This window comes from Aegilops tauschii, chromosome 4, assembly GCF_002575655.3.
Source record: "Aegilops tauschii subsp. strangulata cultivar AL8/78 chromosome 4, Aet v6.0, whole genome shotgun sequence".
Lineage (NCBI taxonomy): Eukaryota > Viridiplantae > Streptophyta > Magnoliopsida > Poales > Poaceae > Aegilops > Aegilops tauschii.
In genome coordinates, this window is record NC_053038.3 from 77,558,819 (window position 1) to 77,630,677 (window position 71,859).

The 71,859-nt window shown below is 45.2% G+C and overlaps 2 protein-coding genes across 2 annotated transcripts in view; both read left to right on the plus strand.

Moving 5' to 3' along the window:
- Nucleotides 1–9,127: 9,127 nt before the first annotated feature.
- On the plus strand, nucleotides 9,128–50,854 carry LOC141021672 (uncharacterized). Its single transcript, XM_073497523.1, has 3 exons — nucleotides 9,128–10,122; nucleotides 49,283–50,287; nucleotides 50,575–50,854. The coding sequence occupies exons 1-3, from the start codon at nucleotides 9,128–9,130 to the stop codon at nucleotides 50,852–50,854; spliced, it is 2,280 nt and encodes a 759-aa protein (XP_073353624.1).
- Nucleotides 50,855–62,188: 11,334 nt separating this feature from the next.
- LOC109735127 (protein translocase subunit SECA2, chloroplastic) overlaps nucleotides 62,189–71,859 on the plus strand; it is an 11,661-nt gene continuing 1,990 nt past the window's right edge. The window contains exons 1-25 of the mRNA XM_020294333.4: nucleotides 62,189–62,536; nucleotides 62,626–62,695; nucleotides 62,796–62,860; nucleotides 62,952–63,072; nucleotides 63,474–63,565; nucleotides 63,728–63,793; nucleotides 64,077–64,141; nucleotides 64,227–64,314; nucleotides 64,409–64,474; nucleotides 64,569–64,684; nucleotides 65,209–65,299; nucleotides 66,090–66,173; nucleotides 66,302–66,394; nucleotides 66,483–66,578; nucleotides 66,667–66,752; nucleotides 68,833–68,911; nucleotides 68,981–69,094; nucleotides 69,240–69,335; nucleotides 69,413–69,476; nucleotides 69,574–69,863; nucleotides 70,335–70,390; nucleotides 70,507–70,624; nucleotides 70,729–70,809; nucleotides 71,133–71,212; nucleotides 71,773–71,827. Coding sequence (XP_020149922.1) covers nucleotides 62,225–62,536; nucleotides 62,626–62,695; nucleotides 62,796–62,860; nucleotides 62,952–63,072; nucleotides 63,474–63,565; nucleotides 63,728–63,793; nucleotides 64,077–64,141; nucleotides 64,227–64,314; nucleotides 64,409–64,474; nucleotides 64,569–64,684; nucleotides 65,209–65,299; nucleotides 66,090–66,173; nucleotides 66,302–66,394; nucleotides 66,483–66,578; nucleotides 66,667–66,752; nucleotides 68,833–68,911; nucleotides 68,981–69,094; nucleotides 69,240–69,335; nucleotides 69,413–69,476; nucleotides 69,574–69,863; nucleotides 70,335–70,390; nucleotides 70,507–70,624; nucleotides 70,729–70,809; nucleotides 71,133–71,212; nucleotides 71,773–71,827 — 2,544 coding nt within the window. The 5' untranslated portion in view covers nucleotides 62,189–62,224. The remainder of the gene's footprint in view (nucleotides 62,537–62,625; nucleotides 62,696–62,795; nucleotides 62,861–62,951; nucleotides 63,073–63,473; nucleotides 63,566–63,727; nucleotides 63,794–64,076; nucleotides 64,142–64,226; nucleotides 64,315–64,408; nucleotides 64,475–64,568; nucleotides 64,685–65,208; nucleotides 65,300–66,089; nucleotides 66,174–66,301; nucleotides 66,395–66,482; nucleotides 66,579–66,666; nucleotides 66,753–68,832; nucleotides 68,912–68,980; nucleotides 69,095–69,239; nucleotides 69,336–69,412; nucleotides 69,477–69,573; nucleotides 69,864–70,334; nucleotides 70,391–70,506; nucleotides 70,625–70,728; nucleotides 70,810–71,132; nucleotides 71,213–71,772; nucleotides 71,828–71,859) is intronic.

Here is a 71,859-nt window from a genome sequence, read left to right on the forward strand (position 1 = left end):
AATACAATCAATCAAAGAGCAATTTTCATAATTAAATTCCTTGAAGTCCAAAATAGTGGGTTTAGCAACATCTAGGGTTTTGATTTCTTCAATCCCACTTTTATCAATTTTATCATCAAGATCTAAAAACTCCGAATTTTTGGAACGCCTTCTAGGTAAAGGTGGATCATATTCAGTCCCATCATTATCAAGATTCATATTGCAAAACAAAGATTTAATAGGGGACACATCAATAACTTTTAGATCTTCATCTTTATTTTCATAGAAATCCGGTTTAGCAGCCATCTTATTAACTAAGGTAGCCTGCTTATCCGATATTTCAGCAGTCAACTTCTCAAGGCGAGCAATTTGGGATCTTAAACCATCAAATTCTTTAGACATATCATCGAGCTCTTTATTCATATAACTCATAAAACGTTTTTGTTCCTTAAGCTCGTTTCTGAAGAAATTATGATGCTCAAATTGCAAAACCATAAAACTCCTAACATTGCTTTCGATCTCTTCTAATCTTTTAAGGAGAAGATCACCAAATCTAGGTAGAGCCATTGTGACAAACAAGCAATCCAACACACGAGCAAACAAAAAGCAAGCGAAAAAGAGGCGAACGAAAAAGAGAGGGCGAATAAAACGGCAAGGGTGAAGTGGGGGAGAGGAAAACGAGAGGCAAATGGTAAATAATGTAATGCGGGAGATAAGGGATTGTGATGGGTACTTGGTATGTTGACTTTTGCATAGACCTCCCTGACAACGGCGCCAGAAATCCTTTTTGCTACCTCTTGAGCACTGCGTTGGTTTTCCCTTGAAGAGGAAAGCGTGATGCAGCAAAGTAGCGTAAGTATTTCCCTTAGTTTTTGAGAACCAAGGTATCAATCTAGTAGGAGGCTACGCGCGAGTCCCTCGCACCTGCACAATACAAATAAATCCTCGCAACCAATGCGATAAGGGGTTGTCAATCCCTTCACGGTCACTTACGAGAGTGAGATCTAATAGATATGATAGGATAATATTTTTGGTATTTTTGTGATAAAGATGCAAAGTAAAATAAAAGCAAAGTAAAAAGCAAAGGAAATAACAAAGTGTTGGAAGACTAATATGATGAAGATAGACCCGGGTGCATAGGTTTCACTAGTGGCTTCTCTCAAGAGCATAAGTATTTTACGGTGGGTGAACGAATTACTGTTGAGCAATTGACATAATTGAGCATAGTTATGAGAATATCTAGGTATGGTCATGTATATAGGCATCACGTCCGAGACAAGTAGACCGACTCCTGCCTGCATCTACTACTATTACTCCACTCATCGACCGCTATCCAGCATGCATCTAGAGTATTAAGTTCATGAAAACAGAGTAACGCCTTAAGCAAGATGACATGATGTAGAGGGATAAATTCATGCAATATGATAAAAACCCCATCTTGTTATCCTCGATGGCAACAATACAATACGTGCCTTGCTGCCCCTACTGTCACTGGGAAAGGACACCGCAGGATTGAACCCAAAGCTAAGCACTTCTCCCATTGCAAGAAAGATCAATGTAGTAGGCCAAACCAAACTGATAATTCGAAGAGACTTGCAAAGATAACCAATCATACATAAAAGAATTCAGAAAAGATTCAAATATTGTTCATAGATAATCTTGATCATAATCCCACAATTCATCGGTCTCAACAATCACACCGCAAAAAGAAGATTACATCGAATAGATCTCCACGAGAGAGGGGGAGAACATTGTATTGAGATCCAAAAAGAGAGAAGAAGCCATCTAGCTACTAACTATGGACCCGAAGGTCTGAAGTAAACTACTCACACTTCATCGGAGAGGCTATGGTATTGATGTAGAAGCCCTCCGTGATGGATGCCCCCTCCGGCGGAGCTCCGGAACAGGCCCCAAGATGGGATCTCGTGGGTACAGAAGGTTGCGGTGGTGGAATTAGGTTTTTGGCTTCGTATCTGATCGTTTGGGGGTACGTAGGTATATATAGGAGGAAGGAGTACGTCGATGGAGCAACAGGGGGCCCACGAGGGTGGAGGGCGCGCCCTGGGGGGTGGGCGCGCCCCCCTACCTCGTGGCCTCCTCTTTTGTTTCTTGACGTAGGGTCCAAGTCTCCCGGATCATAATCTTCCTAAAAATCACGTTCTCGAAGGTTTCATTCCGTTTGGACTCCGTTTGATATTCCTTTTCTGCGAAACTCTGAAATAGGCAAAAAACAGCAATTCTGGGCTGGGCCTCCGGTTAATAGGTTAGTCCCAAAAATAATATAAAAGTGAATAATAAAGCCCAATAATGTCCAAAACAGTAGATAATATAGCATGGAGCAATCAAAAATTATAGATACGTTGGAGACGTATCAAGTAGTAACTCGAAACGGGAGTTGCAAAATAAACAGAGACTAGTTAAGGACGAGGTGTTGATGTGTGTTGGAAGTGATTCCAAGGTTGATAAGATCACCATCGCACACTCCCTTTACCTTCGGGATTAGTGTAGAACCTAATATAAATGTTATTTGGTGTTTGCGTTGAGCATGAATATGATTGGATCATGTTTATTGCAATACAGTTATTCATTTAAGTCAAAGAATAATTGTTGTTCTATTTACATGAATAAAACCTTCTACGGTCATACACTCAATATAAATGGTTTATTGAATCTCGATCGTAGTGATACACATATTCATAATATTGAAGCCAAAAGATGCAAAGTTAATAATGATAGTGCAACATACTTGTGGCACAGCCGTTTAGGTCATATTGGTGTAAAGCGTATGAAGAAACTCCATGCGGATGGACTTTTGGAATCACTTGATTATGAATCATTTGATGCTTGCGAACCATGCCTCATGGGCAAGATGACTAATACTCCATTCTCCGGAACAATGGAGTGATCCACTGACTTATTGGAAATAATACATACCGATGTATGCGGTCCGATGAGTGTTGAGGCTCGCGGCGGGTATCGTTATTTTCTGACCTTCACAAATGATTTGAGCAGATATGGGTATATCTACTTGATGAAACACAAGTCTGAAACATTTGAGAAGTTCAAAGAATTTCAGAGTGAAGTGGAGAATCATCGTAACAAGAAATTAAAGTTTCTACGATCTCATCGCAGAGGGGAATATTTGAGTTACGAGTTTGGCCTTCAATTAAAACAATGTGGAATAGTTTCACAAACTCATGCCACCTGGAACACCACAACATAATGGTGTGCCCGAACGTCATAACCGTACTTTATTGGATATAGTGCAATCTATGATGTCTCTTACCGATTTACCACTATCGTTTTGGGGTTATGCATTAGAGACAGGTACATTCACGTTGAAAAGGGCACCGTCTAAATCCGTTGAGACAACACCGTATGAACTATGGTTTGTCAAGAAACCTAAGTTGTCGTTTCTTAAAGTTTGGGGTTGCAATGCTTATGTGAAAAAGTTTCAACCTGATAAGCTCAAACCCAAATCGGAGAAGTGCGTCTTCATAGGATACCCAAGAGAAAATGTTGGATACACCTTCTATCACAGATCCGAAGGCAAGATCTTTGTTGCTAAGAATGGATCCTTTCTAGAGAAGGAGTTTCTCTCGAAAGAAGTGAGTGGGAGGAAAGTAGAACTTGATGAGGTAATTGTGCCTGCTCCCTTATTGGAAAGTAGTTCATCACAGAAATCAGTTCCAGTGACTCCTACACCAATTAGTGAGGAAGCTAATGATGATGACCATGAAACTTCTGATCAAGTTACTACCAAACCTCGTAGGTCAACCAGAGTAAGATCCGCACCAGAGTGGTACGGTAATCCTGTTCTGGAAGTCATGTTACTTGACCATGACGAACCTACGAACTATGAGGAAGCGATGATGAGCCCAGATTCCGCGAAATGGCTTGAGGCCATGAAATCTGAGATGGGATCCATGTATGAGAACAAAGTGTGGACTTTGGTTGACTTGCTCGATGATCAGCAAGCCATAGAGAATAAATGGACCTTCAAGAGAAAGACGGACGCTGATAGTAGTGTCACTATCTACAAAGCTCTAATTGTCGCAAAAAATGTTTTCGACAAGTTCAACGTGTTGATTACAATGAGATTTTCTCACTTGTATCGATGCTTAAAAGTCTGTCTGAATCATGTTAGCAATTGCCGCATTTTATGAAATTTGGCAAATGGATGTCAAACCTGCATTCCTTAATGGATTTCTTAAAGAAGAGTTGTATATGATGTAGCCACAAGGTTTTGTCGATCCTAAAAGGTGCTAACAAAGTGTGCAAAGCTCCAGCGATCCATCTATGGACTGGTGCAAGCATCTCAGAGTTGGGATATACGCTTTGATAAAGTGATCAAAGCATATGGTTTTATACAGACTTAAGGTGAAGCCTGTATTTACAAGAAAGTGAGTGGGAGCACTACAGCCTTTCTGATAAGTATATGTGAATGACATATTGTTGATCAGAAATGATGTAGAATTTTCTGGAAAGCATAAAGGAGTGTTTGAAAGGAGTTTTTCAAAGAAACACCTCGGTGAAGCTGCTTACATATTGAGCATCAAGATCTATAGAGATAGATCAAGACGCTTGATAAGTTTTTTCAATGAGTACATACCTTGACAAGTTTTTGAAGTAGTTCAAAAATGGAACAGTCAAAGAAGGAGTTCTTGCCTGTGTTGCAAGGTGTGAAGTTGTGTAAGACTCAAAGCCTGACCACGGCAGAAGATAGAGAGAGAATGAAAGTCATTCCCTATGCCTCAGCCATAGGTTCTATAAAGTATTCCATGCTATGTACCAGACCTATTGTATACCCTGCCCTGAGTTTGGCAAGGGAGTACAATAGTGATCTAGGAGTAGATCACTAGACAGCGGTCAAAATTATCCTTAGAGGACTAAGGAAATATTTCTCAGTTACGGAGGTGATAAAGAGTTCGTCGTAAAGAGTTATGTCGATGCAAGCTTTGACACCCATATGGATGACTCTGAGTCTCGATTTGGATACATATTGAAAGTGGGAGCATTTAGCTAGAGTAGCTCCATGCAGAGCATTGTAGACATAGAAATTTGCAAAATACATACGGATCTGAATATGGCAGACCCATTGACTAAACCTCTCTCACAAGCAAAACATGACCACACCTTAGTACTCTTTGGGTGTTAATCACATGGCGATGTGAACTAGATTACTAACTCTAGTAACCCTTTGGGTGTTGGTCACATAGCGATGTGAACTATGGGTGTTAATCACATGGTGATGTGAACTATTGGTGTTACATCATATGGCGATGTGAATTAGATTATTGACTCTAGTGCAAGTGGGAGACTGAAGGAAATATGCCCTAGAGGCAATAATAAACTTGTTATTTATATTTCCTTATATCATGATAAATGTTTATTATTCATGCTAGAATTGTATTAACCGGAAACATGATACATGTGTGAATACATAGAAAAAACAGAGCGTCCCTAGCATGCGTCTACTTGACTAGCTCGTTAATCAAAGATGGTTAAGTTTCCTAGCCATAGACATGTGTTGTCATTTGATGAACGGGGTCACATCATTAGAGAATGATGTGATGGACAAGACCCATCCGTTAGCTTAGCATAATGATCGTTTAGTCTTATTGCTATTGCTTTCTTCATGACTTATACATGTTCCTCTGACTATGAGATTATGCAACTCCCGAATACCGGAGGAACACCTTGTGTGCTATCAAACGTCACAACGTAACCGGGTGACTATAAAGATGCTCTACAGGTGTCTCCGATGGTGTTTGTTGAGTTGGCATAGATCGAGATTAGGATTTGTCACTCCAGGTATCGGAGAGGTATCTCTGGGCCCTCTCGGTAATGCACATCACTATAAGCCTTGCAAGCAATGTGACTAATGAGTTAGTTACGGGATGATGCATTACGGAACGAGTAAAGAGACTTGCCGGTAACGAGATTGAACTAGGTATGATGATACCGACGATCGAATCTCGGGCAAGTAACATACCGATGACAAAGGGAACAACGTATGTTGTTATGCGGTTTGACCGATAAAGATCTTCGTAGAATATGTAGGATTCAATATGAGCATCCAGGTTCCACTATTGGTTATTGACCGGAGATGTGTCTCGGTCATGTCTACATAGTTCTCGAACCCGTAGGGTCCGCACGCTTAACGTTCGATGATGATTTGTATTATGAGTTTATGGGATTTGATGTACTGAAGGTTGTTCGGAGTCCCGGATGTGATCACGGACATGACGAGGAGTCTCGAAATGGTCGAGACATAAATATTGATATATTGGCCCATGTTATTCGGGCACCGGAAGTGTTCCGGATAGTTTCGGATAAAACCGGAGTTCCGGAGGGTTAACTGAACCCCCCGGGAAGTTATGGGCTTAGTGGGCCTTAGGGGAGAGAGAGGGCCGCAGCCAAGAGGTGCCCCTTGGGAGTCCGAATAGGACTAGGGGAGGGGGCGCGGCCCCTCTTTCCCTCTCCCTCTCCCTCTCCTTTCTTCTTCTCCTAGTTGGACTAGGAAAGGGGGAACCTATTCCTACTTCGAGTAGGATCCCCCCCCCCTCCTTGGGCGCGCCCCTTGTGGCCGGCCGGCCTCCTCCTCCCCTCCTTTATATACGGGGGAGGGGGGCACCCCATAGATACACAAGTTGATCTTTAGCCGTGTGCGGTTCCCCCCTCCACAGTTTTACACCTCGGTCATATCGTCGTAGTGCTTAGGTGAAGCCCTGCGCCGGTAACTTCATCATCACAGTCACCACGCCGTCATGCTGACGGAACTCTCCCTCGGCCTCAGCTGGATCTAGAGTTCGAGGGACGTCACCGAGCTGAACGTGTGCAGATCGCGGAGGTGCCGTGCGTTCGGTACTTGATCGGTTGGATCGCGAAGACATTCGACTACATCAACCGCGTTACTAAACGCTTCCGCTTTCGGTCTACGAGGGTACATGGACACACTCTCCCCACTCGTTGATATCCTTCTCCTAGATAGATCTTGTGTGATCGTAGGAATTTTTTTGAAATACTACGTTCCCCAACACGCCCGCCCGCGGAATTCCTCATCCGCTTCCGTGACCGGCGTACACGTGCTCTTGTGGCGGCCGGTCCAGTTCGTGGCCGACGCTTCCACCTTCTGCTCACGCCCTGGAGCCACCTTGAGGGTGCCGAGTTGGTCGCCCTCCGCATTCAGGTCGACATCAAGATTCGAGGCATTCCGAAGCATGGTTGGGACATGGCCTCCACGCAGCAGCTGCTCTCTCCGTTCTTTCTGATTGACAGCCTTGTGCCGGAGACCCTGGATGGGAGCGACATGTCGGTGTTCCGCCTCTCGGCGTGGACCATTAACCCCGACACCATCCCTCGCTCCTCCGAGCTCCTCCTCTCTGAGCCCGACGTGCACGAGGGTGCTGATCCTGACCGCGTTTTCTGGTTTGCCGTTGAAATTCTCTGGTGGCCGGTCTCCATCCATGTTCGGCACTCCTCCGACAATACATTCCCCTCACCGCCGCCACCTCCGCCCCCGGGCTCTGACGGTGCGCATGATGATGGCTCGCCTCCGCTTCCCCCTGCATGGCCCCCTCACCATGACTTCCCCCGTGCGCCCGGACGCGCCTCCTCGGGTTCTTCTCGGTGTTCCAGCGGTCGCGGCGGCGTTGGTGGCTCCGGCGGCACGCGCCATCGCGGTGCCCCTCCGGCGCGTTTCTGGCAGGGTGTGCTGGGTCTGCACCCCGCCGTGGGCGTGGGGCCATGGAGGGCCCGAGTCCACGTCCGGTTGTCCTATGCTGCTATGCTCCAAACCGGGCTGGGCCCAGGGCGCAGCGTGACCAGGCCCCCTACAGGCAGACCGATTAGCGTACTCCTGATCCTCTGCTGCTTTTGACTGGGTCGGCACCGAGTCCTGCCCCCACGCGGGGCTTCTCGCTTGTTCCCGTCCAATGCGTGGGCGACACCGTGCTTGGGCCCGCACTGGAGGCTGCCATCCCTTCCCCGACAGCACCTGCTCCTGATGATACTGCTGCCCCTTCCCCGCCCTTTTGCAGCCTTGCCCATCGGATCCTATGGTGGAGACAGCCAATGAGGCTGCTGCAGATGCTCCCTGCCCGCCCACTCCCGAGGCGCGCGCCAGTCCCGTGGACCCCGTCCCTGATCCCGTGACGATGGAAAGTGTGTTTGTCCCATCCCTCGCAGTGCCCGAGGAGGATCCGGTCTGCTCGCATGGGACCTGCGCTCCTCCAATCGCGTTTGCGCCCGTGCATGCACCGCCTGTGGCTGTGCTCACGCCGTGCTCAGGGCATGCAAATCCTGCACGACCCTCCACCTTCTGCCACCGCTACATCCGGCCCCAACGGCTATATGGATTCCATCTGATCCACCCTGGCGCCTATCCTCCCCACCCCCTCTACGCGACGCAAGCGGGGCACAATCCCGCCCAACTTCACCCCAAGACGGAGTGGGCGCATTGTCGCCGCAGACCGTGGCCTCGAATCCGAGCACAAGGCCAAACGAGTTCTGCTCTTGCGCCTCGGCCTGCTAAAAGAGGACGAACCCGTCTCCGCCACCATTATTCAGCGCTACACCAAGCTTTTCAAGGAGCCCCTAGTGGTGGATGTTGTGCATGCGATTGCTGACTTCTACGGGTGGCGTTTACCCCCCGAGATGCTGGTGAGCCTTCCTTCGCCTAGCGTCGCTGTTGTCTGACCGCCCGGCTTGGCTGTGTCTTATGTGCCCCAACCTGTTTCCCATGTTGAACAACATCAAGATTATGTTCTGGAATGTGCGTGGCTTGAACAGCCGCGCCAGGCGTACTGCTGTCCGTAGCACGGTTACCTCCGCTACGCCGTCCATCATCTGCCTCCAAGAAACTAAACTCTCCCTAGTCTCGACTGACATCGTTGCCCAGACTCTGGGTCCTGAGTTCTCCGATTGCTACTGGCTACCTGCGGACGGTACGTGGGGCGGCATCATCCTCGCTTGGCGAGCAGATCACGTCTCCCTCTCTAACCGAACCATTGGCACTTACCACGTCTCCGCCACTGTGATGCTGGCCTCGGGTAGCCCCCTCTGGTGGGTCACGGGCGTCTATGGGCCTCAAGCGGATGCGAACAAGCTCGAGTTCCTCGCGGAGCTCCACGACCTTTGATCCTTGATGGCCGGCCCTTGGATCATTGGTGGGGATTTCAACATGATCGCGTACACTGAGGACAAGTGCAACGACAGGATTAACCACCGCATGATGAACCGGTTTCATCGGCTAATCTCTGACTTGGCTCTCCGTGATATCTACCTTCATGGCCAAAGATACACCTGGTCAAATGAGCAAGCCAACCCCACCCTCGTCAAGAATGATGGCATCCTTTGCACCACGTCCTGGGAGACCTTGTACCCACATAGCTCTCTGCGCTGCCTCGCCTCCGCGGTGCCCGACCACTGCCCGCTTCTGCTTGACTGCTCTCCTCAAACTCCTACGAAGCGGCGCTTTCACTTTGAGAGATTTTGGATCAAACTGTATGGATTTCACCAGCTGGTCGATGAGGCATGGAACTCGGTTGCCCCGGATGCCGACCCAATCCGCACCATCTACTTCCGCCTCAAAGCCACCACGCGCTGGCTGCAGGGATGGAGTGCGCGCACCCTTGGTCATGTCTCCACCCAAGTCATGCTAGCCCGTGAGCTCATTCTCTGGTTCGACACCGCTCAAGACTCTCGTCCGCTGGCTCCCCCGGAGGCTTGGCTGCGATGCGAGCTCAAGCGCGCCTTCCTCGGGCTTACCTCCCTCGAGCGCTCGATCGCCCGCGAGCGGGCTCGCTTCTGTTGCCTCAAAGATGGCAACACCAGTGTCGCGTTCTTCAAAATCCATGCGGCTCATCGCAGCAAGAAAAACGCCATATCATGCCTGCATGTTGGGGACGCGACCGTGTCCGATGACGATGCCATGGCACGGGCAGCCTTCGACCATTTCACCTCCATCATCGGCCGTGCTGCCGCACGTGAATTCATCCTCAACCTCGGTGCCCTTGACCCTCATCGCTTTGACTTGGCTGAGCTCCACCGACCCTTCACCGAGGATGAGATTTGGGCTGTTGTTAAATCGCTCCCGCTCGGCAAAGCGCACGGCCCGGACGAGTTTGATACGTCTCCAACGTATCTATAATTTTTGATTGTTCCATGCTATTATATTATCTGTTTTGCATGTTTAATGGGCTTTATTTTACAATTTTAAATTATTTTTGGGACTAACCTATTAACCCAGAGCCCAGTGCCAGTTTCTGTTTTTTCCCTTGTTTCAGTGTTTCGCAGAAAAAGAATATCAAACGGAGTCCAAACGGAATGAAACCTTCGGGAGAGTTATTTTTGGAACGGAAGCAATCCAGGAGACTTGGAGTACACGTCGGGGAATCAATGAGGAAGGCACGAGGCAGGGGGGCGCCCCCCCTGGGCGCGCCCTCCACCCTCGTGGGCCCCTCGTGGCTCCCCTGACGTATTTCTTCCCCCTATATATACCAATATACCCTAAAACCATCGGGGAACAGAATAGATCAGGAGTTCCGCCGCCGCAAGCCTCTGTAGCGACCAAAAACCAATTGGGACCCTGTTCCGGCACCCTGCCGGAGGGGGGAACCCTCATCGGTGGCCATCTTCATCATCCCGGCGCTCTCCATGACGAGGAGGGAGTAGTTCACCCTCGGGGCAGAGGGTATGTACCAGTAGCTATGTGTTTGATCTCTCTCTCTCTCATGTTCTTGAGGTGATACGATCTTGATGTATCGCGAGCTTTGCTATTATAGTTGGATCTTATGATGTTTCTCCCCCTCTACTCTCTTGTAATGGATTGAGTTTTCCCTTTGAAGTTATCTTATCGGATTGAGTCTTTAAGGATTTGAGAACACTTGATGTATGTCTTGCATGTGCGTATCTGTGGTGACAATGGGATATCACGTGATCCACTTGATGTATGTTTTGGTGATCAACTTGCGGGTTCCGCCCATGAACCTATGCATAAGGGTTGGCACACGTTTTCGTCTTGACTCTCCGGTAGAAACTTTGGGGCACTCTTTGAAGTACTTTGTGTTGGTTGAATAGATGAATCCGAGATTGTGTGATGCATATCGTATAATCATACCCATGGATACTTGAGGTGACATTGGAGTATCTAGGTGACATTAGGGTTTTGGTTGATTTGTGTCTTAAGGTGTTATTCTAGTACGAACTCTATGATATATTGAACGGAAAGAATAGCTTCATGTTATTTTACCACGGACTCTTGAATAGATCGATCAGAAAGAATAACTTTGAGGTGGTTTTGTACCCTACCATAATCTCTTCGTTTGTTCTCCGCTATTAGTGACTTTGGAGTGACTCTTTGTTGCATGTTGAGGGATAGTTATATGATCCAGTTATGTTATGATTGTTGAGAGAACTTGCACTAGTGAAAGTATGAACCCTAGGCCTTGTTTCCTAGCATTGCAATACCGTTTACGCTCGCTTTTATCATTAGTTACCTTGCTGTTTTTATATTTTCAGATTACAAAAACCTATATCTACCATCCATATTGCACTTGTATCACCATCTCTTCGCCGAACTAGTGCACCTATACAATTTACCATTGTATTGGGTGTGTTGGGGACACAAGAGACTCTTTGTTATTTGGTTGCAGGGTTGTTTGAGAGAGACCATCTTCATCCTATGCCTCCCACGGATTGATAAACCTTAGGTCATCCACTTGAGGGAAATTTGCTACTGTCCTACAAACCTCTACACTTGGAGGCCCAACGATGTCTACAAGAAGAAGGTTGTGTAGTAGACATCAGAGTTCACCGCCGAGTTCCTACGGGCATGCTGGGGCACAATCAAGGGAGACATTTGTGCTACCTTCAACAAGATCTTCTCGATGAATGGTTGTGGCTTCCAGAAGTTGAACCAAGCACTTATTACTCTCCTCCCCAATAGGGCCGACACTTCCAGCTTGTCCGACTATCGCCCTATCAGCTTGATCCACCTAGTTGCGAAGCTTTTCACCAAGGTCCTGTCCTTGCGCCTTGCTCCGAGGATGGCAAGTCTGGTGTCCACCAACCAAAGTGCTTTCGTCACCGGCCGTGGCGTCCATGACAACTTCTTGCTAGTCCAGCAAACGGCGCGGTTGCTGCACAACCTCAAAGCCCCTCGGGTCCTCCTCAATCTTGACATAGCCCGCGCTTTCGACACGGTCTCCTGGCCCTTCCTCCTTGAGACGCTGTCGCACTTGGGCTTTGGGCAGCGCTGGTGTGCTTGGATCTGCATGCTGCTCTCAACTGCTTCCACTCATGCGCTTGTCAATGGCAACCCGGGGCCCCCAATTCAGCATGAGCAAGTGATACGTCTCCAACGTATCTATAATTTTTGATTGTTCCATGCTATTTTATTATCAATCTTGGATGCTTTATAATCAATTTATATCATTTTTTGGTACTAACCTATTGATATAGTGCCAAGTGCCAGTTGTTGTTTTTTGCATGTTTTTTACATCGCAGGAAATCAATATCAGACAGAGTCCAACTGCCACGAAACTTCACGGAGAATTTTTATGGGCTAGAAGGAACACAACGGGCCTTGGTTGCACCTGGGGGAGTCCCGAGTAGGGGACAACCCACCTGGGCGCGCCAGGAGGCCCAGGCGCGCCCTGGTGGGTTGTGCCCACCTCGGGTGCCCCCCGGACCGCCTCTTTGCTCTGTAAATACCCCAATATTCCAGAAACCCTAGGGGAGTCGACAAAATATTCATCCAGCCGCCGCAGAGTCCAGAACCACCAGATCCAATCTAGACACCATTTCGGATGGGGTTCACCACCTCCATTGGTGCCTCTCCGATGATGCGTGAGTAGTTCTTTGTAGACCTTCGGGTCCGTAGTTAGTAGCTAGATGGCTTCCTCTCTCTCGCTGAATTCTCAATACAATGGTCTCTTGGAGATCCATATGATGTAACTCTTTTTGCGGTGTGTTTGTTGGGATCTGATGAACTTTGAGTTTATGATCAGTCATATCTTTTTATATCCATGAAAGTTATTTGAGTTTCTTTGATCTCTTATATGCATGATCTCTTATAGCCTCGTATTTCTTCTCCGATATTTGGGTTTTGTTTGGCCAACTTGATCTATTTATCTTGCAATGGGAAGAGGTGCCCGGTAGTGGGTTCGATCTTACGGTGCTTGATCCTAGTGACAGAAAGGGAAACGACACGTATGTATCGTTGCTACTAAGGATAAAAATATGGGATCTATATCTACGTAATAGATAAACGGATCTTGTCTACATCATGTCATCGTTCTTATTGCATTACTCCGTTTTCCCATGAACTTAATACACTAGATGCATGCTGGATAGCGGTCGATGTGTGGACTAATAGTAGTAGATGCAGGCAGGAGTCGGTCTACTAATCTTGGACGTGATGCCTATGTAATGACCATTGCCTGGATATCATCATAATTATTTGAGGTTCTATCAATTGCCCAACAGTAATTTGTTTACCCACCGTTTGCTATTTTTCTTGAAAGAAGCTACTAGTGAAACCTACGGCCCCCGGGTCTTATTTCTCATATATTTGCTTTGCGATCTACTTTTCCTTTGCATTTTTATTCAGATCTATTAAACCAAAAATACAAAAATTCTTTTTTGCACTTTACTTTATTTGCGATCTATTATTTCAATCTATTAAATCTTCCTCTCGTCATCATGCAATTTCTGGCATCGTTACCCGAAAGGGATTGACAACCCCTTTAACACGTCGGGTTGCGAGTTTTTGTTATTTGTGTGCAGGAGCTATTTGCGTTGTGTTGCTTGTTCTGCTACTGGTTCGATAACCGTGGTTTCATCACTGAGGGAAATACCTACCGTCGCTGTGCTGCATCATCCCTTCCTCTTTGGGGAAATACCGACGTAGTCCTAGCCCACAGGAGCTTTCTGGCGCCATAGTCAGGGAGCAATCAAAAGGAATTTCTGGCGCCGTTGCCGAGGAGGATCTTCAAAATAACCAGGTTCCTAATCACAAATCTCATCTCCTCGCAATTTACATTATTTGCCATTTGCCTCTCGTTTTCCTCTCCCCCACTTCACACAAATTTGTCATTTTATTCGCCTCCCTTTTCCGTTCGCCGTTTTCTTGCCGGATCTGTTTTTGAGTGCAATCTTGTTGTGTGGTCATCATGACTCAAGAGAACACCAAATTATGTGATTTCTCAAATACCAACAACAATGATTTTATTGGCACTCCGCTTGGTCTTCCCGCCACTAGTGCGGAGACTTGTGATACTAATACTGCTTTGCTGAATCTTGTTATGAAAGATTAATTTTCTGGTACTCCTAATGAGGATGTCGCATCACATCTTAATACCTTCATGGAATTATGCGATATGCAAAAGAAAAAAGATGTGGACAATGATGTGGTCAACATGAAATTATTTCCGTTTTCTTTGTGTGATTCTACAAAAAAATGGTTCTCTTGTTTGCCTCGTAATACTATCGATTCTTGGAATAAGTGCAAAAATGCTTTTATCACTAAGTATTTTCCGCCCGCAAAAATTATTTCCCTTAGAACCCAGATCATGAATTTCAAGCAACTTGAACATGAGCATGCTGCACAATCTTGGGAAAGGATGAAAATGATGCTAAGGAATTGCCCAACTCATGGGTTAAATCTTTGGGTGATCATACAAAAAAATTATGCAGGGTTGAATTTTGTCTCTCGTAATCTTTTAGATTCCACCGCAGGTGGAACTTTTATGGAAATTACTTTAGGTGAAGCCACCAAATTGCTTGATAATATCATGGCAAATTATTCACAATGGCATACCGAAAGAGCTCCTAGTAGTAAAAAAGTTAATTCGGTTGAAGGAATTTCTTCTTTGAGTGATAAAGTTGATGCTCTTATGAAATTGGTTGCTAGTAAAATTGCTCCTGTTGATTTTAATGATACGCCTTTGTCTACTTTGATTGAGCAAAGTAGTGATGCCATAGATGTGAATTTTATCTCTCGAAATAATTTCAACAACAATGCTTATAGATGTAATTTTAATCCTAGGCTTTTTCCTAGTAATCCCTCTAATAATTATGGTAATTCCTATGGGAATCAACCTTACAATAATAATAGCAATACCTCTAATCTTGAGAATAATATTAAAGAATTTATCAACACGCAAAAAGTTTTCAACACTTTCATAGAAGAAAAATTGAATAAGATTGATGATTTGTCTAGAAGTGTTGATAGAATTGCTCATGATGTGGAAAATCTCAAATTGAAAATTTTTGTGCCTAAAGTTGATGAATCAATTAAAGCTATTTATGTTTCTATGGATGAAAGTAAGAAAAGAAACGCTATGCTTAGAGCTAAAAGAGAATTTTTAGAGAAAGCTTTTTCTAGTGATTATTCTTGCAAAAGTGATGAAGATCTTAAAATGATTGGTGTTTATTCTATTGATTCCTTGTTTAGTAAAGTTAATATTGATGAAAAAGGGACTGGAGAAGAGTCAACTTTAGGTAGAAGGCATCCCAATATTTTGGAGGGTGAAAATCTTGTTGAGAAAATTTATGAAAGTGGGTTTGGAGAGGTCAAAACTTTAGCTAGTGATGCACCCACTCTTTTGGATTACAAAGACTTTAATTATGATAGTTGCTCTTTGATTGATTGTATTTCTTTGTTGCAATCCATGCTAAATTCACCCCATGCTTATGAACAAAACAAAGCTTTTACTAAACATATTGTTGACGCTATGATGAAAGCTTTGGAAGAAAAGTTGGAATTAGAAGTTTCAATTCCTAGAAAATTTCATGATGAATGGGAACCTACTATAAAATTCAAGATTAAAAATTATGAGTGTTTTGCTTTGTGTGACTTGGGTGCTAGTGTTTCCACAATTCCGAAATCTTTAGGTGATGTGCTTGGTCTTACTAATCTTGAAGAATGTTCTTTGAATTTGCACCTGGCGGATTCTAATATTAAAAAGCCTATGGGAAGAATTAATGATGTTCTTATTATTGCAAATAGGAACTATGTTCCCATAGATTTTATTGTTCTTGATTTGATTGCAATCCGTCTTGTCCAATTATTCTTGGTAGACCGTTTTTACGCACTATCGGTGTCGTGATTGATATGAAAGAAGGCAATATTAAGTTCCAATTTCCTTTGAGAAAGGGTTTGCAACACTTTCCTAGAACAAAAATCAGGCCACCTTATGAATCAATCATGAGGGCATCTTATGTATCTCGAACCAAAGATGACAAAACTTAGATCCTTGCTTTATGCCTAGCTAAGGGCGTAAAACTATAGCGCTTGTTGGGAGGCAACCCAATGAATAAAATTTATTTTTGCTTTTTGCTTTCTATTATTGTGTGTTTGCACAATTATTCTACTGGTATGATTGTGTTTTTTGTGTTTTAATTAGTGTTTGTGCCAAGTAAAGCCTATAGGATCTTCTTGGATGATAGTTGTTTGATCTTGCTGAAAAACAGAAACTTATGCAGTCACGAAAACAATTGTTAAAAATCACCAGCACGTGATAAAATACCAATTCTTTTTGCAGTAGATCAGTATACAAATTACCCTGGTCTTCCTATTTTTTCAGAATTTTTGGAGTTACAGAAGTATTCGAAAGTGTCAAATTGCTACAGATTGTTCTGTTTTGACAGATGCTGTTTTCTTTGTGTTGTGTGCTTATTTTGATGGCTCTATGGTTTTCTTTGATGAGTTTTTGCCATAGAAACATTGGAATACAGTAGATATAATACAAAAACAAAATATGAATTGGTTTGATATAGTACTTATAGTAGTGGTTTGCTTTCTTTTACTAACGGATCTCACGAAGGTTTTGTTGAGTTTTGTGTGATTGAAGTTTTCAAGTTTTGGGTTATCTTACGATGGATGAAAGAAGGATAGAAGAGCCTAAGCTTGGGGATGCCCCGGCATCCCAAGCTTTGATCCAAAAATGAGCAACCACCTAAGCTTGGGGATGCCCCCGAGTGGCATCCCCTCTTTCTTCTAACGACTATCGGTATTTTACTCGAATCTATATTTTTATTCGTCACATGATATGTTTTGCTTGGAGCGTCTTGTATGATATGAGTCTTTTCTTGTTTTATTTTGTGTTTTAAGTCATCAATCCTTGCTGAACACACCTATTTGAGAGAGCCAAAATTATATCATGATTTGTTATAATTGCTCTCTGTGCTTCACTTAAATCTTTTATGAGCTAGGACTTGCTCTAGTGCTTCACTTATATCTTTTTGAGCACGGTGTGCTTTGTTATTTTTTAAGGAATGCTCTCTTGATTCACTTTGATTTATTTGAGAGTTAGTATTTTTTTTAAAGAAATTCTCTCTTGCTTCACTTAAATTATTTTGAGAGAAAGAAAAATTTTATGCTCATGATCTACACTTATATTTGTTTGAGCTTATGAAAAGCAACACATGAAAATTAGTCCCAAAGTGATAGATATCCAAGAAGGATAAAGTAAAAATGTCATGAAGATCATTGGACAAAATAAACTTGATCCTTAGTAATAGTTTTGAGATATGATGATGTGATATGTGAGTTGTGTTGATAAGTAATTATGCTTTAGTAAGAATATTGGTGTTAAGGTTTGTGATTCCCTATGCATGCACGAAAGTCAATAGTCATGCAATGAAATTATATCCTACTTGTGGTGTATTATTCGGTGTTAATTATGCTTAATACTTGCTTATGTGATTATTCGTTTCTTGGTTGGTCGCTTCCCAATCTTTTGCTAGCCTTCATTTTGCACCAAGTATGACCTCTACTTGTGCAACCAAAATCCTTTAAACCAGTTTTTCCATATGAGTCCACTATACCTACCTATATGCGGTATTCTTTTGCCGTTCTAAGCAAATTTGTATGTGCCATCTCTAATTTTCAAAATAAACTTCTCTTTTGTGTGTTTGTTTCGCTCGCGGAACGGTAACGGGTGGCTAATATTTTCCATGCTGGATGTATTATTCTCACGATAAGTGTTTATCCACTTGTCATTGCACGAGAGTAAGGCAAAGGTTTTAGGGATGCCCAGTCCCGAAATGCAAAAATGAATTTACTTTATTTTATCAAATAATAAATTCCTTGGAAAGTGTTGGTATGGAGGGAAACCGTGGATACGGCTAGCCATGGAAAGTGAAAGAATGGTGGAAAAAGGAATAAACTTTATTTTCTGTTTGGGAACCGCCTATGGCATATCTAGCATGGAAAGTGTTCGGAACTCTGAGTCGTTTTCGTTGGTGGGATGGATACACCTCCCAAAATGTTTTCATCTCTATTTTTTCGCTTTGAGCTCTGGCACCTCTACAAATCCCTACTTCCCTCTGCGAAGGGCTTTTCTTTTACTTTATGCAATTTTTATTTTTGAATTTGAGTCTCCATCTTCTCTTACAAAAGCACCAACTAAGAGGCAATATGATCATGCTTAAGTATTGGGTGTAGCTAATATTCATGTGTGTTTCATGAATGGATCAATGTTTGAGCATGATGGGCTAGGGATAACTTATTTTAGCGTTGATATTCTGAAAGACATGGTTGCTTGTTGATATGCTTGAGTATCTAAATTATTATGTCAAAACTAGACTATTGCTTTGAATCACATAAAAGTCCAAATGTCCATGATATAAAGAAAAGAATATGATATGACATGATAAACATCACTCCACATCAAATTTTTTGTTTTTATCACTTACCTACTCGAGGACGAGTAGGAGTTAAGCTTGGGGATGCTGATACGTCTCCAACGTATCTATAATTTTTGATTGTTCCATACTGTTTTATTATCAATCTTGGATGTTTTATAATCATTTTATAGTCATTTTATATCATTTTTTGGTACTAACCTATTGACATAGTGCCAAGTGCCAGTTGTTGTTTTTTGCATTTTTTTTACATCACAGGAAATCAATATCAGACGGAGTCCAAATGCCACGAAACTTCACGGAGAATTTTTATGGGCCAGAAGGAACACAACGGGCCCTGGTTGCACCTAGGGGGAGTCCCGAGGAGGGGACAACCCACCAGGGCGCGCCAGGAGGCCCAGGCGCACCCTGGTGGGTTGTGCCCACCTCGGGTGCCCCCCGGACCGCCTCTTTTCTCTATAAATACCCCAATATTCCAGAAACCCTCACTACAAAAAAAAAGACACATCCGTGACATTTTGGGCCGAACGAATTTTTTTCTGTCATACATATGACACTTCTATGACGATAATTGTGACAAAAACCGGTATCATCATAGATGTGGTGGGCTCCTACTTCTATGACAAAAAATCATGACACAAAATGGGCTTTTCGTCCTGGGCGGGCTGGAGACGCAGCTGCATGACATTCTTTGGGCCGTCCATGACGGAAAAAACTATGGCAGAAGCGAGGGCCAGGAAAATTTCAGGGAGTTCCCGGTTATGGTGGGAGGTCGGGGGCCGAGCGATGCGCGTTTCTCTCATACACGTATGCGCGTGTGTGCGAGGCGTTGGCTCTAACTGAACCTGAGCGAGGCGTTGGGCTCTAACTGAACCCGAGTGATTGCACTGCAGGCTACGCGTTACTGAACCTGAGCGATCGATCGATGGCCGTTAACTGAACCCGATCGAGCGATTCCTTCGCTACTGCTGCTAACTGAAGCCGAACGATGCTGCCTCTGGATGAACAGTGAGCGTTGCTGGGGGGTTTGGATGAACAGTTCCCGGTGGGGGTGGATGAACAGCACCCCGTGGTGTTGCCTCTGGATGAACAGGACCCCGATCGATCGAGCCGGTTGGGGCTGGATGAACAGGACCCTGTGGAGGGCAGGACGAACAGGACCACCCCATGGAGGGCAGAATGAACAGTAGACGGTGGAGGGCTGGATGAAAAGTAGCCCGTGGAGGGGTGGTTGAACAGGAGCCCGTGGAGAGGGCTGGTTGAACAGTAGCCGGTGGAGTAGCGCGTGGTGGAGGCTAGATGAACAGGAGCCCGTGGATGAACAGTCGCAGGTGGAGGCTGCAGGAGGTCGACGGTGGATGAACAGTAGCCCGTGGAGGCGGGAGGGGGTCGACGGTGGAGATGAACAGCGTCCCGTGGAGTCCCGTTTTGCGGTACGCCACACCCCTCCCGATGAACAGGACCCCCGTTTCGACCGTAGCGCTCCAACACAAGTCCGTTTCCTCCGTTTTGCGGTACGCCACACCCCTCCCGATCAACAGGACCCCCGTTTCGACCGTAGGAGGTCCGTTTCCTCCATTTTGCGGTACGCCAGACCCCTCCCGATGAACAGGATCCCATTTCAAACGTGGCCGGTCGAACACAAGGCCATTTCCTCCGTTCTGCGGTACGCCAGTCCTCGTTTCCATCGGCTGTTCCGTCCAAGCCCTCCCGATGAACACGACGACACATTCCGTTCCGACCCAGCCAATTGGCTCCCCATGAAGACGACGACGACGATGTTTCTCCGTTCTGACCCAGCCATGAACACAAGCCCTGGCCGTACGTATGCGCGAGTAGGCGTTGAGACCCTGCCCGTATGTACATATGTGGCCGTATTTTCTTTCTTGCAAACTGGCTGATGTACGTACGTGTACATGCTACGTGCGCGCCTCTACTACGACATGTGCGCGCCTCTACATCGACCAGTATGTACGTACACGTTCGCGACCAGAATGACAATGCTACGTACGCTTCGACCAGGTGGGTCCTGACTGTCAAGCACTTCCTTGCCTGCGAAGATGTAGCTGGTGGGTCCCAGCAGTCAGGGGGGCAAATTGTTTTTTTTTCGAACGCACTTCCTTGCGTGCGAAGATGTAGCTGGTGGGTCCCAGCAGTCAGGGGGAAACATTTTTTCGCGAAATACAGTGGCCCGTCCGGTGGGTCCCAGCTATCAGGTGGAGGAATCATTATTTTCCGCGTAATAAGGAGGCACTTCCTTGCTGCGGTCGTGGACCCAGCTGTCAGCCTCTCCACGTACAGTCCATGTCCAATGGAAGTCATTCCTTGACCATGTTGACCACGCCGCACCGAGAGCACCAGGGCGGTGGACGACGGCGAGGCCTAGGAAGGGGACAACGGGGAGGCGGGGAAGACGCGGCAGTGGAAGCCCGCGCGGAGAGGAGTACAAGGGTTCACTGGTTCGGCTGCGGTGTGAGGCTGCCGTCGCCGCAGGGCCTTGCCAGCGGTGGGAATAGTAGGGGCGGTGAGGCCTCCGCGGCAGCACAGCCGGCCACGGGAGGCAGGAGCATGCGGCACGACCGGCGCTGCTTTGGGCGACTTGAGCAAGAAGACCAGAGGTTGGAGAAGCACTACGGTCGTTGGATGGGCATCGTACGGTCACTCGAGCTAGAATCGTTCATATTGACTAAAGTTGACAAAGGCCCCCGTCCCAATCAACTTAGTAGGCCCACAAGTCAGCCTCCCACCATGGTGGGTCACAGCTAGCAGGGGGAGTATTCATTTTTTTGTGCGTAATAAGGAGGCACTTCCTTGCGTGCGAAGATATAGCTGGTGGGTCCGAGCTGTCAGCGGTGGTAATGTTTTTTTCGCAAAATACAGAGGCCCTTTCGGTGGGTCCCTGATGTCAGGTGGAGGAATCATTATTTTGCGCGTAATAAGGAGGCAGTTCCTTACGTGCGGCCGTGGACCCAGCTGTCGGCCTCTCCACGTACAGTCCACTTCAGATGCATGTCGGTCGTTGACCACGTTGACTAGGCCGCGCCGAGAGCACCAGGGCGGTGGACGACGATGAGGCCTAGGAAGGGAACGACACGGAGGCAGGGAAGACTCGGCAGTTGTTTCCCATGCGGAGGGGAGTATGACTGTACGAGGGTTTATTGGTTCGTCTGCCGTCGCCGGAGAATAACAGCAGGTGTGGGTGAGTAGAGGGATGGCTTGGCCAGCGATGGGAGTATGGTGGGGCGGTGAGGCCTGCGCGGCAGCAGAGCCGGCCGCGGGGAGGAGGGAGCAGGCAGTCCCGCCGACGCTTGTTTGAGCGGCTGGAGCAGGAAGAGCAGAGATTCAAGAAGCACGACGGCCGTTGGATGGCCATCCAACAGTCAGTGCTTGTGCGTCAACATTTTTTTAGGAAAGCCTCAAATCTGTGGAAAACAGCATACAGCCCATCTGCCATTATTTCTAATAATTTACAACCCATTTGCTAATTATTAAGGTTTTTTTTGGAGCCCATATTCTTTTTGTTACCATTACAGCCCATATTGTGGCCACGGTTAAAAAATTATACGAAATTTTGCATATTTTCGTGCGGTCCGAACTGTTTTTAATCCCGAAATTTTGACTCGCATTCAAACTGATTTTAAAAATAAATGTATATCAATATAAAATCCAACAAATTCTCCACGCATAAAAATTAATGTAATTTAAAATTTCGAAATGAAAAAAAGATATTTGAAACTAATTGCCGGTTTGATGTGTTTTAAAAATGTACAACCCATTTCTCATTACTGATGGGCCATTTTCTCGGCCAGCCGAATGAAAGCTCTCCTCGTCTTGGAAGATTTGCAGGCCAACAGGCCTGACAAAGCGACTTACTTGGCAAATCACAAAAAAACTGGGTTGTGGCTGTGGACCCAGCTGTCAGCCTCTCCACGTACAGTACTCTTCCGATGGAAGTTGTTCCTTGACCACGTTGACCACGCCGCGCGGAGAGCACCACGGCGGTGGACGACGGCGAGGCCTAGGAAGGGGACGACGCGGAGCCGAGGAAGACGCGGCAGTGGAAGCCCGCGCGGAGAGGAGTACGAGGGTTCACTGGTTCGGCTGCGGTGTGAGGCTGCCATCGCCGCAGGACCTGGCCAGCGGTGGGAATAGTAGGGGGCGGTAAGGCCTTCGCGGCAGCACAGCCGGCCACGGGAGGCAGGAGCATGCGGCACGACCGGCGCTGCTTTGGGCAGCTGGAGCAAGAAGACCAGAGGTTGAAGAAGCACTACGGCCATTGGATGGACATCGTACGGTCACTCAAGCTAGAATCGTTCATATTGACTAAAGTTGACAAAGGCCCCCGTCCCAGTAACCTTAGTAGGCCCACAAGTCAGCCTCCCACCATGGTGGGTCCCAGCTAGCAAGGGGTATTCATTTTTTTTGTGCGTAATAAGGAGGCACTTCCTTGCATACGAAGATATAGCTGGTGGATCCGAGCTGTCAGTGGCGGTAACGTTTTTTTCGCGAAATACAGAGGCCATTTCGGTGGGTCCCTGATGTCAGGTGGAGGAATCATTATTTTGCGCGTAATAAGGAGGCATTTCCTTGCGTGCGGCCGTGGACCCAGCTGTCGGCCTCTCCATGTACAGTCCACTTCAGATGCATGTCGGTCGTTGACCACGTTGACCAGGACGTGCCGAGAGCACCAGGGCTGTGGACGACGGCGAGGCCTAGGAAGGGAACGACACGGAGGCAGGAAAGACTCGGCAGTTGTTTCCCACGCGGAGGGGAGTACGACTGTACGAGGGTTTACCGGTTCGTCTGCGGTCGCCGGAGAATAACAGCATGTGTGGCTGAGTAGAGGGATGGCTAGGCCAGCGATGGGAGTACGGTGGGGCGGTGAGGCCTGTGCGGTAGCAGAGCCGGCCGCGGGGACGAGGGAGCAGGCAGTCCCGCCGGCGCTTGTTTGAGCGGCTGGAGCAGGAAGAGCAGAGATTCAAGAAGCACGACGGCCGTTGGATGGCCATCCAACAGTCACTGCTTGTGCGTCAACCTTTTTTTTAGGAAAGCCTCAAATCTGTGGAAAACAGCATACAGCCCATCTGCCATTATTTCTAATAATTTACAGCCCATTTGCTAATTATTAAGTTTTTTTGGAGCCCATATTCTTTCTGTTAGCATTACAGCCCATATTGTGGCCACGGTTAAAAAATTATACGAAATTTTGCATATTTCGGTGCGGTCCGAACTGTTTTTAATCCCGAAATTTTGACTCACATTCAAACTGATTTTAAAAATAAATGTATATCAATATAAAATCCAACAAATTCTCCACGCATAAAAATTAATGTAATTTAAAATCTCAAAATGAAAAAAAAGATATTTGAAACTAATTGCCGGTTTGATGTGTTTTAAAAATGTACAGCCCATTTCTCATTACTGATGGGCCATTTTCTCGGCTAGCCGAATGAAAGCTCTCTTCGTCTTGAAAGATTTGCAGCCCAACAGGCGTGACAAAGCGACTTACTTGGCAAATCACAAAAAAAACTGGGCTGTGGCCGTGGACCCAGCTGTCAGCCTCTCCACGTACAGTACTCTTCCGATGGAAGTCGTTCCTTGACCACGTTGACCACGCCGCGCGGAGAGCACCACGGCGGTGGCCGACGGCAAGGCCTAGGAAGGGGACGACGCGGAGCCGGGGAAGACGCGGCAGTGGAAGCCCGCGCGGAGAGGAGTACGAGGGTTCACTGGTTCGGCTGCGGTGTGAGGCTGCCGTCGCCGCAGGGCCTGGCCGGCGGTGGGAATCGTAGGGGGCGGTGAGGCCTCCGCGGCAGCACAGCCGGCCACGGGAGGCAGGAGCATGCGGCACGACCGGCGCTGCTTTGGGCGGCTGGAGCAAGAAGACCAGAGGTTGAAGAAGCACTACGGCCGTTGGATGGACATCGTATGGTCACTGGAGCTATAATCGTTCATATTGACTAAGTTGACAAAGCCCTTCGTCCCCGTCAACTTAGTAGGCCCACAAGTCAGCCTCCCACCAAGGTGGGTCCCAGCTAGCCGGGGGAGTATTCATTTTTTGTGCGTAATAAGGAGGCACTTCCGGTGGGTCCGAGCTGACAGCGGGGGGAGCTTTTTTTCGCGAAATACGGTGGCCCGTCAGGTGGGTCCCAGCAGTCAGGGGGCAAACATTTTTTCGCAAAATACGGTGGCCCGTCCAGTGGGTCCCTGCGGTCAGTTGGAGGAATCATTATTTTCCGCGTAATAAGGAGGCACTTACTTGCTGCGGCCTTGGACCCAGCTGAGACTCTCCACGTACAGTATACTTCCGATGGAAGTCGTTCCTTGACCACGTTGACCTCACTGCGTTCCGTTGCATGCATGCGTCCATGGGCGTGGTGCGTCCCCACTGTCAGCCTCTCACGTACAGTCATCTTCCGATGACTCTCAGTTGTTGACCACGTTGACCACACCGTGCCGAGCGCACCCAGACTGGAACGACCCGGAGATGGGGAAGACGGGGCATCTTTGCCCATGTGGGAGAAAATACTGGGAGAAAACTCAGTTTACATCGAAAAAGAAAGTGGGAGAAAATTCAGAGACCTGTTGGGTCCACCTGAGGAGGGGAATATGTTGGGAGGAAGGAGATTCAAAGCACGGCAGCCGAGTGAACTAGTTTTTTTTATGGACAAGTGAACTAGTTTACATACATAAGCAAATAGCCACTAAAAAAAGCAATCAAGTTAATGGGTTCTTAAAAGAAATATTTCGGACAAAACAGATAATTACGACACATAGGCTAATGCATGAAACACTCAGATGATAAAGGTGCTTATAAACAGATAAAGTACAACATCTAGACCTTCCTGGCACGCTTGATCATGACGCTGCGGCTGTCCGTGTACTCGTCGGTTACGGGAAGTAGACACGCCCTCATGTCCAAGATCTGCCTGCACATGTCGTAGCATGCGTATGCGTCCTTGGCCGCGTAGGTTATGTAGGCTAGATTCAGAGGTACCTCCCACGTGTTCAGGTCGTCTTCTTTCATGTTGGCGTATCAGGGATCGATGATGGTCTCAGCGAGGTCAACCACGGAGTCCTTCTCCTGCCCGTTGCTGATGATCTTGTATTGCTTCTGGATGTAGACAAACTTGTTGCACCAGATGGCCGAATCGTCGCGTTCTTCCTTCTCTCCACCGTAGCGAAGGTGCAGTCGGCGCTGCCGATGAAACGGGCGAATGCTCCAGAACCTGGTGCAGCCATAGGACCGAGGTGAGGCAGAGCTTCACCAAGTCCGTATCGTTGGTGTACATCACATTCAACTTGGTGCAGCCATAGGACTGAACGGCGAACTCAAAGGGGAACTCCTTGCTGAAGTCCATATCCAGCAGGCTCACCCCTCGGATCGCCATTGGAGTCACTTCGAGTGAACGAGTGTGTAGGCGGCGGCAGTTCGTTTTTCAGCTCTTGGGGAACTGGATTCAACAGTAAGCTGAGTGTGTACAGGCGACAACAGTTACTACCACTCCCTCGTCTGCTGCACGCCCGGCAGTAGATGCACCCTCGGCCACACGTCGGTTCACGAGCGGGTCTGTATTGGTACTGTAATAACAGGAGTTAGTGGTCACTTTACTTAAATTTAATTAGCTTTAATAGAAATTTATACTTAAAACAAGCAATGCATTCGCTCGTTCTATCAGTGCCACAGGATCAACATGCACAACAATTAGAATTATTATTCTCAGGACGCTCACGATCAGCACATTTGTCGCACTTTCACAAAGATAATACTACCAAGTTTGAACTGTTTGTTATGGTTGTTGTCCTCTGCATCATCATGTCGTGTTTCCCAACTTGCAAGATTCAGAACCAACAAATAAGATCCAAATAATAAGTACAACAAAGATGCCTACACATCTCATTGATTCCTAGCTTGCAAGATTCAGAACCAACAAATAAGATCCAAATAATAAGTACAACAAAGATGCCTACACATCTCATTGATTCCCAGCTTGCAAGATTCAGAACCAACAAATAAGATTCAAATAATAAGTACAACAAAGATGCCTACACATCTCACTGATTCCCAGCTTGCAAGATTCAGAACCAACCCATTAGAGCCTTTTGATAAAGTGAATATCGGGATTAAATCCATCTTGGCTAGCCATGTCATACAATCGAAGAACTTGGCGAATGCTCTTGACCGTCACAACATCTGTAGTTGAGTATTCCTGTTTGCACAGCGCAGATAATAAAGAGCATGATTACTATAATAGTGGCACTAGTGGAAGTCAACCTGCAGCTCCACCCGATGATTCAATTCATGCCACTTTTTCTGCAGTTCGCCTGAAATAAAGCAAAGATTGCATCATTCAGCTACGGCTCATCTTGCAAAGGCTAATAAAATGTTGCACGAGATTACCAGCAGAATTTGACGGAGATTTTGGAAACTCCAATCACCATTTTGTGCAGTTCCACCAAAATTGAGAGATGTTTCCCATGTAACATTTTAGTTGAACTGCACAAGACACTCATTCCAAAAAAGTGTTTTGTGTAGTTCACCAAAAGGTCACAATAGCAACAAGGTGAAATGGATATCCCTATCTGCACAAAAAGATAGAAAGTAAAACAGTTGCTGGTCAATAAGAATATACGAAACATATACAAAATGAAAAGAAGCATCTTAATTATGTTCATGGCAATCATGCAAGGACAGTAGAAATTTTAAAACATCAGCAATGTTTCATGTTACCAGAAGCATTACGATCAACAATGAGATTCCTCAAATATGGGATTACTTTAATGGTGGCATTGCTTGTTTACTAGACACAGTAAATCAACAGCAGCTAAAGAGTTGGTTTAAGGGCATGGGACCGTGGGGACACTAGGACACTCAGCAGCGTAAAGGAGCAACTTACTTATCATACTGGGGAAAATAGCAGGAGTGCCATTTGTAACACAATTTAATTGCATCTTATCACTGGAGGCATTAGATTAACAATAACACTGGTTAGACATGTCCCTAAGGTAACAGTGTGATCGCTTCATTTTACATGCGCCCTTACATTAACAACAGCAAAAGGTTGGTATAAGGACATGCGACAGTGGACGCATCAGCACAATGTACCTACAAGGAGGCATAAAGTGGTGATGCCGAGTTTGTTCATGCTATGTGAGGGTAGCAAACCTAATCCTGGAGACCTTGTACTATGTGAGGGCAGCAAATCTAATCCTGGAGACCTTTTACTATGTGAGGGCAGCAAATCTAATCCTGGAGACCTTTTACTATGTGAGGGCAGCAAATCTAATCCTGGAGACCTTTTACTATGTGAGGGCAGCAAATCTAATCCTGAGACCTTTTACTATGTGAGCGCAGAAATCTAATCCTGAGACCTTTTACTATGTGAGGGCAGCAAATCTAATCCTGGAGACCTTTTACTATGTGATGGCAGCAAATCTAATCCTGGACATACTCTGTTGACTTGTCCACCAGCCGCCACTTTCTATCCTTTTTTCAACCAATAATAGATCTGTTCCTTATCCAGTTTGTACTGCATTTTCCCATTATTTCCCTTTTCAACCAAGAGACCGGTTGGGCATCCGGTCTCTACTACTTTCACCATATTATTTCCTCTTTGAATCAAGTCCTAGATTCATGCTACAACTTTCCCCCCTTTCTTCGTTGTTTGAACAAAGCCCTAGATTCGAATGCATGAAGTAGCTTTACCTCTAATAATACTAAAAATTTAGGTGGCTTTGGAAGAGCTGATGTGAGTAGAAAAAGATGCACATGCAGACACGTGGGGAGCTAGGGCAGTAGAGCAAGGCTGCTTTCGAAGAACTTATACCTGAGGGTCGCCGGGATGTCGGCGGCGGCAGGTCAGATCTACGGACAATACGGCAGGGAGGAAGAACGGTCGGAGGACCTCCCGAGCCGGTGCTGTGTCAGAGAGAATGGCACGGGCAGAGGATCAGGCCCCTCCGGCAGCTGTGGGTTTCCTCCCTCGGCGGCGATGACCGCGTGAACGATGCACCTTTTAGTCCTCTACACACACCGGCCGAAGGGATCCGGTCGGATCTGTGACCAGCGGTGAGCAGAGAGAAAATGTCGCTACCGCTGTCTTGTTTATATCTGGAGAGGATGAGAGAATGAAGAGAGCAACCCTAGTAAAGCAAGCGCTCAGGCCCCTGCGTCCATATATAGTGGAGTGATTATCTTTTTTCTCTCCACAACAAGCGTTTCAATTTGTGTACGTGGCATTAAAGAAAAGAAACTCTCTATTTAAGGTGACTACTGTACGACTCCTACTTACTACTAGTAGTACTATAGTATTGTTCACTTGTGCTCCCTGCCCCTCCATTCATTGAACAACCCCACGGGTGAATAAACATACAGTAAGTACTGTATTTATATAGAACGAACAAGCTCAAACTATTTTCGCGTAGTTAAAAGTTGAGGGCGGGGCTTTTCCCGGGCAGTACGCGCGGCAGTTTCGGGTAAGCGGTTTGACAGAGAGGCGAGGAGGGTGAGCGAGTGGGGCTGTGCGATTTGACGGCGCGTTACTGCTGGAAAGATTTGTGATATGACCACTCACTATAGTCATGAATTACTGGCGCTCCGACCGGGGTGATGCCCCCCTTCCGTTCCGTGCTCTACTCTGGTGCATGACACGTCGACCCGGATGCTGGCTCTCCCACATGTCGGAGTAGTAAGAAGGAGCAAAGAATGATGCAGTATATACTAGTACTATACTAGAGTACTACTCAGGTCGGAGGAGTGCGAACCACGGCAGCCCAGTGAACCAGCAGCGCGAACCACGATAGCCCACTGAACCAGCAGTAGAAAACAATGCGGTGATATGGCCATAAAAAACAATGTGCTACGGTCCACACTGTAGCATGTACAGTAACACTCCTCTTTGTTTGGATCCCTGAGTTAGAGCTAGTTTGGGTTGAAATAGCCTCAAATTATCGAAACAAGAGGGGTTAGTTTGAGCTAGTTTGCTCTAACCCAGCTAAAAAAACTAGCCCGGTGGAGAGGTTCTAATTGGGTTAGTTATCCTCGGGCCCACTAAAAGAGAACTAAAAAATCTCCCCTGCCCGCACCAGATCGCTCCCCCCTCTCGCACGACTCCTCTCTGTTCCCCATAGGGCCGCTCGCCCTCTCTCTCCTCTGGCCGCCCTCTCCTTCCGGCCTCCGCCGCCCTCTCCCTCCGGCCTTCGAAGGTCGCCCCGCTCCCCCTTCACCAGTCGTTTTTCTCCCTCTGTCGTGCGCGGCGGCGGCGCATCTACCAGGGAGGTCGCGAGAGGGGTGAGTTTGTTCGTTCCTTCTCTGTCTCATGGCCATATCATTGATCTTGCTTGCTCTAGCGCTAATTCTGATTTGGAAAAGTAGATCCTAATCAAACTTGGTATAGATTTGTGGTGCACGCATGGAATTGTTTGATGCTGCTTGAGGAGGTAATAAATCTTTCTAGAGGCCCAAAGATTCAGGTCACCTTTCTAGGTATTTCAATTTCAGGCTTGCATTATTTCTAGAGGCCCAAAGATTCAGTTCACCTTTCTAGGTATTTCAATTTCAGGCTTGCATTATTTCTAGAGGCCCAAAGATTCAGTTCACCTTTCTAGGTATTTCAGTTTCAGGCTTGCATTATTTCTAGAGGCCCAAAGATTCAGTTCACCTTTCTAGGTATTTCAGTTTCAGGCTTGCATTATTTCTAGAGGCCCAAAGATTCAGTTCACCTTTCTAGGTATTTCAGTTTCAGGCTTGCATTATTTCTAGAGGCCCAAAGATTAAGTTCCCAGTCGGCGGCAAGCGGCCCTGCTACCCATGCTGGTGTCGACCTCAACTCGCAAGGGCTGGCGTCGGAGGGGTTCCCGGGGCTTGGGCTCTATAGAGCCTTCCTCCAGAGCGACGATGGCGAGCTCCTCCCTCGGTGCGTAAGGGGCTCTGGGCTCCCTCCCTATCGTGAATGACTTCCGTGATGAGTTAGCTCATTCTTTGTTTCATGAAGTGTTTTTTTATTTTGTGAAGCTTGATTGACGACTTGTATGTTTAAGTGGGATATCGCATTTGTATGGACAAAGTAAAAATTATCATGTTTTGCATGCTTGATTTGTATAGATGGTTCGTTTATGTCAATTGTGAGCGGGAGGAGGCCACAGAAGAGTCAGCCACACCAAGAGGGTGCTTGGATCCAAGGGACTTATTTTACTCTGACTAAAAATAGTCTCTTTAAGAGGCTAAAGTTCCAAGCACCCCTGACTAAAGAGGGGCTAAAACTAGTCTTGAGACTAAAAAAATTTAGTCAGGGGTACCCCTTATAAAATGTGGATTAGTCCTCTCTCTCCTCATTTAACTCCTCTCCTTTAACACAGACGAGTTCTGGATTGGAGGGTTTGGAGGATAATAAATGCTCATTAACTTGATTTTAGTCTCTTTAGTATTTGGATCCAAGCATGGGTGAGGCTAGCAAGTTTTAGTCCCACTACTTTTAGTCATGGAACTAAAACGTATCCAAGAACCCTCCAAATCCGGCAGGAAATAGGGTCCAAAGTAGTCAAATGATTGAGATAGAGCATTTATTGTCAATCTAACCCTGCCATCCATACACCTCTTTGGTTTAGAGTTAGTTCAGGGTTAGAATCTAACTCTAACCTCTAACTGAGTTAGAGTTCTCCTCGTCTCGGTTCATCGCCATCATACTTTCCCCATTCCTGTGTTTTCAGTATCCTGCGAATCAAAGAGGCCCTTTTTTTTGCGGGAAAAATCAAAGAGGCCCTTAGATTGGTTTCGGTCCGGTCATTTTTTATAAACGTGTTATGTCCAAAATTTAATGAACGTGCTCCGGTTTCCATGAAAATAATCCGGTTTCATGTAGTAATTCATTCATTTATTTATTCTTCTGCGGGGGGTTTGCATGTAATTCGTGAGGTCTGAAATGTAAAGTACCCGGCATATGCTCCGAGTCGTGCATGCACTACGACCCAGATGCTCTATGTCCCACATGTCGGCGAATGGGAGCACGTGGAAATAGCCTAGGAATACATATAGGAGGATAAATGCGTGAAATAATATGTACTGTGAAGCGTAGCCGCGGTTCGAAAAGGAGACCTAAAGTGATGACAGCTATAGGTTGCACGCACCCAACTAGTGGTACTAGACATACGACTAATTTTTCCCTCAAAAAAAAAGAGGCACGAGTGCTCAGTACTCCTATTCTATAAACACGAGTCCCATCTGGCAACAGCGTCCGTGCTACAGCTAGCTCTCCTCCCTCGTTTCTCTCTTCTAATTCTAAACTCGGCCGACGCCCGGTGGGCGGGGTGGGTTTGCTCAACTGCGGCCCCACCTCACAGTGAAAACGTTACGACTGGAATAAAAATGTCATATACTCCCTCCGTTCATAAATATAAGCCTTTTTAGATACTATTTCAAATGGAATACAGCATACAGATGTATGTAGACATAGTTTAGAGTGTAGATTCACTCATTTTGCTCCGTATGTAGTAGTCACTTGCTGGAATCTTTAGAAAGACTTATATTTGGGAATGGAGGGAGTACTATACTAATAAAACATTAAGGCCACGAGGCGATGTAGTGCTGGTTACAGGAGGCAGGAAGAGATGCATCCATCGACGACGTCCACCTCCTCGACTCAGGGCGCCGGCCCACCGAACGGCGCCTAAGTAGCAGCGGATTTCGTGGCCAGGTCGACGTGCTTCTGAACAATGGCGTCCAAAGATTCCAGCCGCTGGAAGAAGGCCAACGTCTTTCCGTCCTTGCTTGCCTTGTAGTGGCCTATGTAGACGATTTCCTCATAGACGTGGATGTGCAGGTCGACGGTTTCTTGCATGGCGAGGCGCTGCGCGGCGAGCGCGGCCTCGAGGTGCACATTCTTCATCGCGACCTCCGGCACCTGCAGGGCCACCAGGGCTTCAAAGAGTTCGTCACCATGGAGGCCGATGAGGGTGGCAGGCAATGAGGAGCCTAGGCGCGCGGGCTGGAGCAGTACGGCAAGGTCGTCCGCGTGCTTCTTGACGGCGGTGAACTTGCGGATGGAGTTGACCATCATGTCGTCCATGCGAGAGGCGAAGCCGGCGTCGGCGAGGGCTACGATGCCTGCGGTCGCCAGCACCATCTAGAAACGCTGCGTGGTGCGGGGCCGCAGGACGGTGCCTTGGATGATTTGGCATAGCTGACTGCCGCTCACGTCCATCGCCTCCATAGGTGCTTGTGGCTTCTGGTCACTTGGTCTTGGATTGGAGTGAGCAGTGTTGCGCAGAGACTTGGGAGTAGATGGATTGGAGTGGTGGGGCGCCTTTATTATATGAGAGTCCAAACTGTGTTGCATTCACATCGTGCTGGCTCTATTCTGCTTCTCCAATTAATTCCCTCTGCATGTAATTGAGGATGCATCATTGACCATTCAATGTCTCGGGAACCGCTACCCTCTCCCTCCTTGGCATTCAAGCACCTATGGACCCGTCGACGACGAGGTGCCTATGGTGACTTCGTAAATTTCAAGATGATAGTGCCGTGCGTGTGTGCGTTCATAGGGGTGAGTGTATGCGCGTGTATATGAGTGCTTGCGTCTGTACTGTGTAAAAAAACGTAAATGCGTGTCAAAAAGAGACTAGTCAGTATACTCAATATTGTGCACCTCGGAGAGGAAAATGATAGAACTAGTACGTATTTATTTACGGTGCAGATTCACTCATTTTGCTCCATATGTACTCCGTCTCGGTGTAGTCTAGTCACTTGTTGAAATCTCTAGAAGGGCAAATACTCCTTTCTTGTTTACAGGGCTATACTAGCAAGTAGTTGTACGTACTAGTACAATAGTGGGCTCACATAGCAATTTTGTCTCATGCAAGAGCCTGGCTATATGCGTGCTCCAATGTTCGCAACTGCAACGTTCGGTTTGTGCTTGGCTCTTCGCCTCTTCGAGAAGACGAACAATGATGTTACTACTACTGCTTCTACAGTGTCGAATCCACTGCTGCATGTCCGTCCACCGCGAGCGGGACGGATAGCTTGTTGTAGAAGTACTACTAAGCAAAAGCATGTCCTCGTCTGCGAGCAACCGCGCGCATGGGTGAGGGACAAGGCGTGTAGTAAAATCAAGCTTCTCCTCGTTGTACGAGTTGACGCGACACATCATAGCACTGGCCCCACATGCTTGCCTCTAAACTTGGCTGAAAGACCCGCAGTGTATAATATATTTGCTGCAACCTCTAACATTTACCCACCACAAATTAAAATATATGTGGCCGTATGCATCGTTCTGATGCAAAGGCCGGGGAGTCCCCCCTTTTCGAAAAAAACAAATTAAAATATATATTCCTGTCTTGACCAGATGAGCGTGCAAACTACAATCACCAGGGTGTCAGGTAGGGCCAGAAGACTTTTTTTTAAACTTCGAGACGGCCACATAGCATGGAGCCGACCCCAACGATTTTAAGCTTACAGGCACGGTACACGCTATCCTAGACTACTCTACACATGAAACTGCCACACGAGCGTCCGGGTTGCGCTTGGCTCTTCGCCTCTTCGGGAAGTCAAACAATGATGGAGTACTACTGCACTGGAGGAGTACTACAGTACGCTTCTGGCCATCTGACACCGATTGAACTGCTGCATGTCCACCGCGTGCGGGAGGGAGAGCGTGTAGCGAAAGCTTCTCCTAGTCTTGCCAGCCACCACGCTCATGGGCGAGGGAGGGACGCTCCTGCCTTTGCGTGTATGACAGGTGGGCCCGACAGGTGTGTGGCCAACCTGTCATACAGCCAAAGGCAGGTGCAGTTAAGTCCGCGAGGGAGAGGATAATCAAACTTCTCGTTGATGTACGAGTTGACCCGGCACATCAAAGCACTGCACTCGATATATTTCAATAATTTGCGTTTACCGGTGCATTAATTACAAAGCATGCATGCATGCCGTGACTCTCCTTTTGATACTTGCATGTGTTGATTTAATGCACCTTGAGATAGTATAAAATATGTGACGTTAAAGCTTTGTAATACCCCGGCCCAAGTCGAGAGATGGTTGTGCACGAGGAGGGCGAGATCATGCAGACCGAATAGGACCCGACGATGGAGCTCTCTAAGGTCTCAATGGACCTCACCGTGCTCCACTGCCCCTTGTGCCTCCGCCCCTTGACGCCTCCAGTGTATGAGGTTCGAATACACCTCGTCCGTTCGGCTGATTGAGCAAGGTGCAGGTTTCTTGATTGATGTGTTGTTCGATTGATTTCTGCAGTGCAAGGGAGGGCACCTGGCCTGCGCGGACTGCCGCGTCGAGCACCCCGGGAACCAACGGCAGTGCCAGAAGTGCGAGCGCGGCGGTGGCTTCGACGTGCGGAACACGACGGTGGACTCCGTCCTTTCGTCGGTGAGGGTGGAGTGCCCGCATGAAGGTTGTGGGCTCTACGTCACTTACCACAAGCTCGCCGATCACCAGAGCGTGTGTCCGCTCTCGCCCTGCAAATGCCCCGTTCCCATCTGCGGCTACGAAGGCCCGCCGCCGGCGCTCTACCACCACATCAGCACCGCGCGTCCCATGCCCGTGCACAGGATCCAGTACGGCAAGGTGCTCTAGCTGCAAGTGCCACTGTCGGAGCCACGGCTCTTGCTGTTCGCGGAGGAGGACCGCCGCGCATTTTTCTTGGTCGGCGGCGTGCTCGACATCGGCGCGCCTATCGCCGTGTCGGTCGTCTGCATCAGAGCGGGGGCGTCCCCACTGCCGCACTACGTGGCCAAGCTGTGGGCGAACGGCCCGCCGGGGGAGCCCAAAGGCACGACCGACGTCGTCAAGGTGGAAATGGAGGTGACAAGCAGCAAGGATCCCGGCGACGTCGACGTGCAGCAGCTGACCTTCTTGACAGTTCCGCCCAAGCTGCTGGCCGGGGCTACGCTTGTGTCCCTCCACATTCAGATTGACAAGCTCACGTCCTAAATGTTTCTACAGTGCCTTCTGTTTATCTTAGTACTATGCTAATATAGGGATTACCTTGGTCTACTTTAGCTTAAGAAATGGTGGGTTTTGGTGGCGATGCAGCAATTACTTCGACATCAGATCAGTAATTTCCAACAGTCGAACGGATATTTTGTGTCTGTTGGATATAAAGTTCCTTTGGGTAAGAAGTACTACTTGTCATCAAAATGGATAAAAGGAGATGTATGTAGACGTATTTTAGTTCTAGATACGTCCCTTTTTATCCATTTTGATGACAAGCACTCCCTCCGTTCCACAATACATGCCTTCCATTTGTCAAAATATAGATGTATCTAGACATATTTTAGTATATAGGTACATCCATGATAGAGCCAATCGGATGGTGGAGAACACTACAATTCGTAGCTACAGATGCGTGTGTGACTCCCAGATGCAGAGGCCGGGGGTCATCATCCTCCTTTTCGAGAAAAAACAGACGCGTGTGTGAGAGCTCGCCACGCGGCTATTCCTGTCGAACGCCCCATTAACCGTAAGATATGTATACGACGGTGCCAGTTATTGCACCTACACAGCAGTACTCCCTCCTTTCCGGTTTATAGGGCTTAATTCAAAAATCTCAGCAACCAAGATGGTGAGTGGTGGAATATTTTTTGTAGTTTGCAAAAGCACCTAATTAATGCTCTTGTTTTTCTCAAAAATTTATGTTTATCAATTAATTGCAATGCATGCATGCATAAAGTACATGCATTGGTCAATTTTCTCTTAATACTTGCATGCAATGATTTAATGCACCTTGGAATCTGAACATGTGTTGGGGAACAACCAAATTGAGCCTTATAAAATGGAAAAACTAAAATTTTGAGATAAGCCCTATAAAACCGGAAAGGAGGGAGTAGAAAAAGAAGTACTCCATCCGGGAATAGTGCCGCACTTCGAAACTAGAACCGTCAATAAATTTTGAGCTTGCGTCTCATCACATTCCAAATTACTCCACGCTATATTGAATTGCAAACCTGTTCACACCGATCACAACCTAAACGGTTTCCCACTTAGGAGTGTATTAGTACCACGCTATATTGAATTGCAAACCTGTTCACACCGATCACAACCTAAACGGTTTCCCACTTAGGAGCGTATTAGTACTCGGTTATAAATACTAGTATGCCAAGATGACTGCACATTCCTCCTCAACTCCTCATCCACAAAAACAAACAAGTCATTCAGCATCCTTCCCTTGCGTCTGCCATGGCCAGCGTGAGTTCTGGGTCGAGAGATTGCCACCAGGGAGAGGCGAGCATGGAAGCGGAAGCACGAGAGATGTCCCGCCTCGCTGCGAGAGCAGCCGACATGTCCCGCCGCGCGGAAGTAGCAGCACAGAGGTCCCGCCGCGCCGCTGAAGCAGCACGGAGGTCCCGCCGCGCCGTCGATGCAGCAGACTGGTCCGGCCGCGCCGCGGAAGCAGCAGAGATGTCCTGCCGCGCCGCGGCGGCCTGGGAAAATTTCTCGCGGGCAGGCGACGACTGTTATAGGCACATGCATGCGATCATCCATAGCCAGATGGATCAGATCTCCGGCTGGGCGAGGTTGCAGGACGACATGAAAGCCTCGTTTGAATAGGCTACCGGCGTCATCTGGCAACTAAGGGAGGGCAATGAGAGGCTCCGGGCCGAGCGCGACCTGCTGAGGGAGAAGATCGTCCGAAGTGCAGACCAGCAGGAGGAGACCAGTGCCTTGTTGAAGAGGACCGGCGTCATCGTCAAGAAACTTATGGACGAGAATGACATGCTCCGCAACGAGCGCCAAAGGCTGGTGGAGGAATCCGTGGATGTTCTCAATCAGCGTCTTGAGGACACGAAAGAGCTCATCGCAGCTCGCCGCGGAGACTAGTTCCCGCGGCCTGCAGCAACACATCAAGAAAGTAGAGATCAGCGAGCCAGATCCTTGTCTTCCTTCTTCTTTTGCCCTTGTGTATTTCGGGCGTAGCCGCATGTGGCTTTTTTAATTATCTTTCTAATTATGTAAGACAATTGATCGTCCTTATCTTTATGTGGAAGATCAATGTTGCGAGGCTGGAATGAAGAAAACTCTTGCTGTGGCGACCCTGGCATTGCTGTTCTTCTAGTTGCTGTTGGGCTTCCTTTAGTTTCCTGGTTTCTTTTGATGTAATAATCGGTTTAGGATGTGGATTGTGTCGTCGGTTGTGAAATGTTGGGTTCTAGCGCGGATGTTCGGCCTTTGTTGGCCTCTTGGGATGTTGCGATTTCAATCTGGTAGCTTTTAGTCCTTCGTCTTAGGCTGGAGTTGTGCTGAACTTCTTGTGAATTGTGGTGGTTTTCAGTAATGAAAATCGGAAGGGGCAAGCCCTTCTTTGATCAAAAAAGAAACTAATCGTCCTTATATATTCACCAGTCTTGCAATAAGTCGCAGTAGATGCTATATAGGTCCGTCGGATCTTACATCAAGATCCGTGCTTTCAGATTTTCTTTTTTCTCTCTTAAATCTCAGTCAAGTGAGACATAGCCACGCCATTAAACAGAGGCTCGGGCGCCATTAATGGAGACCTTGGGAGAGAGGTGGACGGTAGATGGAGGTCAAAGGGCTCTCCTCCCGATAAGCACGCGCAGGGGTCTGATCGCACGCCTCTCGTACTCAAATAGCTACCCCGCACGGCGCCTCCTAGCTAATAAAAAATGGGGATGCGTGGCGGCACGTAAATGGTACTAGTAAGTAGAACGCCCACGGTTTCAATAATACTTGTGTTTCCGATTGTAACGTGACAGCACTTGTTCCAAAATGACTTTGTTGATTGTTAATGTGTGCGCCTTCGCAAATCGGACTGCAAATTTACCACAGCATATTGGTGCCTTGTCATGGCACCAAGCCAAGTTTCATTACTTTCATGCGTGTTTTGGATTTATAGGAATTAAAAAACTAAGTTTCTTAATGTTTCCAACCCAGCCACGACGCCAAGAATTTTGAATTTCATTCCCATTTCTTGCATGGAACCTAGAAATTTACCCGAGGACACACATGTAATTTTTCAACCAACTTTGGTGCACTGGAACATGTGCTTGTATTTCAAATTTGAATTATGCACACAAAGGTGACACGTTCCCTCCCAGAACCACGAGCCTTCTTGAGAGAAGCTCCGATTTGCAAGAAGCTTATACCAAAATTTGTTCCTATTCGGCCAATTTTTTTTACCACGGCATGGTACTACCATGACATGACACCATGCCAAGTTTCATGATTTTAAAACCAAGTTTCTCAATGTTCTCGACCGAGCCACGACGCCCAGATGTTTGAATTTTATTCTCATTTTTTGCATGGGACCTACTCCCTCCTTCCATCTATATAGGGCCTAATGTGTTTTTCAAGACAGCTTTGACTATTGACAAGATTAATAGCACATGAGATGTATACTATGAAAATTATATTATTGGAAGCTCCTTTGACATACAAATTTGAAGGTATGCTTTGTGTAAGTTGCATGTCATATATTATTTCTCTAACGTTTGGTCAAAGTTAGCCTCGAAAAACGCATTAGGACCTATATAGATGGAAGGAGGGAGTAGAAATTCACCCGAGGACACAAATGTGATTTTTCAACCAACTTTGGTGCACGGGAGCATGTGCTTGTAGTTCAAATTTGAATTATGCACATTAAATGACCAAAAACTCAATTAATGTGTAAATAAGGCCAAACGAAGCCGGAATAATTCCAAAATTTAACAGGGCACTCATGTAGTTCTATGTTGCCTTTGTAAATAAACTCAAGGGGGACAACGTATATCGTTTCGCACTCAAAGGTGGCATGTTCCCTCTCAGAACCACGAGCCTTCTTGAGAGAAGCTTCGGTTTGCAAGAAGCTTATACCAAAATATGTTCCTATTCGGCCAATTTTTTTACCACAACATGGTAGTACCATGACATGACATCCATGCCAAGTTTCATGATTTTCAGACGTGTTTTGGATTTACAAGAATTTTAAAACCAAGTTTCTCAATGTTCTCGGCCGAGCCACGATGCCCAGATGTTTTAATTTTATTCTCATTTCTTGCATGGGACCTAGAAATTCACCCGAAGACACAAATGTGATTTTTCAACCAACTTTGGTGCACGAGAGCATGTGCTTGTAGTTCAAATTTGACTTATGCACATTAAATGACCAGAAACTCAATTAATGTATAAAAACGACAAACGAACCCGGAATAATTCCAAAATTTAACAGGGCACTAATGTAATTCTATGTTGCCTTTGTTAATAAACTCAAGGGGGGCAGCGTATATCGTTTCACACTCAAAGGTGGCACGTTCCCTCTTAGAACCACGAGCTTCCAAATCGGCCCAATTTTTTACCACAACATGTTAGTGCCATGACATGACACCATGCCAAGTTTCATGATTTCCCGGCGAGTTTTGGATTTACATGAATTTAAAATCAAAGTTTCTCGATGTTCTCGGCCGAGTCATGACGCCCAGATGTTTGAATTTCATTCTCATTTCTTCCATGGGACCTAGAAATTCAACCAAGGACACACATGTGATTTTTCAACCCACTTTGGTGCACCGGAGCATGTGCATGCAATTCATATTTATATTATGCACATTAAAAGTCCAGAAACTCAATTAATGTATAAAAAGGCCAAATGAACCTGAAATAATTCCAAAATTTAACAGGGCACTCATATAGTTCTATGTTGCCTCTGTAAATAAAATCAGGGGGAGGCAGCGTATATCGTTTCGCACACAAAGGTGACACGTTCCCTCTCGGAACCACGAGGCTTGTTGAGAGAATCTCCGGTTTTGCAAGAGGCTTATACCAAAACTTGTCCCAATTCAGCCAAAAAATATACGTATGAAAACAGGGTTTTGATTATCCCAAACATCTCGCTACCTAGACCAATAATGTACTATGATTTGAATTCAACATAAAATGGATACAAATATTTGAATTGGAGAGCGTATGGTACATGTAGTTCATAGTGAAATATGATTACTGCTATATGTATGTTTTCTGTTATCAAGATAATATTTAAATTATTGTATAACTTGACAACAATCGTATTCAAATGAGGAAAATTGATTCAAATTTAGTCCATATGGTAGACGACAATATATATGTTCACATGGTGGAGTAAAATGTTCATATATGATGGAAGATCATAATGTACGACTACATCAATTATAAACCGCAAGGTCACCTAACGATATATTCGAATTCAACATAACGTGGATTCAAAAATTGAAATTCGAGATCATGGCATATGTAATCATATAAAAAGGGACAATACTCTTTCTTTGGTGGGAATTGATTTGTTTTTTGTTGTTGTTGAGGGAAGTGCGAATCGATTTGGTACTGTGCAGGGTAATCTTGTTCTCCCAATTTTTTTTACATTTTCTTGTAGTTTTTTCAATGGCATCTATAGCAATATAGTAAAAGGGGACATGACTCTCTTGTGTCTTGTATGAATTGTTTTTTTACACGTTAAGTTTGTTCTGCCGAACAAGGAATCCGCACCTTGTTATCCCAAATTTTTCAAGCTCGAGTATCTTTTGTCTCACCTGCTTTGAAACTCCCGCTTCTTCAACCCGCGCCGCGCCTTGTTATCCTGAAATTTGGACGCGCGCGAGAACTCCCTCCTCATCCAAAATCGCTCCCGCAGCCCAGACACGCGAAATCCCCCTTCTACCCCTCAGCCGGAAATGAAGCTCCACGTCGCGGTGTCAAAACCGGTGGGGGTACGCTGGTAACTTACCCTACATTTCAGACAAGCGCGTCCCTAAGCTTGGCTCCCCCTCCCCCTTCGCCCCCCCATTCGTACACCGAGGCCGCCAAAACCCGCGAAACCCCACGCTCCTCCGTCGGCCTCCCGACCGCCGCCCAACCGGAGACTCTTCCCCGACTACGTCGTCCACCGCAACAGCTCGCCGTCCCTCATCCACCGCACTGGATGAGGATCCGTTGTCGATCTCGTCGTCCCGCCGGATCAGCCGCCCCGTCCTCCACCTCCAAGGAGCTTCCCCGACGTTCGCCTCGTCTATCGCGCCACCTCAATCCCCACAGCGCCGTCTTGACCTGCCCCACCGGAACCGCAGCACCCTCACCAATTCCTCCGATGAAGCCGAGGCCAACTCGGCGCCACCAAGGAGGTTCTACACTCACCGCTGCATTTTATCTGTTATTCGATCTCACGGGGCTGCCGGTGCTCGATACCGAGCAGACATGGCGTGTCTCCATCGACGGCGCCGTCGCCGGCCACATCATCCACGGCGTCTCTCCCCCATGTCGTTGCTTCCTCGGTGGCGACTTCCACAACGGCACTAGCTGCAGCTGCTCCGGCTCTCGCTCGCGCTGCGGCTCTGTTCTTGCTGTCGGTCGCGCTGCTGCACTGCTCCTGCTTTCGTTCGTGCTGCTGCTCTGCTCTTGCTCTCGCTTGCGCTGCTGCTGCTGCTGCACGACCTCCGGCAGCTACAAGAGTTGCTGCTTTAGCACTCGCTCGCGGTGCTACTGCACGACTTGCTCTGCTAGTGCGTTCCCTGCTCGAGCGTCTGCTGATTTAGATCACTGCTTCTCTGCTACTAGTGCTCGAACGCCCTAAACATCTATTGCAATGCTCTATTACTAGTTCAATCAGTTTCGACAGTAAAATTCAGTTTCGACTGTGAAGTTCATTTCTTCAGTTAAGTTCAGAGTGAACAGTACTTACAGCATCTGTCGGAGCAGCCGTGGCGCGGCTGATGCGTTTTACATCTAGCACTTTTTGGTGATGTATTTTACATCATCTATTGCAGATGATATTAGGGTCCCACTTCAGATTAACGTTGTCTGTCTTGTCATGCTTCAGCCTCGTCGCCGTACACCTTAGCGGAGCTGCTCCAATGACAGAACCGTCCATCACAGCGGAGCAGTACCCTCGGCGTCGTTTCCAGAGGCCTCGGATCTTCTTCCCCGCCTCCGACAGTCACACCAGCATCATCACCATCCTCCACGTCCAACCCAATGATGCTGAGGTCCACAAGGCTATGCCAAAGAGGTTGTACACTCGTCGCATCAGTTTGTTTCTCCATTCCTCTGTTCTTCCAATTCATGTGAGCCAAACACCCAGGTTGATTGAAATCCTATGTTTCCAAATGCTCTGTTTTGCACGTGCATTCCTATCCTATTCCTGTGTTTTTCCTGTCCCTGCGTTTATAGAATCCTCCAATTCTAAGGAGCCCTTACAGATTTACTTCATTTTCACATAGGCGTCAAAGAAAACTCTGTGTGTTATGTCCTGCTCCTGCCGTGCTGTCATCCACCCCACCTGAGGTGCACCATCGACAGAAGCGTTCACTGCAGCAGAGATCCCCCCTGCAGACTTCCTTTCGCCGACTCAGATCATCTTCCCCGTTGCCGGCAGCCACGCCAATTGCATTACCATCATCGACTGAGCAGATGAACCTGAGGACTACACAGTTCCGGAAGAGAGGTCGCAGTCTTTCGTGTTTGCTTACGTTATACATCTGTTATTATTACCTGCTACTTTATCGTTCAATCTTGAGTTTTGAATTGCCCATGGGTCTCATATCGAGCCAGCAACAAATAGTATCTGTCTACTATCTAGTTCATCTGGGGTCTTCTATGTGGTTCATGTTGGGTGGGCAACAAACAATAGATGATCCATTGTCTATCTTTTTAAACTGAAGCTATAATCTACCTGCTATCATTAGTTTTGGATCCATCCACTCGTTTGCTACCATCAGTCTTGATTTTTGCATGCACCGCTTATGCATGTCAGATATTGTACACAATCGTACTGAACATGTAGAGAAAAAGAGAAGACCGTTGCGTGCGAATATAATGTCATGCAGACGCCGCTCCATGGTGGGCGAAGTGCCCCCCCCCCTCCTGCATTTCCAGATTGTATTCCAGAGGAAGATAACTATTCAGATGGAGATTCAGAAGGAGCCGACCACGCCTGTTTACCACCTGAGGTGTTTGCTCTAACCTGGCATGCTGATGTTGGTCATATCATGCATATGGCGCCTTGCATTGCTTACATTATACATCTTATATCAGCTTAGTTTAGATTTGCTTTGTGTGAATGCCACCTGTTTGGTTTCTATATCATACTCCCACCATTCCTAAATATTTGTCTTTTTAGAGATTTCAACAAGTGACTACATACGGAACAAAATGAGTGAATCTACACTCCAAAATATGTCTATATATATCTGTATGTGGTAGTCCATTTGAAATCTCTAAAAAGACAAATATTTAGGAAGGGAGGGAGTATATGGGAATTATGCAATGCCATCTTCTTTAGCCAGGCATCATATACGTGAATCATGCAATGGCATCCTGTTTAGCCAGTCATCGTATATGTGAATTGTATTGTGCCATATTTTTTTCCATAATGTATTCCATTTGTCAACAATGTTTATACATTCATCTACTCTTCCTGTGCATCAGCCATTTGAGTCGGTCATGGGAAAATCTGGAGTCAAACAAGGTCTTCTGAGCAGTCAGTGCTACCTGTCGATGCAGATTTCTTGCTGGTTACAGATAGCTCCTCAGAGGAGGATTCAGAGAGAGATGACCAGTCGTATTCCCCCCCCCCCCGAGGTGCATGCTCTAACTTGGCTGGGTTATATTGCTCATATCATGCATATGGTGTCTTGCATTGCCATGCCATCTGCTTAGATTAGACATGCTTTGTGTGAATGCCTACTGTTTGCTTTCTATATCAGATATGTGAATTATGCAATGCCATGTTTTTCAGCCAGTTATCATATATGTGAATTATGCACCGCCATGGAGCCAGGCATCATATATGTGAATTATCTCATGCCATCTTTTTTTCATTATGTATTCCATTTGTCGACAATCTGTGTATATTGAACTACTCTTCATGTGTATCAGCCATTTGAGCCGGTTATGGAAAAATCTAGAGTGAAAACAAGGTCTTCAGAGCAGACAATGGTACCTGTTGAAGCATATATCTCGATGGTTACAGGGAGCTCCTCAGAGGAGGATTCAGAGACAGATGACCAGTCTTATATCCCACCTGAGGTGTATGCTCTAAGTTGCAATGTTTATATTTCTCATATGATGCATATGGTGTCTTGCATTGCTTAGTTTAGACATCATATGCACAATATTGAATTCTATTTGCTTAGTTTAGAGATCATACATGCGAGTGCCAGCTGCTTAGTATATGAATCAATTATGTCAATTATATCATGCCATCCTGTATACTTAGACAACATGTATGCGAATTATTTCATCCCAACCTATTTTAGAAAGACATCATATAGTTTTGTCATGTCATCCTGTTTAGGTACTCATCATATGTTGAATTATGCCATTATATCCTGTTAAGTTATCCATCATATATCTGAAACTGTGTCATGCTATCCTGTTTAGTTAGGCATCATATATGTGAAATTGTGTCATGTTGTCCTGTTTGGTTAGACAACATATATGTGAATTACCACATCTGTCTATCATACAATGTCTGTACGTTCAATTTCTTTTCTTGTTTATCAGCCATTTGAATTGGAGGGAGTGATGGCAGTATCTAAGGGAGCAAAAACCCGTTCTTCACAAAAGACAGTGCTACCCGTCGATGCAGATAGAACCATGGTTGTACTGGCCCACAAACTAGCCCCACCACACATAATCGAGACTCTTCCAGATTGCACACTTACACTGTTGGGCGGAGAACCAGCTACAACCCATCTAACCGCAACCCCAGCGGATAGTAACCCACTTATAGTTGACAAAGCACCATGTCCACCACAGAGTACCCCCACACGAGCAGTTTGTAAAGCTACTGCAGTGCCCAAAGCACGAAGACCACCACAGCTAACCCAAACTCCACGTTTAAAGCAGAAGAGCAACTGTTCTCAGGTCAGATTCCATAGCTATGGTCCATACTCCTTTGCTGTTGCATCACTGTATTTACTCATACCAACTACTTTCGAATTTGAAGGATCCAATTGAAACTCCAATGGCGCAACAGGTATGTTTTAAACCTATTTCTTTAACTGGATTGTTGTTCTAACTTCTTGCTCTATGTTGATTTCAGTTTAAGTTGTATAAACAGTTATGTTCTCATGTGATGCACATTACAAGTGCTGCCAATGCTGTGTAGTTTCTCACACTTATATTCTGTCTATGCTGCTGTGTCTTAAAAATATATGAGTTGAACTGTGTCTCTATCTTGATTAGGGAACATAAACTAGAATGATATGGACAATACAGTGACCATAGTACATAGATATATGTTTGTTTCATGCTGTTATCCTGTCCACCTTACTACTGAACCGGTTTACCAAAATGAGTTTCGTATACTACAAGCTAAACTTGTGATGTGTCTGCTTGTTTCTCTTGTAGTATGCAAACATAATATTGGAGAAGAGCACCCCACTATGCAATGGTAGAGAAAGTAATGCAGATAAGGTTCAAGATAGTGAGACAACCCTGTTGATCTCCAAGAAAGGTGATAAAAACAATCTTGTAGACAGTGAGAAAACCCCACAGTCCTGCGTTGATGTAGTGTTCGAGTTACTGGCCAGTACCGCTGGCACAAGCTCTTCGAACTCGCTGTCTGAATCACTTCGGCTTCTTCAGTCTCAGCTACAACCTGAAAGGCATCAGTCAGCTGTGCTGCGGCAAGAAGCCGAAGGACTGAGGAAGTCCCTGCAGAATTCAGATGCGTACTTTCTTGTGCAACAGCAAGCGCTGGAGGATTTAAGCGCCAAACAAGAGAAAGTTAATAAGCTTGCTAAGCATCTTGCCAGCATTATGGGTACCCAGGATATTGTTTCTTGAACTCTTCTGAAGTGGTTTCAGTTCTGGACTTGTTTTGCTGCGGTGTTTATATGTTGCTTTGTTCCCTATATTTTCACTCGTGGCGAACTTTGATGCCTAGTGGATGTAATATGTGTAATAGCCTAGATAGCCTAGCATAAGTTGCTTGCTTATTTATTTCCTTGTTGTCTTGTTTATTTGTTTGCTTGTAGTCAGTGCAGTTCTTTTTCCGCGGTTTGCTAGTGGCTGCAATAACCTATTTTTTAAAACTAGGCCACAATAACCATGGGCTAATATTTACTATAGTGACACTGGGCCTCCTACGGGCCGTAGAAACAGTGGGCCTTCTATGGGCCGTAGAAACAGTAGGCCTTCTACGGGCCGTATAAACAATGGGCCTTCTACGGGCCGTAGAAACAATGGGCCTTCTATGGGTCGTATCATCAATGGGCCTTATACGGGCCGTATGATCGATTGGCCAAACATGGGCCAATAACAGGCCACATTATGGCCGTAAACGGGCTAGAGTTGGAATCGTCCGTTCATGGGCCGACCATAACGGGCCATCGTTAATAGGCCGTATTTGATGACGCTATGAAAACGGCCCAACGTATTAACGGACCACAAACGGGCCGACTGTAACCACGGGCTGAATTTGGCCCACAAGCAGAAAATGACAGTACACGGGCCGTAAGTAAACGAATGCTGGAAATGAGCCCAAGAATAAATGGGCTCTGAGAAGGCCGAAAGATAACATGGGCTGGAAACGGCCCAACGGAATAACGGGCCGTTAATGGGTATAAAGTGATACACTGTTCATTACAGGCCAGTTTCACCACGGGCCATTAATGGTTATAAAGTGATACACTGTTCATTACGGGCCAGTTTCACCACGGGCCGTTAATGGGTGTAAAGTGATACACTGTTCATTATGGGCCAGTTTCAACATGGGCCGTTAATAGGCCAAGAGTTACATAGGGCCTCATATGGGCCGAAAGACGTCATGGGCCATACATGGTCCAGAAGTGAAAACGGGTTGGAATCATATTGGATGGCCCAGATGACGCTACTGGGCCTAATTCGGATAGGGCGTAACGGGCCTCGGGTTAGCGGGCTGTAAATGGGCTATATGCGAACAGGCCGTTAACAGGCTTTCCATGGGCCGGCCCACCACCTTTTGACCAAGTCAAACGGGCCGGCCTTTTCACAGGAATGGGCCTCTGTTGGGCCGTGCCACGTGTTGACGTATCATAGGCGCCTTCCGTCCAATGAGTGGATGACATCTGTCCCAACGATGAGCCGACACGTGTTTCCTCCAGCCAATGATGATTTTACACGCGGAAAATCCCCATTGGTCGGGGTTGTTAACGGGTTATCGGATCCAAAACCCGACCCGATAGCTTAACGGCGTTCCATTACGGTGGATGCCACGTGTCGGTCACGACGAAAGCACTTCTGTGACGCGCGATTTATCGTCATGGAAGTGGACACTTCCGTGATGATAATTTTGGCAATGTCATGGAGCACTTCTACAACAGCACAGGTATGACTATCTTGATTCTGTCATAAATTTTTCATGGATGTACATGCATGACAGAAAACGCGACCTACTGTGACAAACACGCATCATCACGGAAGTCTATTTTTTGTAGTGCCTAGGGGAGTCGACGAAATATTCATCCAGCCGCCGCAGAGTCCAAAACCACCAGATCCAATCAAGACACCATCTCGGATGGGGTTCACCACCTCCATTGGTGCCTCTTCGATGATGCGTGAGTAGTTCTTTGTAGACCTTCGGGTCCGTAGTTAGTAGCTAGATGGCTTCCTCTCTCTCGCTGAATTCTCAATACAATGGTCTCTTGGAGATCCATATGATGTAACTCTTTTTGCGGTGTGTTTGTTGGGATCTGATGAACTTTGAGTTTATGATCAGTCATATCTTTTTATATCCATGAAAGTTATTTGAGTTTCTTTGATCTCTTATATGCATGATCTCTTATAGCCTCGTATTTCTTCTCCGATATTTGGGTTTTGTTTGGCCAATTTGATCTATTTATCTTGCAATGGGAAGAGGTTTCCGGTAGTGGGTTCGATCTTACGGTGCTTGATCCCAGTGACAGAAAGGGAAACGACACGTATGTATCGTTGCTACTAAGGATAAAAATATGGGATCTATATCTACGCAATAGATAAACGGATCTTGTCTACATCATGTCATCGTTCTTATTGCATTACTCCGTTTTTCCATGAACTTAATACACTAGATGCATACTGGATAGCGGTCGATGTGTGGAGTAATAGTAGTAGATGCAGGCAGGAGTCGGTCTACTAATCTTGGACGTGATGCCTATGTAATGATCATTGCCTGGATATCGTCATAATTATTTGAGGTTCTATCAATTGCCCAACAGTAATTTGTTTACCCACCGTTTGCTATTTTTCTTGAAAGAAGCTACTAGTGAAACCTACGGCCCCCAGGTCTTCTTTCTCATATATTTGCTTTGCGATCTACTTTTCCTTTGCATTTTTATTCAGATCTATTAAACCAAAAATAAAAAAAATACTTTGCTGCACTTTACTTTATTTGTCGTCACGCAATTTCTGGCATCGTTACCCGAAAGGGATTGACAACCCCTTTAACACATCGGGTTGCGAGTATTTGTTATTTGTGTGCAGGGGATGTTTACATTGTGTTGCTTGGTTCTCCTACTGGTCTGATAACCTTGGTTTCATCACTGAGGGAAATACCTACCGTCGCTATGCTGCATCATTCCTTCCTCTTTGGGGAAATACCGACGTAGTCCTAGCAGACAGGAGCTTTCTGGCGCCATGGTCAGGGAGCAATCAGCAAGGCTTGCGTCAAGGTGACCCCGTTTCCCCCATGCTTTTCAACATTGTGATCGACACTCTCAATAGCCTGCTCCAGCATGCCGTCAGCAACGGCATCCTTCGCCGGCTCACTACCAGGCATGCGGCGTCTAGCATCTCCCTCTTCGCCGACGATGTCGTGCTCTTCTGCCATCCCGACCCGGCCGAGTTGCGCACCATCCATGAGCTCTTAGACACCTTTGGCAACGCCTCTGGCCTTCAGACTAGTTTTGCCAAGTGCTCGGCCACGCCTATCAGGTGCCCTCCCGAGATGTTGCCTGACATTGCTTCCACGCTGTCCTGCCCCATCAAGCACTTCCCGATCAAATACCTTGGCTTGCCATTGTCCGTGCGCAAGGCCTCCTCCTCCGACTTGATGCCCCTGCTAGCCAAGCTCCTCCTCAAGCTTGCGACATGGAAGGCCACGCTGCTCAACCGAGGCGAACGGCTCGCGCTCGTGCGGCATGTCCTCACCGCGATGCCAACCCACATCCTTACGACCATGGTTGTCTCCAAACCCATCTTGAAGAAGGCCACGCGCATCATTAGCGATTTCCTCTGGCAAGGATGTAAAGACGCGCGCACTGGCTGCTGTCTTGTCAGCTGGGCCAAGGTCTGCCACCCTGTCGAGCTGGGTCGCCTGGGCGTGCGGGGCCTGCACCGCGTCGGCATCACGCTGCGCACAAGATGGTTGTGGCTGCAGGCCACGGACCCGACGCGCCCATGGCGGCACCTGCACCTGCCGTACGATCGTGAGGTTCAGCAAATCTTCCGGGCCTCTACGGTTTGGACGCTAGGCGATGGTGAAACTTGCAGGTTCTGGACGGATCACTGGCTACACGGCCAGTCCATTGCCGAGATCGCTGCCGCCCTCGCGGCCATGGTCCCGCGCAGAAGGAAGCGCACGCGCCTTGTTAGCGACGGCCTGCGTAACCAGGGCTGGATCTCTGACATTGCCGACGCCATTGGCCCGCTGGCCACGCTCGAGTACGTCGATCTATGGCGCCGCCTGCGGCTGGTCTCCCTCTCCTCCACTCCGGATGCATTTACATGGTGATGGTCTTCGAAGGGTGTATACACTGCCAGCTCTTGGTACACCGCCCTGTTCGTTGGCTTAACAACAGCGCCCTTCCGGAAACTCATCTGGCGCAGCTGGGCACCGCTCAACGTCAAGTTCTTTCTCTGGCTTGCTTCTCAAAACCGATGATGGACGGGGATGGCCCGCTTGGCACGCCGTGGCCTGCCACACCCTGCCGCCTGCTAGTTCTGCGCCCAGGACGATGAAACTCTGCACCACATCCTTGCTGGTTGTGTGTTCGCGCGTATCACTTGGCATGAAGTTCTTTCCTGGTGCAGACCGCCGATTGCGCCCCGGATGGCCAAACTGAGCTCTTCGACTGGTGGTCCGCGAGCGCTCTGGCCGCCTCATCCTGCCTCCGCAAGGGCTTTGCTTCTTTGGTCACCATAACAGCCTGGGCCATCTGGAAGCACCGGAACGGCATCATCTTCGATGGCCTGCAACCTTCCAGTGGTGAGCTCCTGAACACGATCGAGACCGAGGCTAGACGTTGGGCTAGGGCCGGCGCCCGAGGATTAGATAGGATCCTCCCTGTAACCTGACCTCTGTACTTTGGGGCTGAGCAACCCCCTCTCTCTGGCTCACCGGTCTCCCTAATGTCGCCTCTTAGTGTACGGCTATTAGGGATACCAACACTGTATTCTATCACTCTTCTATCAATGGAATGATACGCCACAACGCGTATTCGCGAAAAAGAACCACTCGAGCAATCATCCTGCTTGGCCTACGGGAGTTGTGAAAGCACATGAACGTTGTGGTCTTCGATGGTGTCACCCCATGGATTGCCAAGGTCATGCGTCGGGTGGAGCAGGAAGGGCGTGCGTGGTGGAATGTAGGGCTCCTGAAGGGCAATGTAGAGGGTTTCTTTGCACAGTTGAGTGCGTGGAATAGGCGTGAGTAGTCCTGAATGTAGAGTGTGAGTGTGGAGCAATTGTTAGTAGAGGTAACATGTAATTTGTACTTGTCACACCGGTGGAGGGCTCTTCATGCCTTTTCCCCTCTTATATAGAATAGTACGCATGCTATGCATACTCGAGAAAAATTACCCTCAGTTTTCTCAAAACCTGTTTTAAGAATATTTTGTAGAAAATCAGGTTTTACTAACAATCTATTAAGAAATCACTTGTAGAAAATTCGGTTTGGATTTAGAAAGCCTTAAACAACGCATGTAGAGAACCACGTTTGCCTACCTTCACAAAAAAACTCGGTGGATGTGATTCCGTTTGCATGTAGGTGGGGCACACTGGATAAACGCACCAGCTAGAAACGAGGAACTAAGGTGTTAGGGTTAGGATAAACGCGGCTATACAAAAATGACTAATACTCCTTTTTCTAAAAGCTTAGTTTTTGCATGTTATGAGAACCAGTTTTGGATATCTTTGGAGTAGTTAGAGAAAACCAAACAGAGTTTTAGTTTGTTACGCTGCTAGACGAGTTCAAGAAAAACTAAATCTCTAAATACTCGTTAACCAAACAACCCCTAGAGGTCTGAAAGTTTTTGCAAAAAAGCCCTCAAAGAATTTGGGGATTGCACACAAACACAGAAGATGCACAAATTTCATTGGATCTAAGATCTACCAGATCCAATGGCCCAGAAGTTCGTATAATTGTAGCCTCTAAGGTTTGGGAGTACCTGATATTTTCCCCGTTTGCTCCATAGCACGTGTCGCGCGAACGACGCTCGCCTTATCGTTTCCACTCGGTGGAGGGGAAGAGGAGCGACCTTATCCTCATTCTGGAATCCCCAACCTCCATTTCCATCCCGATGGAGCAGCACACACATATCTCTGTTTCCAAGCCACCGGCGCCGACGGAGAAGCACGACGAGCTCTCTCTCGTCTATTCCACATGGAGGCACCGTAAGTTGTTCCAGAACCTACTCCAGCGCATGCACCAAAAGAACCTCCATGTGATGAAGATACTTCAGTCAAGTGTGTAGCTTAAATCACGCAGGACAGGAAAAATTACTTGCATCACACACACATATTTTGTATCCAACATTAAATAAAATTTCTATCTCAATTCCATGTCAATGCATATAGATAAAACTAACACACATTTTTATTGATTCACACCTAAAACAAACTAACATATGGGTAGGAACTTACATGAATGAGTGAAATTTTGAGAAAATGAGGAAATTAGGGCTTCACCTAGTGCTAAAAATACGTACATAAAAATAGTAGCATTCAGCCAAAAAATTGGGGTAATCGGAGGACATTACCTTAACCTACATAGGTCAGGCATGCTCCCCGAAAAAGTCACAAAAGGGAGAGATATGAGAGGGAATTAGAGAGGCGGAGGGGGAGGGGTTCTCTTTTGTTCGTGGGATGAAACAAGTAGGAGCGGTCGGCTGAGCCGCTTGGGCTGCCCGCCCATAGCCACGCCGCAACTTACCTCTTCGCAAGAGTGTATCGCTGCCACCCGTGGCGATAGGGTTAGTGGCCTACCGCTGGGGTCAATGGCGGTAGCCACGTAAGCCGGGTCAGCGGATGTGGATCATGGTCTACAACCATTGAGCGGGGCGGTATTTCGTTATGGAAATGATAACTGACGAACGTCGGCTGAGAGGAGATGGCAAGCAAATGCTTTTATTGTGTGTGTGGCAACTTTATCTGGTCGGAGATGGCAAATCTTGTGCTTTCTTGCCGCAAGTTTTTCTCTTTTCCAGGAATGCGATGTGTTCTTGAAGAATTTGCCACCTCATACAATTAAACTTGCCATCTGAAAATTCACAGTTGCCACCCCCTCCCGGCAAACGTTCACTGACTAGTGGGGTCCATTTTGTTAATCCCACCATCATCATGTATGGCGATAGACAAAAGGATTAGATCTTGCAGAAGATTCAAAACGAAATCGTTTCGTCCTAACTTTTCTTAATAAGTTCAAAACAGGTGAACCTACATGTGGTTGAATGGTTAGAACGATAGTGATATCCCTAACGCACTAGAGTTTAAGTATTAGATTGTCATCGGTGCTCGCATTTTTTGAATTGATTTAAGGTCTTTTGTGGATGTTTGTTTAATTGGAGGAGACGTTCCTGTCCACTACGGAGGTTTGTACTGGTTCAGTTACTCGGAGGTTCTTATATAGATAGTATATATATGCATTCATAGAGATAAGTGTACGTGCCTATGTATGAACGTCTGCGTCCCTGCAGTGTGAAAAACAAAATTGAAAACAGTTATTTTGGCGTCGCGGCTGCTAGTAAAATCCATGGGGGCCTCGTGTGAGCGTGCAGCGACGAGCATGGGCAGCATGCAGCACCTCGTAACTCTTTAGCTCAGAATTTGACAGTTTGCCGGCAGTCACATGCACGGTACCGGCCGGCCGGTAGTCCAGGCATGTGCGGTGGACGATATTGCAGGATGCTGCTGTCAGGTGCACGAGTAAAACGGGCAGGCTCTACGGACGCGTGTCTCCCGGCCCATCCGTCGCCATCTCTCTCTACTATCTCTTTCTCATGCACCGACGCCGGCCTCATAAATCGCTCGCCCGCCGGCCGGCCGGTACTTCATGTGCCTGCTGCTCCGGCGGCCTGGCGAGCCTTTCAATTAGGCATTCGTGGTAGACATGCAATCCCGTTGCCCCTCGGTGATTCTAATTTCTACATGTCCTCCGGTGCTCGTTCACAGTACTACAGCGTCGATGCATCCACATAGATCTGTCCTCGCTGGGAGCGGATTAGGACCACTCGGGTGCTCCACCCCCTTATATCCAAAAATAATTTAATAATCCAAAAAAAGGTCAAAAAATCCTTGATGTATTTTTGAACCAAATATGACTAGGTATTGTACTCATATAAAAAGTTCGGCCAAGGAATAATTCTCGTTGACTTCAGGGCAATAAAAACAAATTTATGACGACAATATAACATGAATAGTACTTGTATCTAGCATTTTTTGAGAAATCTTTGACCCCGGATACAATAAAAGTCATTTCCTATCAAAAAAAATTATACGAGTGCAATACTTGGTCATGTTTGATTCCATAAAAAGTTCCGGGATTTTTTCCGCTTTTTTGAATTACTAAATTATTTTTGAATATAGGGGGGCGTAGCACCAGAGAGCTCCTATGCATTTTCGTGTCCTCGCTTGTCTAATTAACCGCCCTATAAATGGCCACATCACAGCTTAATACTGTACGTGCATGGTAAACTCATCATCTTCTTTTTCCAGTACTGTAAGTACCCATGATGCATCGATAGAACTGGTACTAGTCTAATTATGCATGGAGCAGGGCGCACATGATCTGAGACGGCGCCCTGTGATGTTTTGATTGCGTTTTTGTTTATCCTCTCGTGCCTGACCAGTACCCTACAGTGAGAGGCACGTACAGCTAGCTAGCAGCGGATTATAGATGCATGCAGGTGCAGCAGCGGCAGGAGAGATTAAATTATGGAGGCGGGGTTAGTTAACGTACGGCCGGTCGCCCGGAGATGCACCGTCCATCCATCGATCAGCCGGTCGTCGGTTAGCCCTGTCGGCCGGGGACACAGCCGTGGCGTCTGTGTTGGCGTACGTCGCACATTGCTTGCTTAAGCTAGCCGGTTAATTAAGAGGTTGATTAATGTGTGTAACTTGTGCCCGGTGTTCCGTGTGCGCGTGTTTGCGTTGTTATCCGGATCAGTTAATCCAGTGGTTCATCCCGGTCGGCCGGACCCCCGACCGACATCCTCCTTGGCAAACTAAGCAACATAATCCGCGCAGCTACGTTAATTTAGTGTTAAATCAGCGCTTTTGGTTGCGTTAATTTCATGATTGATTGTTTCATAATTCATCGTGTCATCGGTTAACAGCTGTGTGTAGATGAGGCTACTTACCGTCTAAGCAAATCAGGCGTCACCATGCATAATACTCTACTTAGAAAAACGCGCAAGCGCAAGAAATGAACTACTCCATTTGTAAAGAAATATAAGAGCGTTTAGATCACTATACAGAGGAAGTACTTAGAAAGAAGAAACTTGCAATACTAACATTCCCACAATACTTGCAGCTCCAATCCATTACTAGTCCCAAACATCCCATACTTATAGTCTCTTTGAAATGGGGCTCTCTCGGAGCTCAGCGACCTTGGGCTGTCCGATCTCGAGCTTGATGCGTTTTGGACCGTCGGATCGGCCTTCTGATTGCTCTTGGCCGTCAGATATAATCAATGCATGGAGTAATGAGCAGTAGTTTTTTTTTCTCTCACCCTGGGCATCTCGGTCTGGTCGCCGTCGTCTTTGCGGCCCCAATCCTCCTCCTTCTGCCGAACCCCGCGGAGCATCAACACAAGGACGACGACGCCCTGGACACCTCCGCACTATCCCTTTCATGACTTCTTCATTGTCGCCATTCAGGAATAGAAGGCCGAACGTGCGAGCTAAGTTAGTTGGCAGCATATATACCGGACTGCCCATTAGATATCACTAAAGTTTGCGGTTTCCAAAAGGGCGCAAGTGTTGGCGCCAAGTTTAGCATATGCACGCATTATTCCTCCCACTGTCGTGTCACCGGCGTACGTGGTAGATTTGTTGTACGTACAGCTCCTACATCATTCTGTGACAATTTTGGTTTAGTGCCACGCTGCTTTCAAAATCTCAAGCCAAATTTTGGTTCGGCCCCACTCGTCCAAAACGGTTTGCTGTGGCAGCTCACGTTTTGTGCCTAGTTTCGGCGCGTCACGTTTTCGACGAGCGCGCCATGGGCAAAGTTGCCGAGGATGCCGTCAATCTCAAGATGATGTACCGGCTCAGCCTCTCGTAGATGCTTATAGGGTAGGATGTGTATGCGTGTGTTCATAGAGATGAGTTTATTTGTGTATGTATGAACGTCTGCGTTTGTACCGTGTTAAAAAAAGTTGCCAAGGGTGCCGATGTCCGTCGTGGCGAATGCTGGCGGAAAAACCAAGGGAGGCGTGCAATGACTCCCGAGAGCCCGACTATGCATGAGCCGACGCAATCCCTTGCACCTTGCACGCCGTAGTGCAAGGGAAGAAGGCCGCCACATCCGTCACGTGCCAGGATCTCGACCACGACATCATTTGGAAGCACGGTCGCCGTCTTCTTCAGTTTGCAGTCGACATGGCCATTGTGTGATTACTTTTGATTGTTGTGGTGCCTGGCCGGCTTGGACCTCTTTTTTTTTCTTTGAGGAAAACATAAATTACATCTAAGGCCAAAGGGCACGACTATGCGAGGTAGGAGCCGGTGATGGGCCGGCCCAGGAAGGAAGTGTGTTTGCCATGATGATGTCCTGTTTTTTTATCCTTTTCTTATTTTTTTCAATTTATTTATATTTTAATGACTATGTTTTTAAAACTTAAATTTGCATCAAACAAATTAAGGTCAGGAATTTGAAAAAATGTTACATGGTACAAAAATGTAAGTGCAACTAAAAAATGTTAATAGCTTAAACAATATTTATACGTTTTAGACAAATGTATGTCATTTGTTTTAGGAATGTGTATACAATGTAATCAAATGTTTTGCATGGTATAGTGAAATGTTTCGTACTTTTAAAAAAATGTACGTGCCATTTTAAAGAAATGTTCCCACGTTCCAGGAAAATGTTTGTAACATTTAAAACTATGTAATAAAATGTTTTTGTAGTTTAGAAAAAATGTGTATTACTATTAAAGAAATGTACAACATGTACTTGGAAAATGTTACCGTGTATTCAAAAAAGTGGAAAACATATATTTTAAAAAGATGTATATCACATATTTAAAAATTCCAACATGTATGGAAAAATGGTTCACGTCTGCTCTTAAAATGTACATTGTGTACCGAGAAAAGGTAGACATGTGCTAAAAAATGTGTATTTGTAAATGTTAATAATGTATTTAAAAAATGTTAAACATGCATAAAAATAATATTCCAGATGTATACAAAAAGTATACAATGTATATGGAAAAATGTTCATGATGTTTAAAAAATGTAATCTGTGTGTGGAAAAAAGAGATACATGTTGAAAAACCCGAGAAAGAAGTAAATAAAATAAAATAAATAAAATATTAAAAATATTTAAAAAAGAAAGTAAAAGGAACATAGAAAATATGAAGAAAACTGACTAGAAACGAGAAAGAAATGAAGAAAACTGAAAGAGAAAACATAAAAATACAATGAAAAACAAAAACAAAAAAAGTAAGCAGAAGAAAACGAATAAAACTGAAAAGAACCGAAGGAAACCCAAGGGAAATACTCCCTCCGTTCCCAAATATTTGTCTTTCTAGGCATTTCAAATGGACACAACATACGGATGTATATAGAGATATTTTAGAGTGTAGATTCACTCAATTTGCGCCGTATGTAGTCACTTGTTGAAATCTTTAGAAAGACAAATATTTGGGAACGGAAGGAGTAGAAAATAAAAGACAGAAAAAGAAAACAAATTCTTTTTTGCAGCCAAACAGTGTGACCAATCGAAACTGTAGCTGCGAAGATGCTTTAGGCGAGACCGAAGCTATACTCGCTATAAACGAGATATAGCTCCATAAGAATAAGCTAAAGCACCGGTCGAAGGAATTGTGAGAGGCCAATATTTTCGGCTATGAAAATATGTTGTGGATTTGCAGCACATTGGTAAACCCAACAACAACACCGGGAGGTTGTATACGGGAGCTCCTATCCGACGGAAAACCCTATGTGTTGATCATTGCAGCACATACTCGCGGCTTCGCACAAGGAGCTAACTCGAGGGTGTGAGCTGGGCTGGCCACCTTTCGGGTTTTAGTTTTTTCTTTTCTTATTTTCATTATTTATTTTCTTTTCCTTTTTTCCCCTTTTTTATATGTTCAGAAATTTTGAAAATGGTCGTGTTTTTCATGAATTGTGCAAAACTTTTTAAAAAATGCCTTTTTAAATGTGGTTCACAAATTTCACTTTTTTAAATGTCTCGGGAAATAAGAAAATCTTCGTGCTTTCCAAAAATTGTTCTGAAGATCCAAAACTGTTTATGTTTTAAGTTTGTTTCACAAATTCAAAAAGTGTTTGCGTTTCCAATATATGTTGATATTTGGAAAAATGTTGAAGTTAAAAAAACATCTTTCAGAAAATACTTTAATTTTCAAAATTTGTTCACAAATTCAAAAAAATCTAGGTTTTCCAAATTTGTTCGGAAATTTTAGAAAACATTTAGTTTTCTAAATTTGTTCACAATTCATAAAATGCTTCCTGTTTTTTTAAAATAAGAATGGTTCATTTAAAAGAAGTCATGTTTGACAAAAAATGTTCTGAATTTTAAAATTTTACTCAAAAATTCAGAATACGTTTATATTTTTTGGATCTCCTGCTGCTGTTCGTTCTTGGTGGTTTGTGTTGCTTATTAGTCACAAGTACTCACCAGCTCAACTGGCTAGCTACATGCAACCACAAGTTGAGGGTCGTGAGTTTGATTCCTGACCATCACGCCGCTTTTATTGGCATCTTTGCACTGCTCGCATGCGGCCCCTACTACATGGGCTGGTCCAGGCGGGGGACTATCCTGTGCAAAAATGCGAGCAATTCACCACAATAAGGGGCACATAGGAGGTCCATATCTGCTACCTCCTTGTTAGGGGCAAGTCTATGTGAGGACAGAACGTTGAGGTCGCCGTGCTTCATCGGTATTGGCGGGTGCTGCAGTATGAGGACTGAGCCGATGCTTTGAGGGCGCTCCCACACTACGAGCCGACACTATGATGAGGCGTCGTCGTGCTGGAAGGATGTTGTCGTTGACCTGAGGTGCGGATGCTCAATGTATGAGAAATGCATGCGTTGGGGATAGTGGATCACGAAAAGAAGGCTGTGATCGACTGCATCAGACAACGGCTGATTTTTGGCTTGCTACAACCGGTTGGCGCTAGCATGGCCCTTGGATATGGAACGCCTAGCGCTTCTGTTAAAAAGACTAGGTACGTGCATGTGCGTTGGCATGGGAGTCACATTCTTTTTACCCTGACAATTTGGTAACTTGGGTCATGCATGGTAAATAAATCAATATGATTGAACGATGTACGGGAAGGTGCGGTGAAATATGATGTGGAATCGAATGACGTATTTCATATTATTGGAAAAGGTAAGTTAATTAAGTGGAGTCCGTGTAGTCATGCAAAAAGGTAAGTAAATTAATATGGTTTAGTGACGTATTTGAAAGGTGGGGTTAAACATGACGTGGTGGAAAAAAGCTGTCTGGATGAACAAAATCAATTGATGGACACGGTAGGAGGGGAAAAAATGGTTGAAGAAGAGTTCTGCCTGACAAGGAAAAGAACGTTACTTTCTTTTAATAGTATATAAAATGTATAAATAAGTACTCCCCATTCCTAAATATAAGCCCTTTCAATATGGACTACATTTTTTTTGTGGGGTTCAATATGGACTACATGCGGAGTAAAATAAGATAATCTACACTCTAAAATATGTCTATACATCTGTATGTTGACTCTTCCCCAGTAAATAAACTATCAACCTCTAAAAAAGTTTAATTAATTTAATTACTATAATTAGAATTCTATTACTAATATATTTTCCCAATATAAAAAACAATTAACTATATAACTAAAACCAATGAAAAGATTGAAAATTTTGGTAGTTATAGAATTTTTGTATTTCTTCAACTCGAATACCAAAAGGAAGAAAAAAATATGACTCCCAAAATTTGTGTACACTAAAAAAATTGATTCCATAAAAGATGGGATCGACCAGTAAATAGAAATTACTGATATTTCGTCCTTGTGAGATGAGATTGTCAATTTTGTACCAAAAGTGTAGTTTGAGTATACCGAATTAGTATAGCTATCCTTCCTATGACACAACAATCTGGTAGTCCATGTTAAAATCTCTATAAGTCTTATATTTAAAAACCGAGAGAGTATAATATCTACCCCTAATAATAAAGCAAATAATGCTTCTGGTCGTCCATCCAAATAATCGCCCCCGAATTAGCTATAAATTACCCGCCATGCCACCCGTAAGTTAAGAAAACGATTCGGTTTTTATTTTCAAAGGCGCCGCCGTGCTCAGTGGTTTTAGAGATATGATGTCCTACCTATAACAGAGACACATTACCAGCGTGGTGGCTAGAGCTTGTTGCTTCTACCCTGAAGACCAACTTTTTAAATCCTAGTAATACCAACTTTTTGCCTCCTTTTTCTTAGGCACCTCTGTCGGTTTTATATCCGGCGTATCTCGTAGTAGGGGTCCTAAGCTAGGCGTCTTGGAGCGATGGTAACATGGACACGAGATTTTACCCAGGTTCAGGCCCTCTTGATGGAGGTAAAACGCTACGTCCTGCTTTTGATTGTATTCATATGGGAATAGTACATAGTACAGGTATCTACCACGAGATTGTAGTAATGAATATGAGATTGTCTATTGACTAGCCCGGCCTCGGTTTATATATGCACCGTAGGCCTAGGGTTTAGAGGAATCCTTGTCTTGGGCGCCAAGTCTTGTGGAATGCTCCTTATATGCAGCATGCGCTGTCCGAACTGGCCCAATAGTGAACCGCCATGGGGGTCCTCGGCTCGATCCGGCTGGTCGGGAGACAACATAGTGAGTACCCCCTAGTTCAGGACACCGTCAACCTCCTCCACCCCCCAACGCCTTCATGGGCCGGCCTACGGGGTGTGATGCCCCTGTTTTTTTTTCATTTTGTCTTTTCTTTTCTTTCGTCATTTCTGTTTTAGTTTTTTCTTCTTTAAATTAATTTCATAATTCCAAATTATAAAAAATTTCCAGTTATAATAAAATGATAGAGAAATTATAAAATGTGAGTGAATTCAAAAAATCTTCCGAAAATCATAAATTTTTCGCTATTTCAAATAAATGTTGGTGATTTTACGAAACTGTTCACAAATTATAAAAAATCACAATATGGGAAAACATGTCGGGAAGTAAAATCATGTTCATAATTTTGAAAAAAATGATTGTGTATTCAAAAATATCTGGAAAAAATCTCCATGAAATTTTAGAAAATATTCAAAAAATCAAATGTTTTTTACGAAATTCAAAATTCATGCCGCAATTGAAAAAAATTCATCAATTCAAAAAATGTTAGCTGAGTCACATAATATTCATGAATTCAAAAACTATTCATGCATTTCAATAAACAAATGTTCATGATTTTTTAAAGATGTCCTAATTTAAAAAAGATGTTTGTCGATTTGAAAAACTGTTCGCCGATTCAGAAGTATTTTATGTCTAGGATTTGATTAGTTTTTGGAATGTCTTTATATGTCTAGGCATTGGGAGTAGTTCATGGTCGATGAGATTTGTTTTTGAAGATTTAAATATTCCCTTGCGCGAGACAATGACAAGTGTGTCGTGCAGTGGCAAGCTCATTGCCTAAGGATTTACTACGTCGAATGCATTACGACCACATGGATATTGTGTCCATCATCAACCAGAGTGAGAAGAAATATATGTGGCAACATGGTGAGCCACCATGTTAAAATAGAGGACACTCATATGTCTTGATATTAAGTCATACTTATTTAGCTAGCATGTATTTTTGGTCTCCCGTTGCAACGCACGGGCCCCTAGGGGATCGACTGCCTACATCATTAAAAATCTTTGATCTATTTCTTTTTGTCATAAATTTGATGTCTCGTGTTCTTTGCTTTCTTGCATCATTTATTCTTAATTATCAATCTGTAAAACTGATGACATATTGGTGCAATTTGCCTGAACTCGAATTATTTTATTTTGGGTCTATAAATTTTATGATTTTTTTGTTATTCATCCGTTGCAACGCACGGACACTTTTGCTAGTAGAGAAAAAAGGAAGCCTGGCTCTTAACCGTTGGATTGCTTGATCGGACGGGTATAATTAATGTGAGACGGTGTGGCCCCCTCTTATTAGACACCAAATTATTGTAGCTCGTGGGACCACATGTAAGCCCTCCTCTCTTCCCTGCACTCTTCCTCGTCTCTCGCTTCGACGCTTTCCATGGCCGCCTCCCTCTCCTCCCCTCCCTCCTTCCACCTCCTCCCCGCCCCCACGCCCCGCCTATTCCCCAACTCCACAGCCACTCCCCGAGCAAAGCGCAAGAGCAATTGCAGGAAGCCTCGTCCCTTGTCCTGCTCCGCTGCCACGTCACCGTCCCCCTCAGCCTCGCCCACCACCACCGCCGGTGCGGCCAAGGCCGGTTCATGGAGGGACCTATGCGGCCTCAACGCCTGGGTGGTGGGTGACTACTACCGCCTCGTCTCCGCCGTCAACGCACTCGAGCCGCCTCTTCGGAGGCTTTCCGACGAACAGGTGGCGTGCCGCGTGGAACACCCCACCCACGATTCCTGGTTCCCGATTTCTTTTAGTTGTGTGGGTGATGGATTTATGTGTTCGTGCAGCTGAAGGGCAAGACGGAGGAGTTCCGCGCGCGCCTGGGCCGCGGGGAGACGCTCGCCGACGTTCAGGCAGGTCGGTCCCCTTGCTGTTCCTGTTCCTGTTAGTGTTGCATTGCAGCGTTCCCTTCGAGCTGTCGTCTGAGATGCGTTGGTGTGTGTTTGCTCCTGTCCAGAGGCGTTCTCTGTGGTGAGGGAGGCGGCAAGGAGGACGCTCGGCATGCGGCACTTTGATGTTCAGGTATACAAGCTTTGCTCTGTTAGGATGTTCAGGTAATGCACGAGTTTGTTTGGGGGTGATCGAGCTTCGTTTAACTCATGTTTTGTGTTAGATTATTGGCGGTGCCGTGCTCCACGATGGGTGCATTGCGGAGATGAAGACCGGCGAGGGGAAGACACTCGTGTCGACCTTGGCAGCTTATCTCAATGCACTGACTGGGGATGGAGTTCATGGTACTGTATGCATTTAGATTATTTGCGTTTTGCCAATCAAAAGTTCCGAGTTAAACTGTACCATTGAGTCTATCATGGCATTGTGCATGGATGAGCGCAATGCACATGCTCGTTCTTTTGTTCTTAAATACCACCATATTCCCCACCGTAGTTTGCTAAAATCATACTATTCAATAATATATGCATGAGTATATATAAGATATTTTTGTTACTCGGATTATAAACTTCTTCTTGCCTGTGTTTGTTGATCCGAACAAAGATGCTTATTCAATGTCCTTGGTTTGTTGATATTATACATTGATTTGATCCACTTTCCACATTTGCATTGTTAAACCCTAGTCAGGCATCCATGTCCTTGGTCCCACTTCTTCACATTTATAAGCACTGTAATCCTTTTTCAGTGGTGACTGTAAATGATTATCTGGCACAGCGAGATGCTGAATGGATGGGTCGCGTTCATCGTTTTCTTGGCCTAACTGTCGGTCTAATTCAGGTGTACTTCTACATAATGCTGTTGTCATACTTTCTAGACTCCCTTATCGTTCTTGCTTGGAACTAGTTAGTTTTTGCGCTGTTACAGTATTTCTATAGAAACGTATGATCGCAGGCAAACATTTAACCTTCTTTCACTCTTTCATCTGTGGCATATGCATAGGCGGGTATGAAGTCTGATGAGAGGAGAGCCAACTATATGTGTGACATTACATACACTAATAACTCGGTAAGATGCTCAGTAGAACAACAACTTTTAGATAGTTCTATAGTGGCTATTCATCTGAGGACCTTTCTTCTTCTTGCAACTTGGTATTATATGTTAAAGCTGTCTTCATTTCAGATTAAAAGTAATAATAAAATAAGTTGTCTTTGAATCTTCTACGAGAATCTGCCTGTGAGCTGCGGCCATACTTGTTAATGAACCCTTTACCTGCTTATCTTGGTTATGTAGTACTTTATGGTGATATCCCAATATATATAGGTTCTCAAAGACTGCTCATAACCTACAGGAGCTTGGATTTGATTATCTTCGTGACAACTTGTCACGTAAGAAAGAACAGTTAGTCATGAGATGGTACATTCGAGGCTGTTCCCTCTCACTTTTTCAGAGCTGTGATTTGTTTATTTGTTAATTTTCTGCGTAATACACAATTTGATAGGCCAAGACCATTCCATTTCTCTATCGTGGATGAAGTGGACTCAGTGCTTATAGATGAAGGAAGAAACCCATTGTTAATAAGTGGAGAGGTTTTCCTCGCTATTTTTTTTGCTAACCCTGTTCCTCCTATGCCTGGCCTGTCAAAATGCAAGATGTTCACCAGCCTTTTCTATCCTATATTAGGATAATAGAGAAGCAGCACGGTATCCAGTTGCTGCTAAAGTTGCAGATCTTCTCATAGAGGGTGCTGTGAGTATTTTCATGTTGCTTGAATTAAAGTTACAACGGTCATGGTTTACTAATATTTCCCACTTATAATCATTATTTTGATTTATTTCTGCAGCATTATACTGTAGAACTGAAGGGCAATAATATAGATCTAACAGAGGATGGAGTTACTTATGCTGAGATGATTCTTGGGACCAATGATCTGTGGGATGAGAATGATCCGTGGGCAAGGTGCCATCACTGTCTATTTCTTTTCTAGCTTTTGTCTGCAAGGTGCCATCACTGTTTATTTCTTTTGTAGCTTTCTGTTCAGTGTAGCTATTCTGCTCTATGGATTTATTGACAGTCAACTCAACATTTAATATACAGTTCTGTTCAAGTATTAAAATTGCCACGGGAGAGATGGCAACAACTGTGGTAGGGGGGACTGTCTATATGGGCCAACTACCACGGGATTTGGCGCTGCTGGTGCTATCTGATTGTAATGACCGTGATGATATTTTAATATAAATGCAATCTTTTCCCTCAATATTTTTTTTGCCTATCAGCAACCCAGAAACAACACAGTTCTTCCATGGTAGTCTTTCCATTTGGTTGCTTGTCACTTGTGCACGTTCTTCCCTCCTTTCACTGTATATCCAAATGGTTGTTTAGAATTAGTGTTAAATTATGGAACCGCATGTGAGGTGCGACCAACTTACTAGCAACTTGGACATGCGACATGACTCTGACCCTAAACTTGTCGAGTGCTTCAGATTTGTGACAAATGCATTGAAGGCCAAAGAGTTCTATCGAAGGGATGTACAGTACATTGTTAGGAATGGAAAAGCTCTCATAATTAATGAGGTACTATATCAATTTCAAAATTGCTTATTTGCCATATAGGGTGATTTTTTTTTGAACTTATATAGGGTGACTTAGTTCATTTCTTTTTAGATAGTGGACTGAGACGGACATTCCATGTTTTATTTGAGATCCAAAACGTTTTTTCTGTTGATAATTATACAAGTAAGCTTATGTTCAGCTTCACAGCAGTTTGTTTTTGCTACAACATATCTTCTGATGATATTACATATCTTCTGTCGGTGCACTAGTCAATCATAATCCTTGATTACTAACCCCACCCCACCTACTGACTCCTTGAAAACCCGATAGAACATAGGAACATATGGTAGTCCTCTTCTTGGCTTCAGTCCACAAGCTCAGTGGATCATGCAATCCTTGAAACTAGATAGAACATCGAAAAATATGGCATGCCTTACTTGGCTTCAGTCCACTAGCTATTAAATGGATCCAGTGCATGCTATTCTGTTTTGGGGTAAACTATGTAAGGCTATTACCATGGTCACATGAAGCTGAAATATGATGTACTCAATATTTCTCGTGTTTAATATATCATTTTTCTACCTGACTAAGGTCCATTCTTTTTATCATTCTGATCCTGCTGGGCTGCACTATTTCAATTTAGTAACCTGAGAAAAGTACCACTGTTTTTATCGCCTCTACCATGCTCTATCTCATGCAAAAGATCTTCATGATCCTATATTTGACACTGCCTATTAGTCCATTACAATTGCACATTGGCACATTTAGGAAGACTTTGTTCTGAAACTATATTCCTAACTTTTTTCTCCAGCTTACTGGTCGAGTCGAACCCAAAAGGAGGTGGTCTGATGGTATTCATCAAGCAGTAGAAGCAAAAGAAGGCCTCAAAATCCAGGCAATCATTGACTTACCCATTGCAATTTGTACATATGAACTAATATAAATTTTCTTTTATTAGTCTTGTCATTGTTTGTGAAAGTGTTTGACAGTTTCTTGTATGCAATGCTAATTGCAATTCATCAGGCAGACTCAGTAATTGTGGCTCAGATTACGTATCAGTCTCTGTTTAAGCTTTATCCTAAGCTTTCCGGGATGACAGGTACTGCTAAGACAGAGGTACGATATCTACTTGACCACTTCCTGGATAGTTTCTATGTTCATATTATTTATGCTCCGCTAATATGATCATATACTGGTTCTGCAGGAAAAGGAATTTCTGAAGATGTTTAAGATGCCAGTTATTGAGGTGCCCACAAATCTGCCAAATATACGGGTGGACTTACCTATCCAAGCTTTTGCGGTAAGGCCGCTGAGAAGTGAGATCATACCCAGTATTTTCCTTTGTTTATGATGACAAAACATCTGATGTCTACTATTACGTTTTGTAGACTTTAAGGGGTAAATGGCAATATGTCCGGGAAGAGGTAGAGTCTATGTTTCAATTGGGCCGTCCTGTTTTGGTTGGAACTACCAGGTATATTTTCCTTGCAACCTAGAAGAAATCTGGTTTGCACTGCATTGCATATTACCAAACATAATACTCCCTCTATTCCCAGAAGGAGGGCGTGACATTTTCTGTGCAAAGAACAAGGTCCAAGGCAACCTCGCGCTTAGCAAATTTGCCGATAGTCGGACACTTTTGCCCCCGGTAAATCGCTCATTCGTTTGAGAACTTAATAGCACGCTGCGAACACCCGTAATCTTCTCACGAGTCGGGCTGCAATTAGGTCTCCCCGTTGTGTTTATTAGCAGAGTCAGGCATGCAAACATCCCCGCATGGGCTCGCTTTCCCCTTCCCGCGCGCTGGTATCATAGAATGAGGAGAAGCTGCACAGGTACGGACTAAGAGCAGCTCCAATAGCTCCGTATCCTTAAAAAAACTACAGTTTACGAGAAGTTGAGGCAAAAAAAGGCCTCCAACAGCTCCCTTAAACCTGATTTTTTTACGGGATCCCGTATAATTGCGCCCAACTTCCCTCACGTTTATGGGAAGATGACCTTCCTGTATAATTTTGGCGGGCAGGAAACTGCCTGAAACTTCACGAGTGGAACGCCGGGCTGTCGCCGCGCCGCTGCACCGGAACGCCACTGCGGCGCCGGCACACCAGATCTCCGCGGCGCCGGCCATCACCTCCGACGTCGGCGCACCACCGCCGGCTCCTATCCAGTCGCTGGACCCCACCGCCTCCGCGCACAGCTTGTCCTCCGCGCCCGCGCCTGTTGGCACCGCTGATTGCCGCCCTTCTCCACCGTGACCGACCATCGTCGCCCCTCTCCTCCTCCGCCACCAGCTCGCCGTTCAGGCCACAACCACCGCGGCAAGCGCCATAACCGCTCCTGCCCGACCAGCAGCCGATGTCTCCATGTTCGGCCGACCCCGCCGCTGCCGCGCCTCCCATGTCCCACACCGCTACGGCCGCTGTCGCCACGCTCCCAATCGCCGTGTCACTGACATGCAGGGCCCAGCTCTGTTTAATGGGAAACAGGAAAAAATATTTTAGGGGAAGAAATTCTACAGGAACCGAGAAAAGTTGGTGTTAGACAACTTCCCCTAGATTTTACGGTCACCACATAAAATGACTTTTACAGGAGCTATTGGAGTTGCTCTAACAGTGGAGAGATGCCAGTAGCATAGTTGGCACTGGGAGCAGCGATGTTAAAAACAGAGGTTTCTGCTGAAGTGCCTGTGGGCCTCACGGCAAAGCGGCACGCTTTGCTTGTGTCGCTTTATGCTGACGCCATTTTCCCCAAAGTTTCCTGCATGCCAATCATTGTGCCATCGTGTTGTCAGTCGGCCATTATGTTGACATTGTCGGCCTTTATCAAAGCTAGCAACTTTCGCAGCAAAAGTCATTGACTCATTGTGTAATTGTCTGCTTGGGTATGGACCGGGCCTGATTGAGGTGTCCTTGGATCAAGTAGGCTGGGAGCACCACAGGGGCAGGAAGAAATAATCTTTTCTCTCAGGAACTTGGGTTTATTTTTTGCTTGCTTAGTAATGGTAATGATGCTCTCCTTATGAAGTGGACACGTAACAATACGAATATAATCAATCGCAATAATAACCTATCTAAACTATACTCCCTTTGTTACAGAATGTAGGGTGCATTTTAACTATCCAATCCATGCTTTGAGTAACAATTAAGCCAACAATGCATGAGGTATGTTATATAAACTTGATAACATTGGATTCGCATTAGAAAAATACACTTTCTTGTGATTGTGATTCTGTAGCTATCAATAAAACAGTGTACAGAATTTACGGTCAAAGTTCAAAATTGATCAGTCAACATATGGCCCTACATTTTGCAGAGGGAGTGGATAGGATACCAATCAATGAACCTTTATCATAGGAACCAAAATATTCATGAAATCATATTACTTGTCTGGGAAGAAAATCTCTCTAAATCTTATGGGGGCTGTCGCTATAATTACCTCGCCCGTTGGTACCATTCAATGTTCATGGGCATGAACACTTGATTTTACAGTAATTTAATTTCTGCATGTGGTACGTTTGTGGCATTTGGAATTAATGGCATATATACCCGTTCCAGTGTTGAGAGTTCAGAATACCTGTCGGATCTTCTTAAGTCTCGTAATATTCCTCACAATGTACTTAATGCAAGACCAAAGGTATGTAAATTCCTGATTTAGTTTAACTTATTCTTCCATGTTTGGAGCTAATTGAATCGTTCTCGGCAGTATGCTGCTAGAGAAGCTGAGATAATTGCACAGGCTGGAAGGAAACATGCAATTACAATTTCAACGAACATGGCAGGCAGAGGGACAGACATCATTTTAGGTGGCAACCCTAAGGTTAGTATTTAATCTCTTCTCTTTTTTTTGGGTATTTAATCTCATCTCTTGATAGCTCTCTTCGTGTATATATATGTGAAAGCAGAAAGCTAGTAGAGACTTTTCTCTCCAGGGCCTGATCAGTTCACTTTTCTGTTCTTGGTAGATGCTTGCAAAAGAAATTGTAGAAGACAATGTACTTCCATTTCTATCGCACGACACCCCAGATGTCGAAACTGAGGGGGAGTCCACATCCCACAAGGTGATTATTTTTGTGAGTTTTTAGCCGTCCTAAGACTCCAAATGTGTTTCTCACTGTCACCTTTCGGTTTTTGTCAGGGTCTTTCCAAGATAAAACTCGGGCCATCGTCACTAGCTCTGCTTGCCAAAGCTGCAATCATGGGTTAGTAATAAGTGTTGGACTATCAGTGGTTGTATGTTCTATAACCTGTAACAAGGTTTTTTTATTGCGTGGCTCACTCCCCCATGTATTCTTGTAGCAAAATATGTTCACAAAAGTGAGAGCAATGAATGGTCTTTTCAGAAGGCGAAATCCGCTGTTATGGAGTCAATTGAAATGAGTAATACAATTGGCTTGGAAAAACTACAAGAGCGTGTGGCTGAAGTGACTGAGATGTACCCTCTTTGTGATGCAATAGCACTTGCTTATGCCACTGTCTTAAAGGATTGCGAAATTCATTGTTTTGACGAGGGTGCTGAGGTGAAGACATTAGGTGGGCTTCATGTAATAGGAACTTCTTTGCATGAGTCGCGTCGAATTGATAACCAAGTAAGACACTCTTGATGCTGCAGGGTACACTCCGTTAGGCATGATGCTTAGGCTTGTTTGTCAGATGTGATTTGAAACTAAATAAGTTTTAGCTACCAGGACTATCTTTGGGGGGAAATAATTTCAATAAGCTGCTTAACGTGGGCACATAAACATAGAATCAACTGGCATTAAATTGCAAACAGAATCTATTAAGTTCTGTCTTATTCCGTTCTGTTAATTACGTACATCTTACTGTAAATAAATCAATTTTCATTTTATTTGTGTGCTGTTTCTATCTCTTTCATGGCTGCCAGAGTTCTTCAAAAGCATCACATGCAAACTTTGTGCTTTTGATGCAATATGTTGTCTGTCTTGTTGAAATAGTGGATTTTGTCAATTCTTTGAATAAAAACTTGCTGAGAATATAGTTCTGTGTGATGAAATTTGTACTGCCACAGTTGCATAAAATCTGCAAGTTTTTTTCCGCAGTTACGTGGTAGAGCTGGCAGACAAGGTGATCCTGGTTCCACACGGTTTATGGTGAGGTATGTCTGTTCCTGAACAAAAAACACTTGTGTAACACTAAACTATTGTAGCTATTGTAGCATCTGATGATCCTTTTACTTGACAAATCTAAGTGTCTCTAACTTTGGTCAACTAGCTTACAAGATGAAATGTTCCGGAAGTTTAATTTGGACACAGAATGGGCCGTGAGACTAATATCAAGGATAACAGATGGCGAAGACATAGCGATCGAGAGCAATGCTGTTGTAAAACAGGTCAGATTACATTTGTTGATATGCTAACATTGATACCTTTTGTTTTGGGATCACAGTGTATTGTCTTGTACTCTTGTTTACATGCATTACTTCTCAAAATGCAGCTTCTAGGCCTTCAAATCAATGCAGAGAAGTATTATTTTGGCATAAGGAAAAATCTTGTTGAGTTTGATGAAGTCTTGGAGGTATATAATTTCTCTCAGTTGCTATACTTCTATACTGTTGTTTCATTCCCTGACCGTTATGCTAATATCCAGCTATTTTTTGGTTTTGTTCTTTATAAAGTTTTACTGGTCACCCCAGAATACCGTTGATATTAAGGCCCTTTGATTCATTTGAACCATGATGTTTGTATCTAAATGAAAAAGGTTACTGTTTTTATTGTTCTTAGTTCTTACTGCCGCAGCTCAATTTTCATACACGTCAGGGTTTAAATACTGAATTGGTTAATGTAATTTCTCCATTTCTTGAATTCCCTTGTTCATGGAGTATCATTCATATTTGATAGGTCCAAAGAAAGCACATCTATAGCCTTAGGCAGGTGATATTATCAGGTGACTCTGAAAGCTGCAGTGAACAAATTTTCCAGTAAGTTTGGCATCCTTAATTTGAAATTTATCTAATAAAAAAATTCAAATGAGAGGTAACGAACATATTCTAAGATACAACATTATTTTATATAATGTCTTAAGAGTAGAAATAATACATTATTGCTTATGCGGATTCAGGGTAACTTGTCAGAAGCATATTATTAAGTAGTAGATGATATGCTGATATTTAATTGTGAGTTCTTAGGAGTTCAGGATTTACTTATCATGTCTTGTGCTCCTGTGAACATGAGATGCATTGATGCTCGAGCACTGCCCTGATAGGTCATAATTTCTTTGATTGCATGCTCGCTTTTGTCTCAATTAAAATCACTTTTCCTTGTTCGTCAGTTCAGTTTGCGTTTCCTAGGACACCCCTTCCATCTGATGCTAAAATCTTATATTGATCTTGTTCAGAATGTTCATCTTTTACCTTATCATCATCACTATCCAGCTATCTATTCCTCTTTATACAAGATGATTCAGTTTTTAAACTTAAATCATTTATCTCTGAAAGTTTTTACCCCACCAATTACATGACTTCAGTTGAAATGCTACTAGGTACATGCAAGCTGTAGTTGATGAAATTATTCTGGGAAATGTTGATCCCCAGAAGGTACTTTATCTTGCCCTGATTTTTATATATCA

Coding starts and splice junctions, on each gene's coding strand:
- LOC141021672 (XM_073497523.1), top strand. CDS start 9,128: ATGGCCGGCCCTTGGATCATTGGTGGGGATTTCAACATGATCGCGTAC. Junction 10,123..49,282: donor GAGTTTGATACGTCTCCAAC/GTATCTATAATT, acceptor CACTCTCAATAG/CCTGCTCCAGCATGCCGTCA. Junction 50,288..50,574: donor ACTCCGGATGCATTTACATG/GTGATGGTCTTC, acceptor CTTGGCATGAAG/TTCTTTCCTGGTGCAGACCG.